This window comes from Clytia hemisphaerica, unplaced genomic scaffold, assembly GCF_902728285.1.
Source record: "Clytia hemisphaerica strain Z4C2 unplaced genomic scaffold, Clytia hemisphaerica genome assembly, whole genome shotgun sequence".
Lineage (NCBI taxonomy): Eukaryota > Metazoa > Cnidaria > Hydrozoa > Leptothecata > Clytiidae > Clytia > Clytia hemisphaerica.
In genome coordinates, this window is record NW_027104252.1 from 18,138 (window position 1) to 86,349 (window position 68,212).

Below are 68,212 nucleotides of genomic sequence, written 5' to 3' on the forward strand. Positions count from 1 at the left end.
AAGATATTAGTGAGTGGAACAATTTGAAATAAAAAAATCTTTAAAAAAATTCTAAAAATGAAGATGAAAAAGAAGAAGAAAAAAATGAAGATCTTGTAGAAAAGTGCTATAACTTTCATTTTTACTAGAGAGATTCTTTGATCTTAGGAGATCATCACTGTGAAGAAATTTCATTAAAATGTTTATTCGATATAAAGTTATGGATAAAGTTAATAAGTGGTTGACCCCCAAAAACAGCAAAAAACTGCAGAAAACAGCGTTTTTAGACGTCAATCAGCTTATAACTTTGTTTGATATCTTTTGACTGAATAAATATTTTTGAGAATTTTTTTCACAGTGATGACGTTCGATGATTAAAGATTCACTTCAGTGAAAATGATAGTTACAGCACTTTTCTACAAGATCTTCATTTTTTTCTTCTTCATTTTCATCTTCATTTTTATAATCTTCTTAAAGTTTTTTTTATTTCAAATTGTTCCACTCACTAATATCTTTCCAATGATACCAAATTTATAAAGATTGAAGAATTTCTTCAAAAGTTATAGGTAAATGAAAAAAGAGTGCACACTTATTGTGAATAGACTTTAGTTTAGATTTTCTTCTATGAGTGTGGTCGCTAGTCTTGTTATAGACAAATAAATAAACACTACTACTACTTGTCACGAGTAAACAACCTAACCTAGTTTCATTCCTGATCACTAGGCTCTTAAAGAAAGCAGAGACTCTCAGCTATCCAACGAGCTATAAAAAAAACTCTAAATCTTTCTGGTTCAGGAGGTATTGGCATTTATACTTATACTTGGTGGAAATACAGTACATAGTGTGATTTGCGTTGTTACTAAAAGAGGTAACGAGTGGTAACGATGTGGTAACGAGTGGTAACGAGGTGGTAACGAGGTAACCAGTTAAAAGCGGTGGCCCTAAGGGCTCTAATTTTGAATAACTCGATTCTGGTGAATGTAGAGCAGGACTTAATGTTTCTAGTGAATGTGATAGTGGAGTCGATGGTCCTGTTGAATGTGCAGCAGGGGTTGGTGATTCTGGTGAATGTGCAGCTGAATATGGTGGTTTTGATGATTGTGCAGCAGGAGTTGGTGGCTCTGGTGAACGTGATAGTTGAGTTGATGGTTCTGGTGAATGTGATAGTGGAGTTGGTGGTCCTTGTGATTCTGCAGCAGGACATGATTGTTCTGTTGATTCTGCGACATGAACTGGTGACTTTGCAACAGAACTTTGTTGTTCTGGTGATTCTGCAACAAAACGTAAAGGATCTGGTTATTCTGAAGCAGCAACTTGTGATTATGGTGATTATGCAGCAGGAACTGGTTGTTCTGGTGTTTATGCAACAGATCCTTGTGGTTATAAAGGTTCTACAGAAATACATGTTGGTTCTGATGCTTCTTAGCACAAAACTGTTAGTTTTGGTAGATCTACATCAGGACTTGGGATGGATGGATTATCATGATTTTCGAATATATTGTATTCAGGTGTTTGACAGTTTTCTATAGAGCTAGAATTGTGATAAATGCTATCTAAAGACATTAACAACTGTCAGTGTTTGACTTATTTTGCCAGATACCTTAGTAATAATGTGTTGGCTTATAGGTTTGGACTATAAGCTCCACCATTACATCCACAAGGAACTGAAACTTCTGCTACACAATCATATTCACCAGAACCACCAAATCCACCATCAAATTCATCAGTAACTCCAACTTCATCAGCAACTCAAACTCCAACGTTGCATTCAACAGAACCATCAACTCCACCATCACATTCACCAGTACCGCTATATTCACCAGAACCATCAACTCCTGCCTCCCATTCACCAGAAACACCAATCCCTGCTGCTGATTTAACAGAATCACCGACTCCTTATGTACATTCACCAGAACCACCAACTCCATGATCACATTCACCAGAACCACCAACTCCTGCTGCACAATCATCAAAACCACCAACTTCGGCTGCACATTCACCAGAACCACCAACCCCTGCTGCACATTCAACAGGAACACCAACTCCACTATCACATTCACTAGAAGCATTAAGTCCTGCTCTACATTCACCAGTATCGAGTTATTCAAAATTAGAGCCCTTAGGGCCACCGCTTTTAACTGGTTACCTCGTTACCACCTCGTTACCACCTGTTTAACAGTGGACTAGGTCAAATTGTTTAACAGTGGACCGGACATGTCTATAGGTTTGATTGTTAAACAGTGGACTAGGTAAGATTGTTAAACAGTGGACTAGGTTGGATTGTTAAACATTGGACTAGGTTGGATTGTTAAACAGTGGACTAGGTTGGATTGATAAAAAGTGGACTAGGTTGGATTGTTTAACAGTGAACCGGACATGGCTAGGTCAAATTTTTAAACAGTGGACTAGGTAGGATTGTTTAACAGTGGACTAGGTCAAATTGTTAAACAGTGGACTAGGTTGGATTGTTAAACAGTGGACTAGGTTGGATTGTTAAACAGTGGACTAGGTTTGATTGTTTAACAGTGGACTGGACATGACTATAGGTTGGATTGTTAAACAGTGGACTAGGTAGGATTGTTAAACAGTGGACTAGGTCAAATTGTTAAACAGTGGACTAGGTAGGATTGTTAAACAGTGGACTAGGTTGGATTGTTAAACAGTGGACTAGGTTGGATTGTTAAACAGTGGACTAGGACTAGGTTGGATTGTTAAACAGTGGACTAGGTTGGATTGTTAAACAGTCGACTAGGTTGGATTGTTTAACAGTGGACTAGGTTGAATTGTTAAACAGTGGACTAGGTTGGATTGTTTAACAGTGAACCGGACATGGCTAGGTTGGATTGTTAAACAGTGGACTAGGTTGGATTGTTAAACAGTGGACCAGGTTGGATTGTTAAACAGTGGACTAGGTTGGATTGTTAAACAGTGGACTAGGTTGGATTGTTAAACAGTGGACTGGTGGATTGTTAAACAGTGGACTAGGTTGGATTGGGACAGTTGGAACAGTGGACTAGGTCAGATTGTTTAACAGTGAACCGGACATGGCTAGGTTGAATTGTTTAACAGTGAAATACTTTCTGGTCTGTATTTTATAACATTATTAGGTTAAACGACATTAGGTTATATTCTTTAACAGTGCTCTCCACTACTAAAGAATCCAACCAGTGACCACGCTAACTGCACCTGATCCCTATCTTTTTTCGAATATAGGTTGCCTCGATTATTCAAATTTGTGTAATTTTCATTTTGAGGGGCGTGTAATGGGCGTTGGTTTCTGATGTTTCTTAGACAGAATAAAAAGATGAGTCTGGAAGCTCTGTAAAATGGTTTCTTTTATGACATCCCATATAGTCCCAAGCTAGAGCAGTTGACAGTAGCATTAGCCCCCCCCCGCTTGCTTGCCTTGGAAATTACACTTGGTGTAGCTAAAATCTCATCGCTGTCTGAGGGCTGAATACTTCCTGTTCAACTAACTACTCCATTTAAAGCAGCTTTCAGGCATTTACACCATAATCAATAGAAGAAAAAAAGGACATGACCACATAACATTGAGATCAACAGTTAGTCACACTAGCTTCCCGCCAAAATGCATATCAAAGATTAATGCTGCGAAAGCGCTATATCGTTTACTTGACTCTCAAGCAAAAAAATGCGCCGCAAAACTTCTAAAGGGATTCATGAAAAAATAACCCGGCGCTTTTTAATGAAAATAACATTTTCAAAAACTTTGAGAAATTGCCTAAAATTTAAGCCATAGATGAAAAAATTTAAGCCAAGCCAACCTTGAAAACTAATTTGAAGAGCAACTTCCCAAGAAAAAGATCTACGGGGGAGGCGGAACCCACCTAGATCCGCGCACCGCCGGATAGGCTTTTTCCCGGAAATTTTGCCGGAACTCAAACAATGACCCATTTACATGTGCGGAATTATTTTTACTTTAGTGTATAAACAAGGCCTTAAAAATCGAAGCGCTGTCTCGGGAATTGAATGACAAAATTTGGTTGGTTGATATTTGGCTGCTGCACGTTCGCAATCGGTAATTTTGTCACATTTTAAGTTTGCAAGTTTTAATTGATTGTCTTGGGATCTTGAACTTGATTCAGGTAACTCTCATCCTTGTTGTTGAAATACATCCTGTAGATGACTGATGTTGTTTTTTCTGAAAGCTTAATTTCCTAGTGTGACTAACTGATCAAAACCAAAACAGTGGTGTTTTCACCACATTTTGGACTTTCTGCTCCGCCATTTCCATATAAAGCATGTTGTTCTTTCCATCCAGCAAGCATGGTCCCGCCGTCCCACCATGCGCGGGTCATGCATGCAAACTTTAAAATGAGCGAGGCAAGACGTGCTAACCTCGTTTCCAGACTGTTTTCGAAAAGATAGTATGTTTTAAAAAAGATAGTATCGTTTTAAAATAGATAGTATTGTTTAAAAAAAGATAGTATCATTACAAAAGATAGTATGTTTTTAAACGAAGATAGTATGTTTTAAACGAGAATAGTATTTTTTCAAACGGAAATAGTATTTTTTCAACGAAAATAGTATTTTTTGAACGAAAATAGTATGTTTTAATCGAAAATAGTATTTTTTTAAAAAGATACCGTAGGATCGTCTAATCTCGACATACGTCTTGCAATCTCGACATAGCTGTAGGCTGGTCTTTGAAATAAAAAATCAAACATAAACAAATACATACCAAAGTTATCAATCAATCACTAAAATGTACTCTCCCTCTATCACGTCACAGATTGTTAATATAATATGAGAAATGTTATTACTTACTTTACTTATATTTGAAAAGAAAACTTTAACGATGTAGTAATCGCTAAAAACTAATTAGCATGCTTTCAACGAAGATGTCCAAATCACAACAACACAACATTTTGCACGCGAGGAATATTTTAGTAGACATTTTTACCGTGAACCGAAAATAATAAAAAGAACCCGGTTTCCTTTTGAATTTAATGTGACCGCCATACTGGCCATCACGGCGTGCGGCCTGTTAGCGCCTAGAGCGTGTGTTTTTATATATAAGGAAGGGGAAACCAGGCTAAGCGCGCGAATTGTTTTTATCACGTGACTTGAAGCGTAATAAAGTTGTAAAATTTTAATGATGGACACGAGAAAGTTACGAGGAAGTTTGCAGTTGCACGCGTTTCGTGTGTTGTGTAAAACTGCTTATAATTTGGCTGTTTTTTTAATTGAAAGGATTGCAATGTTTACTGAACTTCTAGTTTGATGGATGAACTTCTTCGATAAGAATGATACCAAGAATTTCATTTAAGGTTTGTTTTGATTATTTTACAGATCCGGTGTCGAGATTGCGAGACGTATGTCGAGATTAGACGATCCTACGGTAGTATGTTTTAAACGAAGATAGTATTGTTTTAAAGAGATAGTATTTATTTCCGCTTTGGCGCGCCATAAGTCAGTTCAAGGTGCTGACTGGGTGCTAATAGACCTTTTTTCAAAGAGGCCACCCTGTTGAATAATTATGTAGTCCAGCAGAAAAACAATGATAAAACCATGCATAATTATTACAATATGCATGATACAGTAATTATGTATGGCTATATCATTGTTTTTATGGCTGGACTACATAATTATTCAACAGGACGTCCTCTTTGAAAAAAGGTCTATTGAAAGCGTCTATAGTTGCGAAAATGGGCCTCAAAGCCTCCTGCGACTCAACCAAATAGAAATAGAAATAGTTGTTAAAAGGTTGTAGAAGAATTTGGTGCTAGGGATGGGGATCCTTTTTTCTAATAACAAAAGTCCAACCCTTACAAGTCTGGTTGTGAAGAGATTCCATTATGCCCATATGTCAAGCATGTCGTGTCATATGTGTATGAACAGTATAAGAATGGTTTCACATTTCCTTTTACTTATTTTAGAAAAAAAACAATTGACAGAATGAATGAATTTAGCAGAATTAGCAAGCATGGTAGTGAGAAAACAAGCTGTTATCTATTTGGCCTTGTTGATGGTTGATGTTATCTGGTTTGTAGTAACAAAAGAGGAAGTGCTTTTAATGGCAGACAAATTACTCTCAAAGGAAATTTGAATATTGGATGTATACTATTCTTTTGATAGAATTATGCTACTAGTGACAACACAGACAAATTTTGTAGGACACATTTTTGTTGGAATACTCCTGATTTTGAACCTGTTCGTCAAAGATCAACCCGATATGATACGATGCTGTTATACATATACAATGCTTGGACAATTTTTGAATATAAACTAAATCTTAGACTGTGTTGTGTATAATCATCAAGATTTTGTGAATGGGCTATCCGTTGAAAAAAACATATTTTATAGACAGTCAACGGTGTAAGATTATGGATTATGTACGGATGAATTTGCTCTCACCACAGCTGCTTAAAGACTTTATAAAAGTTAAAACAAATGATCGTGTTTTTTTTCTTACAAAAATTTACTTCTGAATATACTCAAACTTATTCTTCCTTTTAGTTGAATTTCAAATATATCATCAAATTACTACTACAGCCATTGTTCTCCTAATTAATAGATCTTATTTTTTATATCTTTTTATTGAGCTAATGGCAGTACAATTTCATGTTGAATATATAAAATATTCTGTCCATCTAACAAAACAATAACAAACTGGTGTAATTAGCAAAAATGTGTTCCATTATTTATCATTGCTTTGATGCATGGGAATTTCCAATGGCAATGGAAAATACCTAGATAAAAAAGAATCAGAACAATTCTTTAGGAGACTCCTTTTGTTTGATTCCTGTTTTCTTTGATATGATTATATAGAAAGACCCCAGTCACAGCATTGTTTTTAGATGTGAACAATGGGCTCTTCCAGAAAAAATCCGTTCATGGGGGGTGGAGGATATATTATTTTTTTCATGACATTTTGATTTTTAACCCCATGGACACGGGTTATACCCCTGGACAAACATCAAATCAGCCCCGTGGACACAAAAAATTACCCCTGGACATTGGAATTTACCCCCTGGATATTGCAATTTTTTGGTATTTTTTCAATACCCCTGGACAATTCATCCTCCACCCCCATGAACGGATTTTTTCTGGAAGAGCCCAATAGCATACCGCAGTGAATCTAAAAATAGACATTGATTTTTCTGTTTGACCGAAATTCAATCCCATCACCCTTCGCGTTAACTACGCCTGCATGCAAATTACACTCAACTACAAAGAAAAAGTAATGACTTTCACGACTTTTTAATTAAGACGAAAAGGGTTGTGGGATTGATTTTCGGTCAAGTGTTAAAAGTAATAATTATGACGTTTGCATAACGGTGTGCTATTAGTAGGGGCCACTATGTCTTCCCGTGTGCAGGAGCTTGTGCAAAGGGATTTTATGATTGATTATTGTTCCTCACATGAAGAAGATCAAAATTTGAGAGGTGGGGCTTTGGGCGACCCCCCGTTGCCATGGAAACCGAGGTCATTGGTTACCATGGCAACCAAAAAAAAAAGTCGTCAAATTTGAAAAATTTCTGTACCATTCGAAAGAGCATGAAAAACTGATTAAAAAAAAGGTCACAACTATGTCTTAAAAATTTTTCAGTCAAAAGTTATGAGCATCTTTGTATTTTGTCCAAACCGGGGGCAAAAATCGTGAAAAAAAGGAAAAAATCTCATTTTTTCATCGTTTCTTGATACCAAATGAACTTTTACAAGGTCTATGATATGGAAACAATATTTCTAGTTCAAAAAAACTTTGAGATAATAAATTCTGATAACTTGAACAACAAAAAACAAGATAGTTAAGTTATTTCTAACCCCCGGATTTTTTTTTAAATGTTGGTTTTTCGTTGACTTAGGCCCATTTTCAATGGATTTCTTCAATTTTTTTTTCCAGATTCGATATAATTTGATTGTCAAATGTCTTTCCTTCCTTGTTTATCTAAATTTAGGGATTTATTTGCTTTTAAAATGCTCAAAAATTAACTCCTAAAGGGGGAGGGGTGTTAAAAATACTAAAAATCTTATCAAATAGCTAAAGATTGACCAAAGAAATATACTATTCATCATCACTGTCCTCGTCATCGTTGGTGCCGTCATTTTTACAATTAGTACACCGACACATATCTGTGCAAATCAGGTTATTTTTTAGACATTTGCAACGTTTAGATTGACAGCCTGTTTTACACTTGCACATGCTGAGTTCAATCAATGCAATGGGTGCAGGTAAATTATCTGTCATAATAGAATCAATTGATGTCCCGTTGAGTTCCCAGCCATAGCCCAGTGGATCTGGAAGTTGTTGGAAGGGATGATGCGAACGTTTGAGAACCATGCATACAAAGTGCGCCCGAAAGATTTTGTATTTTAGTGCACTCATCGTTGGTGGCAATGAAGAAGCATCATATTGGCATTTCGAAAATTGGAACCATCGGAGTTGTGGCAAAGTGTACACGTTGTTGCTACTACCACCATAAATATTTACAACAAACCGTTCGATTTGATCTAGCGTATTCAGGTCAGGAAGATCTTCTCCAATACCCAAATTTGCAAGAGCTGACAAAATTGAACTGTCTGAGTTAAAGAATTCGTTCCAACACGTGGTTTTTGATTTTCCGGAAAATCTGCCTATCTGATCACAGCCTATAATGAAGGGGATTTCAGAAAAAATATGATTTTCGTAAGAGAGACATCTAGAAAAACATGTCATTACTTTACGCTCTTGTTCACTAATCAAATTGATATTTACCTGTTAATACGTGAAATCCAAGAATAGCTTGAGCTCTCAAAGGGCCGATTTCATTGTAGCATTTCATAATTGGGATGTCACGTTCTTTGTCACCAGTACCAATGCGAAATACAGTAGACATGGGAAGTCGCTCGTAATAATGTATAAGGAGTAAGAATACGTCTGTGTCAGAAGCAACAACGACGCAATCAGAAAATGGATCATTCTTCGCCACGTTCAAAGCATGTAAAACGATCAAGGTGTCAGCTTCTTCGTGGTCGTGACGCATTAGATCGTCAGATAGTTGTATGTTTGAGATGGTTTGTTGCGAGTAAGTGATCGCGATTTGTACCGTATCCATCATTGCCTTCATTGTGAACTCCGCAAGGTATTCGGTCAATGCCTGTTTTGTTTCGATGTGCGCAAGAAGTTGCTTGAGTGGCTTCTTGCTGATATCTGAATCACTTGTCACAATGTACCTCACCTCGTTTCCAGATGTTCGTTTCTTACGCGTTCTTGATTTCAGTGATTGACTGATGTATCTGAGGAAGAATATGAACTAAACAATAAGAAATGAATTGCCTAAACTTATTCAATTTTATGCTTTTGAAGTCCTAAAAACTTTTATTGATTAGTTAACTGGTATGGTCAATTATATATCTCTTTATGTTGTCTATTATGCTCCTTCTATCTCATAGCTAAATATTCTGTCTCCAAATTGACAGTGACTGCTATCAAACAATAACCATCAAAAACGAGTTTGATACTGGTACCTGTCAAATACTAGTCTTATTTCGTCGCAACCCTTTGATACGTTCTTAACTTTCTCTACAAAGGCTTCTGCAAAGTGCTATAAAATAAAAAGAGAAAAACGATAAAACATTTTACATTTAGAACAGAGCTAGTAGTTGGTTCATAATTTAGGACCTTTTTTGTTCATGTAAAACTACACGGTGAAATGGTTATTATTAACTCGACAATAGTATAGTGGGGTCTCCATAACTCGAACCTCCATGTAATTGAAATTTTCATTTACTCGAACAAGTTTTCTCGCACTTAAAGTAAACAAAATGCTAACCAGTTTTCAATAACTCAAAAGATTTGTATTCCATGAGCGTGTTTGAGTTATGGAGCTCCCAATATTAAAAGTTTTTCCTTACTTTCCAAGTTTTGATGTTGTCACTCTTGTCGATTCGATTAACAAGTGCCATGCCGTCAATGATCACGACACGTGGAGGCAATGAAGAATATAGGAGTCTTGGTAAGCTAAAGAAGAGAAATATTTAGGTTTTGTGTAGTAACATCCGTGATAGATTTAGTTCTAAGTGGAAAATTATATCTTGACTGTTTGAGGATGAGTTTTAATCGAATTTTTAAAGGTTTGTTTACTTTTTGTGTAGACAAGACGAGGGAGTGCCGGAGGAATCACCCCAAGGGGCTTGTTTTGCTTTGTCTCAGTCGGGTACAACTCGATAATAGTCCGAGATCGTAGCTTACGGCTTTCCGAAATGATTCTCTAGTTGAGGCCGACTGCACCCCCGCCATTAGATTTGCTCCGCTTATAAAATGGCGTCGTGATCGTGAACTCCGAAATGGCGTATATTTTCACGATTTTGTGGCTTTTAGGGGGGGGGGGCGTACGGGTTTGAGGGTGTGACGGTATTAACCCTTTTTTCTGTCGGTGTTTCGGTGTTTGACGAAAAATGTGACGGTATTTCGGTGTCAAACATGCCATGCAGCATGTTCATGCATGCAGTGACAAAAAAAAATAAGGATTTTACCAAAGTTTGCTGTCGGTGTTGACGGTAATCCAAGAAAAATATGCGTCAGTATTTCGGTGTCTGTTACTGTCAAATCATGCATGTTCGTTGGTTATGTTGAAATACACATTACACGTTTTATTTTTTATTAGAACCCAGTTTATAAGAACATTGAGGCTGAAATTCTTCGAAAAATTAAGAACATCGTAAGAACATGCCCAGCCTCAGTTTGGAAAAAAATGACAAGAAACTATAATTTTTCCTCTTTTGAAGCAGTTTTAACCGAACTTGAGGATATGGATTTTCTAAAATCGAGAGTCAAATATTGTCCAAATTTTACCAATTTTAAGTGCTCTTTATTTTGCATGATATTGCCGATTTAGAGTATAGTCTGAAAAGTTAAGAACGCATTTAAGAACATTTTAAGCTGAAAACTGCCAAAAATATAAGCACATCCAGGCTCAGTCAAATTTTAGGTGTTCTAATAAAAAAAAACGTGTATTAGCCGTTCTTTGATGCAAGTAGACTAGTAAACTAGTCGTTGAAAACAGATCCATATACAAAAAATTCAAGCTCCAAATAAAAATAATAAGAATCGAAGAAGTGAGGTTGCGTGTCTTTTCTGAATTTCAATAGCCTCGACCCAACGGATTAGAATAGGTGGATTAAGAACTCATAGAAAACACTCCTCGTTAGGTTATCAAACTTTTTTACGAGTTTGCTAGCAATTAAAACTTGATAAGTTGTAAAAAAGTTGTAAAAAATCATTACTTTCAACATTTTCATTGATCATTACGTATCACGTGGTACATTTTAAATAAGAAAATGCACTTTTTTAGCCCTTTCTATCCAATGCAGAAATTAGCCAAATAATTTGAAATTTATTTATCTAATTCTAAATACAGTCTTCTTTCACCAGTATGCAACCCATTCGTGACCCATCGATAGTTTCTTAGTTATAGACCATACGTTAATTTTCACTTATCTGAAGATTGCCATTGACAAAAGATTAAAAATTTACATTAAAACTGGTCTAGCGTTTGTTGATGCTAAAACTTAAGTGCAGGATTTAAAATATTTGCAAAATCATCAAAATTGATCAAATCATAGGACAAATTCGTTTTCGAAACTGTATAAATTGGAAAATTGTTCTTATAAAAACAATGAAAAAACTAAACGAGGAGTGCGCAGAGTCATTTACAGATTTTTCTTGTAACAATGAGAAGACAATGGATCTCTCTTGGGAGCAACGAGAGAAGTTAATCCACCTATTCTAATCCGTTGCTCGACCCCTTCCCGACCTACAGGACCTAAAGCTTTAGCGTATCGGCTGATAAAATTTCTGCATCTTGGTGCCAAATAAAGGCGCACATCCATATTACGTACAGCACAGGCGTACATTTCTTCAGTTGAGTCAAATGAAAGGATAAAACAGGTGAATTCTCAGGCAAGTTACGGCCTGTGCAAAAAATTCGATAAATCGTGACGGCCAGTTGTTCCATCCACCCCCTTTTCGGGGAAAATTTTTGGTTTTTCTCACATATTAATACCTTTCCAAAAAGTCCTGGGCCAAAAATTCTGTTTCAGCCATTTTGGGAAATTTAAAGCATAACACTTTTTGCTGACGTCAGCAAAAGCTTAAACTGCTAATAACTCCTGGAATATTTATCCAAAGGAGCTCAAATTTTGTACGAAGGTAGGGTTTATTAATATCTCTCGTTTCCAAAAAAAAAAATTCAAAACGAATTGCTGACGTCAGCAATGATTAGCAATTTTCTTTTTTCCTCAAAAAATGCTGACGTCATCAATTTTTAGGGAAATTTTTTTTTTGAAAATGAAAGATATTCATGAACCCTACCTGTACAAAATTTGAGTTCATTTCCATAAAAATTTCAGGAATTATTGACATTTTAAGTCACGCATTATTTGATACGTTAATTTTTTGCACAAGCCTTAACTTGCCCGAGTTTTTCGCTTACGTCTCCTTCTAAAACCCCTCTCCATCGGAAAATGTTTCCGAGAAGACACCCCCCTCCCCTATCCCGCCCCCATTCTAAGTGCGTCATTTTGTTTCAATCACAGATTTAATCCATCGTCCACAATTCGGCGAAAATTTTAATGACTTTACACTTGGTCTTATTGCTTTGGAAAGGTTGAAGAATCCCAATTTTCGGCATTTAAACTCGTATATATGACATACATATTATTTGAATACCCCAATCGGAGAAACTGGGAGAAATTGGGAGAACGTTAATTTAGCTCTTACTTAATTTAGATTTATCTTACAACTGAATTCAAAATCATTTTAGAAAAATATTATAAACATTATAAAAAATTCTACGAAATACAAGTATGGTTACGCTCTTCAGAGCATGTTCTAAACTTTTCTTCTGGGAAAAGACACACGAAGTCCAGTTGTCATGGGTGAGGTACCATTTTGAAGGTTTCTAAGAAATTTTTCTGGAAGGTGTCTGCAGCCGAGTGCTGTTGTTTTAAGCATGCAATCTGCTTCTAAAATGACGTTATGTTTTTCAAAAGAGCACTCCTACGCAACCGTTTTCGATGATTTGTGCAAAAAAGTTTGTCTAGTACAGACACAAAATTTCTAACGAAAATTGATTCACGGCAAGATCTTTAAAAAAGAAACGAAAAATCACCCGTGGTCGCCCGCGGCGGCGGTACAGTTTTAGAATTTACAAAAATTCGGAAACAGTAACATCCCTCAGTCCTTTTCGGAAAAAGCCAGAATCAAGCGGCTTCTTTTTAGTTCCTCTTAAAAGCTATGATATAGATACAAAAGATACTCTCAAAGCACACAATGGAGTGAAGATAAAAAATCCCATACATTTGGAAAATAAAAACTAGAAAGTCAAATTATTAGGTATCATAATAATCAAGGCATTGAAAACGCACCAGTTAAAAAACTTATCTATTATGTAAAGGAGGAGGTGCCAGTTTCAACGAAAACTTATCATCTCTCAAGTCCCCTCGACTTCCCGTCGAAGAAGTTCGTTTATCAAAAATATTTCCACTTCGTTGACGATGGCTTGAAGAGGAGCCGTTGACTAGTTCTTTAAACAATGCATTTTTAGCAGCTTTATTGGTATCGTTCCATAAATTACACAAACCTTTTTCTTGTTCGGTGCTCAAATTCACAAAGAAATCAGCTTTCTTGCCAGGTTTCTTATTTTTCCCAGATTTCAGATCCTTGCTATTACTGTTTCCACGACTGTTTGTTCGGCGGTAGGTAACGGTCCGCATGACATTTGACTTGTTGCATAGAACGCATACCGGTTCCTCTTCAAACCCGATCGATCCTTCCAGACAGGATTTATGAAAAATATGTCCGCACCGGAAAAAAATGATTTCACTACGATTGTTGGATGCGGATAAGGATGTAAGGTTTTCCGTTGTATTGGTAGACCGGAAACATAATTCACATTTGGAAGTGGCCGGTTGAAATCCACGTGATAAAAACTGTTTCTGTCGTTTATACTGACCATGTAAATCACGTCCAAGAATCTTTTTAGTTGTTTCTAGCAATGTTAATTCATAATTATACGTTTCCAACATACCCAAAATAAGTTCTTTAATTTCACCGAATTTCCCCGATTTGTAAGTTGGATCTTGCATAATTTTCTCCAATACAGCAGGCATTGAGATGAATGACATCATGTTGTTGAGGACTTCTTTGGTGAATTCTTTGAAAACCAAGAAATGTGAAGACGACGTGTTCTAGAAATGAGGAAGGAAAGGAACTTGAATAGGAAGAAAGAGTGACGCCCTCCCCTACCTTCGGGTGGATAGGTATCGAAAGAGGAGCCTTGAGGTCACCTCCGACTGCGGTCGCAGACTTACTTTACTTACTTACTATCAAAAATTTCTATAATGGTTCAATGGTGTAAATAACTGTCTTACCAACAGCATAATTGAAAAGAGTGTGTGAGGACAAAAATCATAATCTATCTTCAAACTAAAGCTTTTTCGTAAACATCAAAGATCCACACGCGCATGTACGTCGCAAATCTGAATAAATTGACGTCACAGGAAAATTGACGTCAAATAAAGTTTTGATTCTATCAATACGCGTCAATTTAAAAAAAAAAAACTCAATCAAGATTCAGAATTTTGGAATTTGGTTTGAGACGCACGCGTCTTGTATTTTGTTGGAAAACTTGCAAATATGTTGTTAAATTCGAAAATTATCGCTAAAATGGATATCTCCAGCATGCAGACATGCGAGCTCTGCCCTGAGCAGATATTTTTATCACAAATGGAGTTGGATCACCATAAAAGTTCGCATCAAGCAGAAAATGAATCAGTTCGGAATATTACTTCAACCAAACTGGCACAGCTCAAGAAAACCAAAAAAATCCTTTCAGCTAAGTTCAAAGCAATCAAGAATGAAGTCAGCTTAATGTGTAAGTGGAATGCTCACGATGAAAAGGCTGTTGGGCTTCTTGAGAAAGAACTGGTTTCTCTTAAACAACAAATCGATGAGAAAGATACCGTAATAAAACTTTTCAGTGACAACCAGGTGAAGTCGGCTACCAATGACCTCGTTTATGGTAAGAATGTTTTCGATCTCACTTATTTCAGAATTAAATCTATAGCAATTTTGATATAGTGCTCTTATAAAAATTATAATTATACAACTCAATCAAGACAACATATCATACAGTTACCTAAAAAAACTTTCGACAATTTACCCTGTCAGCCCGAAACTCACTCAGAGCAAAACTATTACTACATTTAGCTTATAAACATAAGTGCCTCAACTATACCAGGACTTTCAATTCCGAATTGAAGATTTTTTCTCCATTCAGAGAGGATCCTATAAAATAACTTGTATTTTTGATTCTTTATAGAGTTCAAAAAACGATTAGATGCTGAGTATGGAGAACTAATGCGTCGGACCATAAAGCGTGACCAACCTCAAACATCTTCATCAAACTTATCTATATCTGCTGGACCTTCAAAGGAACATTCATCTTCAAACTGCACATGTGCTACAGCTGAAACCAATCTTGAAAAGTTTTCTGAGGAGGTTTCAGAACTAAAAGAAAAACTCTCCGAATCCACTGCCCTGGTTCAAGACATGACTCTGAAAAATCAAGAGGTTGAAGGTGATCTTGCACAGGCCGTGGAAGCTCTCGAATCATCAAATATAACTATCCGACACATGATGCAGGATAAGGAAAAGATCGAAGCCAGACTCCACGCGAACGAAGAAAAGATCAAAAAACAATACGAGCTTATTCAGGATCACGAGAAACGATCTCCCTCGGTCGAGATTCAAGAAAAAATCGCTTTGCTTCATGAGCAATTGACGGCAACAGATGCAGAGTTGGTTCATCTGATGGAGTGTGTCGATGAAAAAGAAAGTGATCTAGCGCATGCGCATGGTGAACAAAAAATGATGGAAAATGAAAACGTTATCCTCACACAACTCATTGACGAGCTTAGGGAAGAACAAAAAGAAATGTGCTTACAATGGGAAGATGAAATGAAAGAACTCTTATCTAAGCAGCGATCACTGGAACAAGAGAATCAATCCTTACTTTGCAAGCTGGCCGATTATGAGGTTGCAAGTAGAGACCAGACAGTTAAGATCGATCAGTTGACTTTGTATGTTGAGGAGCTAGAATGCCACAAGGCTCAAGACAAGGAACAAATTGCACTTCTGACTGCTGAGCGAGATGAGTTAAAGCAAAACTTAATTTCCCTTCAACAAACACATGAAAAATGTATCGCAGAGAAACAAAAATTGATGGCTTCAAGTGAAAAATCTGTAGAGGATATGCGTCTCAAGATGCAAAAATATTTAGATGATGAAAAAGAAACATCACAAGAGCTTCAAGCAAACCTTGAAGAACAACTCAAGGAATTACGGCGTAAACATAGGACTGAAATCTCAAAGTACGATGGCGAGATGTTAAATCTTCAAAACACCATTGAAGATCTTGAGAAAGAGATTAACATCGCAAAGGCTCTACCAAAAGTTGATACTGGAAAAGTCAAAAGCTTGAAAAAAGACTTGTCGGACGCAAACTTTCAACTATCGAAAAAAGCAGAGCTTGAGAATACAGTAGAGGAACTGAGGCAGGATCTAAACTCCACTCAAAGGTCATTAGATGTCGCCAACAGTCGGAAAGATTCTTTTCGAAAGGAAATTAGTGAACTAAAAGAGTCGCTGGACACAGAAATAGGAAAGACGAGTGACTTCAGGCGTCAAAGAGACCTTGCCGAGAAAAAGTTTAACAATCGTCAACAGCAACTCGCCAGAGCTGAAGAAGATGTTGCCACTATTAAAACTCAATTTGTAAGTTTAAAGAAACAGCTGGCCTTAAAAGACACTGAACATCAAATAGAGATAGAACGATTGATGGTTCAGATTAACGATCTGCAAATAGAGAAGGATCATGCTCAAAAAAGTGTCTGTGAAAATCAGAAGTTACAGTCAGATATTGCAAAGATTACCTCGGAGAATGAAACGCTCTCTATTGAAGTTTCAAACAAGAACAAGTCCGAAAAGAATCTTACTGATGAAATCAAATGTTTAACTAAAAAAGTCCAACGGTTAGATGTTGTCTCAGCGGGCAACGAGAAGCTTACATCACAAAACGAAGCGTTATGCGCAGAAATCTCAAATATGAAAGAACTAGAGAAGAGCCACGTGGAGGAAATCCAATCCCTCACAATTAAAATCAATGATTTGGAAAAACTTCAGCAATCTGCACCTTCGAAAGACAAGCTTCTCCACTTAGAGGAAGAGCTCGCTAGTGCCAAGGAACAACAAGAAGAGATTATCTTCACAAATGATAAGATCAAAAAGCAATACAACGCTGCTAAAAATAAATTAGCCACAAGTCTTGACGAAACCGAACATCTCAAGGAAAAATCACTGCAGGCAGAAAAGCTAACAAAAGACACAGAGCTGTTACTTGAGAAAAAACACAAAGAACTGGAAGCGAAAACTACAAAACTACAGAAACAAGACCGAGAAATTTCACAATTTCTCGATCAACGCTCTGACTTGAAAAGCAAGATTACAAAAGTGGTAAAAAACAGTGAAAAGCTCAAAATGGCGAAAGAGTTGGCGGAGCAGAAATTAAAGGAGGAGAAGATAAGAACAACAGAATTGGGAGAAATAGTAAATGAGCTTCGAGACAAAGACCATAAAGCTACCGAAGTTCTACTTTTCGAAGAGCAACGAAAGAGGTCAGACCTCGAAGGGATCATCGATCAAATGAAACTAAGAGATCATCAAACTCATAAAGAACTTACGAGTGAAAAACAAAAGACATCCAAACTTGAGCAAATGGTTATTCAAATGAAAGCTGAAATGGAAGCTATCAAGATGGCAAACCAGTCGTCAAAAGCTGACGAATTTTCCCAGAGAACGGAAGAAACAGTTGAACAACCAATACCACTTTTTCCAGCTAAAGGTGAAACATCTGGTAAACAACAAACTCGTATTGTCAATGATGATTTTTTGGACGGAGTTTCTGCATGTTCGTCTGAAGAAGAAGAAGAAATCACACCAACCGCTTCACAAATCTCTTTAAGTGGTGAAATACCGGAACAAGCTGATCGTGATGAAAGGTAAGGTTTCCTAAACACCATCCTGCTCAATTTACTTTGTGTTCAGCCTTTTATAGATTTTTGGAGAAACCTACCAAAAGAAAGTGATAGACCTTCACGCTTTTTTTCTAGTCACGGAAACTGTATATCCCAGTGTGAGCTCGAAAGTGTACTAATTAAAGTATGAATTTAATTTTTTTTTATCTTCAGCATCATCGATGATGATGAGCAACGCCAACCTCAACAAGTATCTGAAAACGTAGATTTCTATTCGTCAGATGACGATCTCAATACAGCTCTCCTCAGGTAGGTCATTTTTATAGTTTTCTTAACAATATTTCTTTCAAAATAATTGTCTTCGAAGAATTTGTAAAAAGAAATTCCTTGTGCGACCTCTTTACGGTTAATATCGTGCTTTAAAAAAAATCCTTATCGTACAATGAGTAAAGCAAGCAATTTCCTTTGTTTTCTTTTTCAGAAAAGAGACGGTTGTATTCCGCACATCGCCATCGATGTCATCCAACGACGATGAACATGATATTGAAATCCCTAAACGCCAATTGAGCGAAAAAATCATCAATGGATTTGAAAAGTTCCATAACGAGGATTTCGGTGACTTATCTGGAAAATATGTGAAAGTCATTTCTGAGAAGCCATCACTAGATGCTTCAGTTACTCACAACCATGCATCCTTGCCTGACTTAGTCTTAAATAACTCCGTTAACTCCAGTGATTCCGATGTTTCACTGAAGGCTGATTCTTCATCATCGGAAAGCCTCCTATCAAGTGGATCAAGCTCTTCAGAATCCATCAACAAACCATCCAACGCCTCCAAAAGAAACAAGAAGAAAAACAAGAAGGGTAAAAAAATCACCAACAAACACATGCCCATCTACTTCTCAAACAAACTGTCATCAGGAGCATCACAAAAAGGCGAAGCATATTCCAACTATAAAATGCTCGATGATAAATCGAATGGTAACCGAAAATTAAAATCTTCCAACACTGGAGCCAAAACTCAACCAATAGCCAACAAAGGAGCCAATATCAGGAGATTATCAGCTGTTTTCTCCAAAGAAACCATCCCACCATTTGTAACGAATAAGTGCCTTCCAGAGCCATCCAAAATCTCAAGCATCAAAGAAAAATTTGAGAACCTTGGCTGCCGTGATTAATCCAAACAAATTATTTTTTTCATAATTAAATTTTTTACCAAAGTTTTTTTTTCGCAGATTTTTTCCCATAAATTATTTTTCTCTCATACTGATATTTGTAATTTTAAGTTTTCATAAATATATTTTAGCCCGTAAAGAAACTCGAACACTTAATTTCATTGTTTCTTCTCCCTCGAAGGTGAGAATTTTAAATCGTAGGTCCAAAAGTGTCCTTTAGTTTTGCAGGACAAGTTTTGATTTGTCCAGACAGTTTTTAAATTGAAGTGAGTAATAGGAGAAAAAAATTCTGCAATCTTCCAGTAGAGAGTAAGCAATAAAGAAGAAATGTTATAAAAGTATTTATCACATATACTGCCCTTCTACGATGGGCAAAGAAGAAGAAGCATTTCGAAGAGCGGAAAAATAGCCATTTAGGGACCAATATCTCAAATGTAAGAAATTTTAGATCACGCGGCATCTAATCGATGACGTCATCAGATGGCAATTGCATCAACATTGATGTAGAGGACTTGTCAGCTGGTATAGAACAATATCTATACTATAACATATTCAAACTCACAGGGGTGGTTAACCCTTTAACTGCGTGGCATTTTTTACACCCTCGACCTATTTGCCAATGCCGGCATATGCCGACATGAGAAAAAAGTAGCGATTTTCACTTCATTTTCTGAATCATATATGAAGTATTAGCCAAGGACTATAATTTTGAGTTGAACATTGTAGAATAGTTTTTTTCAACTGGCACAGCTGAAGAAAACCAAGAAAATCCTTTCAGCTAAGTTCAAAGCAATCAAGAACGAAGTAAGCTTAATGTGTAAGTGGAATGTTCACGATGAAAACGTTGTTGAACTTCTTGAAAAAGAAATGCTTTCTCTCAAGCAACAAATCGATGAGAAAGATACCGTTATAAAACTTTTCAGTGAAAACAGGGAGAAGTCAGCTATCAATGACCTCGTTGATGGTAAGAATGTTTTCTATCTCGCTTGTTCCAGAGTTAAATCTATGGCAATTTAGATTAAGTCATTGTATAAAAATTCTATGTATACAACTCAACCAAGGCAACATAATATACGATTACCTAAAAAATCTTTCGACGATTTACCCTGTCATACCAGAACTCACTGAAAGCAAAACTACCACTACATTTAGTGTATAAATCATAAGAGCCTCAACTACACGTCTTCATTGACAAAAGAACTTCAAATTTCGAATTAGTCGTCGGGACTCCTTTAGACTAAAGTCTACTTCTGGCTGAACTTTGCTTTCTAATAATTTTCTAATAAGTCCAGTGAATCGCGCCATCCAGTCTATAAAAAAGCTTTAAGTGAACCTACTAGAAGATACTTTTTAAAGTTCAGTACCGCAAGATTTTTTCTCCCCCAGAGAAGATCCTTGTATTTTTGATTTTTTATAGAGTTCAAAAAGCGATTAGATGCTGAGTATGAAGAACTGATGCGACGAGCCATAAAGCGTGACAAACCTCATACATCTTCATCAAACTTATCTATAACTGCTGGACCTTCAAAGGAACATTCATCTTCAAACTGCACATGTGCTACAGCTGAAACCAATCTTGAAAAGTTTTCTGAGGAGGTTTCAGAACTAAAAGAAAAACTCTCCGAATCCACTGCCATGGTTCAAGACATGACTCTGAAAAATCATGAGGCTGAAGGTGATCTTCAACAGGCCGTGGAAGCTCTCGAATCATCAAATATAACTATCCGACATATGATGCAGGATAAGGAAAAGATCGAAGCCAGACTCCGCGCAAACGAAGAAAGGATCAAAGAACAATACAAGCTTATTCAGGATCACGAGAAACGATCTCCCTCGGTCGAGATTCAAGAAAAAATCGCTTTGCTTCATGAGCAATTGACGGCAACAGATGAAGAGTTAGTTCATCTGATGGATTGTGTCGATGAAAAAGAATGCGATCTAGCGCATGCGCATAGTGAACAAAAAATGATGGAAAATGAAAACGTTATCCTCACACAACTCTTTGACGAGCTTAGAGAAGAACAAAAAGAAATGTGTGAAGATGAAATGAAAGAACTCTTATCTAAGCAGCGATCACTGGAACAAGAGAATCAATCCTTTCTTTGTAAGCTGGCCGATTATGAGGTTGCAAGTAAAGACCAGACAGTTAAGATCGATCAATTGACGTTGTATGTTGAGGAGCTAGAATGCCACAAGGCTCAAGACAAGGAACAAATTGTACTTCTGACTGCTGAACGAGATGAGTTCAAGCTAAACTTAATTTCCCTTCAACAAACACATGGAAAATGTATCACAGAAAAACAAGAATTGATAGCTTCAAATGAAAAATCTGTAGAGGATATGCGTCTCAAGATGCAAAAATATTTAGATGATGAAAAAGAAACATCACAAGAGCTTCAAGCAAACCTTGAAGAACAACTCAAGGAAATACGGCGTAAACATAGGACTGAAATCTCAAAGTACGATGGCGAGAGGTTAAATCTTCAAAACACCATTCAAGATCTTGAGAAAGAGATTAACATCGCAAAGGCTCTACCAAAAGTTGATACTGGAAAAGTCAAAAGCTTGGAAAAAGACTTGTCGGACGCAAACTTTCAACTATCGAAAAAAGCAGAGCTTGAGAATACAGTAGAGGAACTCAGGCAAGATCTAAGCTCTACTCAAAGGTCATTAGATGTTGCCAACAGTCGGAAAGATTCTCTCCGAAATGAAGTTAGTGAACTAAGAGAGTCACTGGATACAGAAATAGGGAAGACGAGTGACTTCAGGCGTCAAAGAGACATTGCCGAGAAAAAGTTTAACAATCGTACAGCAACTCGCCAGAGCTGAAGAAGATGTTGCCAGTATTAAAACTCAACTTGAAGGTTTAAAGAAACAGCTAGCCTTAAAAGACACTGAACATCAAAGAGAGATAGAACGATTGATGGTTCAGATTAACGATTTGCAAATAGAGAAGGATCATGCTCAAAAAAGTGTCTGTGAAAATCAGAAGTTACAGTCAGATATTGCAAAGATTACCTCGGAGAATGAAACGCTCTCTATTAAAGTTTCAAACAAGAACAAGTCCGAAAAGAATTTCATTGATGAAATCAAATGTTTAACTAAAAAAGTCCAACGGTTAGATGTTGTCTCAGCCGGCAACGAGAAGCTTATATCACAAAACGAAGCGTTATGCACAGAAATCTCAAATATGAAAGAACTAGAGAAGAGCCACGTGGAGGAAATCCAATCCCTCACAATTAAACTCAATGATTTTGAAAAACTTCACCAATCTGCACCTTCTAATGAGAAGCTTTTCCACTTAGAGGAAGAACTTGCTAGTACCCGGAAACAACAAAAAGAGATTGTCTTCATAAATGATCAGATCCAAAAGCAATACAACGCTGCTAAAAATAAATTAGCCACAAGTCTTGACGAAACCGAACATCTCAAGGAAAAATCACTGCAGGCAGAAAAGCTAACAAAAGACACTGAGCTGTTACTTGAGAAAAATCACAAAGAACTGGAAGCGAAAACTACAAAACTACAGAAACAAGACCGAGAAATTTCACAATTACTCGATCAACGCTCTGACTTGAAAAGCAAGATTACAAAAGTGGTAAAAAATAGTGAAAAGCTCAAAATGGCAAAAGAGTTGGCGGAGCAGAAATTAAAGGTGGAGAAGATAAGAACAACAGAATTGGGAGAAATAGTAAATGAGCTTCGAGACAAAGACCATAAAGCTACCGAAGCTCTACTTTTCGAAGAGCAACGAAAGAGGTCAGACCTCGAAGAGGTTATTGATCAAATGAAACTAAGAGATGATCAAACTCATAAAGAACTTACGAGTGAAAAACAAAAGACATCCAAACTTGAGCAAATGGTTATTCAAATGAAAGCTGAAATGGAAGCTATCAAGATGGCAAACCAGTCGTCAAAAGCTGACGAATTTTCCCAGAGAACGGAAGAAACAGTTGAACAACCAATACCACTTTTTCCAGCTAAAAGTGAAACATCTGGTAAACAACAAACTCGTATTGTCAATGATGATTTTTCCGACGGAGTTTCTGCATGTTCGTCTGAAGAAGAAGAAATCACACCAACCGCTTCACAAATCTCTTTAAGTGGTGAAATACCGGAACAAGCTGATCGTGATGAAAGGTAAGGTTTCCTAAACACCATCCTGCTCAATTTACTTTGTGCTCAGCCTTTTATAGATTTTTGGAGAAACCTACCAAAAGAAAGTGATAGACCTTCACGATTTTTTTCTAGTCACGGAAACTGTATATCCCAGTGTGAGCTCAATATTGGAAAGTGTACTAATTAAAGTATGAATTTAGTTTTTTTTTATCTTCAGCATCATCGATGATGATGAACAACGCCAACCTCAACAAGTATCTGAAAACGTAGATTTCTATTCGTCAGATGACGATCTCAATACAGCTCTCCTCAGGTAGGTCATTTTTATAGCTTTTTAACGATATTTCTTTCAAAATAATTGTCTTCGAAGAATTTGTAAAAAGAAATTCCTTGTGCGACCTCTTTACGGTTAATATCGTGCTTTAAAAAAAATCCTTATCGTACAATGAGTAAAGCAAGCAATTTCCTTTGTTTTCTTTTTCAGAAAAGAGACGGTTGTATTCCGCACATCGCCATCGATGTCATCCAACGACGATGAACATGATATTGAAATCCCTAAACGCCAATTGAGCGAAAAAATAATCAATGGATTTGAAAAGTTCCATAACGAGGATTTCGGTGACTTATCTGGAAAATATGTGAAAGTCATTTCTGAGAAGCCATCACTAGATGCTTCAGTTACTCACAACCATGCATCCTTGCCTGACTTAGTCTTAAATAACTCGGTTAACTCCAGTGATTCCGATGTTTCACTGAAGGCTGATTCTTCATCATCGGAAAGCCTCCTATCAAGTGGATCAAGCTCTTCAGAATCCATCAACAAACCATCCAACGCCTCCAAAAGAAACAAGAAGAAAAACAAGAAGGGTAAAAAAATCACCAACAAACACATGCCCATCTACTTCTCAAACAAAACTGTCATCAGGAGCATCACAAAAAGGCGAAGCATATTCCAACTATAAAATGCTCGATGATAAATCGAATGGTAACCGAAAATTAAAATCTTCCAACACTGGAGCCAAAACTCAACCAATAGCCAACAAAGGAGCCAATATCAGGAGATTATCAGCTGTTTTCTCCAAAGAAACCATCCCACCATTTGTAACGAATAAGTGCCTTCCAGAGCCATCCAAAATCTCAAGCATCAAAAAAAAATTTGAGAACCTTGGCTGCCGTGATTAATCCAAACAAATTATTTTTTTCATAATTAAATTTTTTACCAAAGTTTTTTTTTCGCAGATTTTTTCCCATAAATTATTTTTCTCTCATACTGATATTTGTAATTTTAATTTTTCATAAATATATTTTAGCCCGTAAAGAAACTCGAACACTTAATTTCATTGTTTCTTCTCCCTCGAAGGTGAGAATTTTAAATCGTAGGTCCAAAAGTGTCCTTTAGTTTTGCAGGACAAGTTTTGATTTGTCCAGACAATTTTTAATTGAAGTGAGTAATGGGAGAAAAAAATTCTGCAATCTTCCAGTAGAGAGTAAGCAATAAAGAAGAAATGTTATAAAAGTATTTATCACATATACTGCCCTTCTACGATGGGCAAAGAAGAAGAAGCATTTCGAAGAGCGGAAAAATAGCCATTTAGGTACCAATATCTCAAATGTAAGAAATTTTAGATCACGCGGCATCTAATCGATGACGTCATCAGATGGCAATTGCATCAACATTGACGTAGAGGACTTGTCAGCTGGTATAGAACAATATCTATACTATAACATATTCAAACTCACAGGGGGGTTAACCCTTTAACTGCGTGGCATTTTTTACACCCTCGACCTATTTGCCAATGCCGGCATATGCCGACATGAGAAAAAAGTAGCGATTTTCACTTCATTTTCTAAATCATATATGAAGTATTAGCCAAGGACTATAATTTTGAGTTGAACGTTGTAGAATAGTTTTTTTCAACAGTTTTTAACTATTCATTTTTTTCAATTCAAACCATCAAATGGAAAAATCTTGTAAAAAATGATAAATTTTCGGCAAATAGGTCGAAATTTCGCATGTCGGCAAATCCCGACAATGGCAAGGAAATCAAGCACGGGAAGGGTTAAATAGATTTTCTGAAAAAACTCTCTCCAATTCGAGTGAGTGAATGGAAAATTGAAAAAAATTTCGTGAAACTTTGATGACATAAATTTGCGCCACCAGAAGGTTTAGCGAGTCTATCATTCATTCGCCAAATTTCTCAGGTTTGGCTGGAATTTAATTTCGCAAATAATTACTTATACAATAGAAATCTTTCCTGGTTTTCTTATATAGTGAAGAGTGAAAGTATTTTGTTTTTTGCTTGTTTTACTTTTTCAAAAGAATATTGACACATGTTCTATGAATACAAATAATCTTACAATTAAAAAAAAATCGCGAATTTTGTGATCTCAGCGTTTTTTCATATCGAAATAAAAAAAATAATTTAGCTTTTCATCGATTTTACTGAGTCTCATAGTTCGCGCATGATTTTTTCACCGTCTTTTTTCATTGCTTGTATGACCCACTAGGTTGCGCGCTATTTCGACAGGATTGCGCTTCAGTTTTCTTTCACTTTATTTATTTGTGTCGTGATTCTTAAGTTTTTCAATTTTGACTTCTATTTCCTATCTCTGAATATTTTAAGAACTTTAAGTAACGTGACGTAATAATTTAATATTCAAATACTGCATTTTTTTAAATACATAGCTTTTCAAAAAAAAACTACTTGCCAAATTTAAAAATTGACGTAACAATAAAAAAACTGACGTCAAATAAAAAATCTTCCTTTCAAAAAGAAAGCTTTCCAAAAATAAAATTCAAAAGTTTTGAAAATTAGTATTAGACGCACGCGTCTTGTATTTTGTTGTAGAGAAACTTGCAAATATGTTATTAAATTCAAAAAATATTGCTCAAATGGATATCTCCAGCATGCAGACATGCGAGGTCTGCCCTAAGAAGATATTTTTATCACAAATGGAGTTGGATCACCATAAAAGTTCGCATCAAGCAGAAGATGAATCAGTTCGGAACATTACTTCAACCAAACTGGCACAGCTGAAGAAAATCAAGAAAATCCTTTCAGCTAAGTTCAAATCAATCAAGAACGAAGTTAGCTTAATGTGTAAATGGAATGTTCACGATGAAAACGTTGTTGAACTTCTTGAAAAAGAAATGCTTTCTCTCAAGCAACAAATTGATGAGAAAGATGCCGTTATAAAACTTTTCAGTGAAAACCAGGACAAGTCGGCTACCAATGACCTCGTTTATGGTAAGAATGTTTTCTCTCTCGCTCATTCCAGAATTTTGATATGGTCCTCTTATAAAATTATAATAATACATTTCAACCAAGGCAACATAAGTTACCTAAAAGTTCTTTCGACGAACTACCCTGTTTTCCCGAAACTCAACCAAAGCAAAACTACTACTACATTTGTCGTAATATCTTCGATATTTGGGGTTAGGATACATTTTCTTAGGCCCTTTCCTTATAGACTTTCTTGCCTTACTTTATTATTTTAACAACTAAACATGGTTATGATGTATTTCATGTTGTGCTATTTTAATTTCTAACTTCCATAAATCCAAGTCACCGGTCAGAGAAGATCCTAATTTTTGATTTTTGATTTTTTATAGAGTTCAAAAAGCTTATAGATGCTGAGTACGAGGAACTGATTCACCAGGCCTTAAAGCGTGATCAACCTCAAGTAACTTCATCAAACTTATCTATAACTGCTGGACCTTCAAAGGAACATTCATCTTCAAACTGCACATGTGCTACGGCTGAAACCAATCTTGAAAAGTTTTCTGAGGAGGTTTCAGAACTAAAAGAAAAACTCTCCGAATCCACTGCCATGGTTCAAGACATGACTCTGAAAAATCATGAGGCTGAAGGTGATCTTCAACAGGCCGTGGAAGCTCTCGAATCATCAAATATAACTATCCGACATATGATGCAGGATAAGGAAAAGATCGAAGCCAGACTCCGCGCAAACGAAAAAAAGATCAAAAAACAATACGAGCTTATTCAGGATCACGAGAAACGATCTCCCTCGGTCGAGATTCAAGAAAAAATCGCTTTGCTTCATGAGCAATTGACGGGAACAGATGAAGAGTTAGTTCATCTGATGGATTGTGTCGATGAAAAAGAATGCGATCTAGCGCATGCGCATAGTGAACAAAAATTGATGGAAAATGAAAACGTTATCCTCACACAACTCATTGACGAGCTTAGAGAAGAACAAAAAGAAATGTGCTCACAATGGGAAGATGAAATGAAAGAACTCTTATCTAAGCAGCGATCACTGGAACAAGAGAATCAATCCTTTCTTTGTAAGCTGGCCGATTATGAGGTTGCAAGTAAAGACCAGACAGTTAAGATCGATCAATTGACGTTGTATGTTGAGGAGCTAGAATGCCATAAGGCTCAAGACAAGGAACAAATTGTACTTCTGACTGCTGAACGAGATGAATTCAAGCTAAACTTAATTTCCCTTCAACAAACACATGGAAAATGTATCACAGAAAAACAAGAATTGATAGCTTCAAATAAAAAATCTGTAGAGGATATGCGTCTCAAGATGCAAAAATATTTAGATGATGAAAAAGAAACATCACAAGAGCTTCAAGCAAACCTTGAAGAACAGCTCAAGGAGTTACGGCGTAAACATAGGACTGAAATCTCAAAGTACGATGGCGAGAGGTTAAATCTTCAAAACACCATTGAAGATCTTGAGAAAGAGATTAACATCGCAAAGGCTCTACCAAAAGTTGATACTGGAAAAGTCAAAAGCTTGGAAAAAGACTTGTCGGACGCAAACTTTCAACTATCGAAAAAAGCAGAGCTTGAGAATACAGTAGAGGAACTCAAAAAGGATCTAAACTCCACTCAAAGGTCATTAGATGTTGCCAACAGTCGGAAAGATTCTCTCCGAAATGAAGTTAGTGAACTAAGAGAGTCACTGGATACAGAAATAGGGAAGACGAGTGACTTTAGGCGTCAAAGAGACATTGCCGAGAAAAAGTTTAACAATCGTCAACAGCAACTCGCCAGAGCTGAAGAAGATGTTGCCACTATTAAAACTCAACTTGTAGGTTTAAAGAAACAGCTAGCATTAAAAGACACTGAACATCAAAGAGAGAGAGAACGATTGATGGTTCAGATTAACGATTTGCAAATAGAGAAGGATCATGCTCAAAAAAGTGTCTGTGAAAATCAGAAGTTACAGTCAGATATTGCAAAGATTACCTCGGAGAATGAAACGCTCTCTATTAAAGTTTCAAACAAGAACAAGTCCGAAAAGAATTTCATTGATGAAATCAAATGTTTAACGAAAAAAGTCCAACGGTTAGATGTTGTCTCAGCCGGCAACGAGAAGCTTATATCACAAAACGAAGCGTTATGCACAGAAATCTCAAATATGAAAGAACTAGAGAAGAGCCACGTGGAGGAAATCCAATCCCTCACAATTAAACTCAATGATTTGGAAAAACTTCACCAATCTGCACCTTCTAATGAGAAGCTTTTCCACTTAGAGGAAGAACTTGCTAGTACCCGGAAACAACAAAAAGAGATTGTCTTCATAAATGATCAGATCCAAAAGCAATACAACGCTGCTAAAAATAAATTAGCCACAAGTCTTGACGAAACCGAACATCTCAAGGAAAAATTCCTGCAGGCAGAAAAGCTAACAAAAGACACTGAGCTGTTACTTGAGAAAAATCACAAAGAACTGGAAGCGAAAACTACAAAACTACAGAAACAAGACCGAGAAATTTCACAATTTCTCGATCAACGCTCTGACTTGAAAAGCAAGATTACAAAAGTGGTAAAAAATAGTGAAAAGCTCAAAATGGCGAAAGAGTTGGCGGAGCAGAAATTAAAGGAGGAGAAGATAAGAACAACAGAATTGGGAGAAATAGTAAATGAGCTTCGAGACAAAGACCATAAAGCTACCGAAGCTCTACTTTTCGAAGAGCAACGAAAGAGGTCAGACCTCGAAGAGGTTATTGATCGAATGAAACTAAGAGATGATCAAACTCATAAAGAACTTACGAGTGAAAAACAAAAGACATCCAAACTTGAGCAAATGGTTATTCAAATGAAAGCTGAAATGGAAGCTATCAAGATGGCAAACCAGTCGTCAAAAGCTGACAAATTTTCCCAGAGAACGGAAGAAACAGTTGAACAACCAATACCACTTTTTCCAGCTAAAAGTGAAACATCTGGTAAACAACAAACTCGTATTGTCAATGATGATTTTTCCGACGGAGTTTCTGCATGTTCGTCTGAAGAAGAAGAAATCACACCAACCGCTTCACAAATCTCTTTAAGTGGTGAAATACCGGAACAAGCTGATCGTGATGAAAGGTAAGGTTTCCTAAACACCATCCTGCTCAATTTACTTTGTGCTCTGCCTTTTATAGATTTTTGGAGAAACCTACCAGAAGAAGTATGATTTTAATTTTTTTTGATCTTCAGCATCATCGATGATGATGAACAACGCCAACCTCAACAAGTATCGGAAAACGTAGATTTCTATTCGTCAGATGATGATCTCAATACAGCTCTCGTCAGGTAGGTCATTTTTATAGTTTTTTAACAATATTTCTCTCAAAATAATTGTCTTCGAAGAATTTGTAAAAAGAAATTCCTTGTGCGACCTCTTTACGGTTAATATCGTGCTTTAAAAAAATCCTTATCGTACAATGAGTAAAGCAAGCAATTTCCTTTGGTTTTCTCTTTTAGAAAAGAGACGGTTGTATACCGTACATCGCCATTGGTTCCATCCAACGACGATGAACATGATATTGAAATCCCTAAACGCCAATTGAGCGAAAAAATAATCAATGGATTTGAAAAGTCCCATAACGAGGATTTCGGTGACTTGTCTGGCAAATATGTAAAAGTCATTTCTGAGAAGCCATCACTAGATGCTTCAGTCACTCACAACCATGCATCCTTGCCTGACTTAGTCTTAAATAACTCAGTTAACTCCAGTGATTCCGATGTTTCACTGAAGGCTGATTCTTCATCATCGGAAAGCCTCCCATCAAGTGGATCAAGCTCTTCAGAATCCATCAACAAATCATCCAACGCCTCCAAAAGAAACAAGAAGGAAAATAAGAAGAGTAAAAAAATTACCAACAAACACATGCCCATCCACTTCTCAAATAATACGTCACCGGGAGAATCACAAAAAGGCGAAGAACATTCCAATCATAAAATGCTCGATGATAAATCTAACAACAAACGAACACCTAAAGCGGATGGTAACCGAAAATTAAAATCTTCTGGCGCCAAAACACAACCAATAGTCAGCCAAGGAGCGAATATTAGGAGATTATCAGCTGTTTTCTCCAAAGAAACCATCACACCAGTTGTAACCCATAAGTGCTTTCCACAGCCATCCAAAATCTCAAGTATCAAAGAAAAATTTGAGAACCTTGGCTGCCGTGATTAATTCAAACAAATTATTTTTTTCATAATTATAATTATTACCAAAGTTTTTTTTTGCAGATTTTTTCCCACGAAATATTTTTCTCTCAAGCTTGTATTTTTTAAATTTCTTTTATAAATATATTTTAGTCCTAATACAAAAACAAATCACCTTTGTGCTTCATCAATTTTGTCTCAATTTTGGCGACTCCCATCAGATATTCCAGGAAAAATGTTATCCCTTTAAAGTGAATTTCTCCTCAGTGAAATCAATTCTCGCTAATAGCACACCGCTATGCAAACGTCATAATTATTACTTTTAACTTTTGACCGAAATCCAATCCCACAATCCTTTTCATCTTGATTCGTAATGCAAGAGACTTTTGTATTGTCAATAAGTGTATAACTGACTTGGAAAACCAATATATGCAAAGGATGATGGGATTAAAACTCCAACAAACAGTAATCTTGATGTATATTTTTAGAATCACTTTGGTATGATATTGCTATTGGAACTTCTATTAATTATCATTCAAATCTTTCTAGAATTCGAATCCCCAGCTCCCGCCAAGAAGAAACCTTTCGTAAAACATTCTCTATAATTCGTATGTCTCTGTTATTCCAATAAATCAGACTTTCCGTCCGAGTTCGAATTAGGGAGATTTAACAAAAAATAAGGTCTCTTACTTTGATGGTTCGTTGAGGTGCCATGACAGTCTCCAATAAAGGGAACCAAAGTGCTTCTCGATCCTCACTTTCCAACCGTTGGGAATTTCTCAAACACAATCGAAGAACCTGAAACAAAAGAGCAACAATTGATTCTAATGATTCTGGTTCGGTTTGAGTTGTCCAGTTAGCCATAGAAAACGTTGTCCTATCATTAATAAATGTTTTATTTTGAGTTTTAACATGTGTGCTTTCCTACAGAAAATTAATCGCCGAAATAAAAGTCTCGAGCCCTCAAATTAGCCAAATTTTTCCACTATCTTGTATAGTAAAAGCTTTTTGGATTTAGATCTTTTTGACCCAATAAATGTATGGTATAATATCAGGGGTGGTCAAAGCATTTTTTTAATGAGCTAGAATCGTAAGCAACCCCAGGGCTGACCCAAAAACTGGAGCGGTTAATAAAAAAAGTGTACGTCATATAACTGAAGTCGGTAATATGTACCGAGGCTGGATAATGGTTTTAACAAAGGTTGCTGACAAGAGATTTGTTTCTGTTTACAGGCATAAATTCTACAATGTTTAAAAAGTTTCAAGAATTCGTCTTGCTAAAAAATACTTATAATTTGGGTCTTACCTCTTGCATAGCTTTACGTGTTTGTGAGAGGATTGTCTCTAACTCGTCCGAAACTTCATTCTCATCAGGCAATTCTTTGAAACATCGAGATAACTTGTCCACATTCTCTTGTAGATCATCATGTAACAATTTGAACGCGCTTTCAACATCACCCATACGCTCAAGCAAATAAGCAGCCGCGTGCACGATCTTGTTCGCTTGTACAATGGCTAGAGCCTGCTCCAGGCGGTAGGTGTCGGAATTTTGCAGGTATCTTAAAACACGTTCTGGTTCATAGAAACACATGAGCTCGATGAATCTTTCATGAACGTCATGGTCGATTTTCGCTCTCTTTGCAACCTTCTTAGCATCATCTTTACTGTAGCCACTCTTAGCTTCGAAAACACCTTTCAAGAATGTGTATTGAATTTCTGGCTGGTCTTTCAAACCGTGGACAACTTTGTTCGTCATTTCTGTGAAATGTTTCATGATAAGGCGAGCGAATTTCAAGCTGTTGATCAGTACAAGATCGTTAGTGACCTCCAGTACGGCAGCCGAAAATTCCTCCCGCTCTAAATCGGTAAATGAGTCATCAACCAGTGTTTGGTCGATGTATTCGAAGATTTGAAGTCGGCGAGCAGGGTCACGTGAGTAGCAAGATAGAACTTTACCATGCTGTCGTTTCTTCTTATAAATGATTTCACAGACGCGATAAAACTTGGCTGATTCAGATAAAGCTAAGACTTGTTCATCAGGGAATTGTTTCAAACCACCAGCAGCTAAAAGCTCCAGTAAGGCTTGCTCTCGTTCTTCGTGTCGCTTCTCTTCGTCTGGATTAGTCAGATATTCTAAGACTTGCTCGAATAGAAGTTTGTTGACGTGGATACTTCCTATAAAGTAGATTTGTAAAAAAGAAAAAATGTTCAGTATGGTTGTAGAAGCAAGAATAATTCACGAATATCACGTATAAATTAATATCGATCAATACGGAAACAAACAGAAAGATCTTTGAAATTTTTAAATTTTGGTTTAAAATATGAAGTTGTATTGAAAAATGGATTTGCTGGAAAACGATTTCAATACTGATTTGCTTAAACGGTTCTCACAAGTAAAAATTCCCAAGGTTATGATTTTCCTGTCTCTTTATTTTCTCCCTCCCAAAATTGTTATCTCCCCCGGCTCCCCCCCCCCCCCCCCCCCCCACAAAAAGACCAAAATTATGAGTCCCTTTTTATATAAAAGAGAAGGAAACAATGAGAAAAGCTGGAGTATTGGTATCAAGCAGGCTTAAAACCTAAAGCATTTTCTAGACAGTTAATAAAACTTGCAAAAGAAAGTTGGCGAGGCAGTTGTTAATTTTTTTATCCTACCTTCGTGTTTGGCCATTTGTCGAGCAATGAAGGTGAACAATGCACCGACCAAAGAAGGTGAGAAAGCTGGGTTGTTCACCATCACTTGTAATAAAACATCCACAATCTTCTGGCGTTTAGAAAGGGCACCTACCGCCACGGCTTCACTTTCCGGTTCAAATTCTTTCTCTTCAAACGCTATGGAAAGGACGTTGAGAAATTCACGTGTGTCGAACAAAAGGAGCGTTCGTACGTGCGGGTACGTCTCATGGAAATCTGCGTGCTCGCTACGTTTGATGATTATGGACGTGAAAATGTCACTTTTAACTTCTTGGACCAGATTCGCATCAATTTGACCGATCGGGTATTGATTACCAGCTAAACAACAGCTTAGGTAAACGAGAATAGTGCATCCAAGTTGGTTATCAACAAAGCTCAAAGGACCATCAGTATTCTGCAAAGCATCATGTAAAATCTTGATCAGTTTCTCAAGAGGGGTCAAATAGTCACGTAGTCCTTTATTGAAAACGTAGATAACCAAATCATACAATTTGTGAGCCCAACAAAGTCGAACAAGGTTATCAATATCAACTGTTGATAAATCCAAGTGTACAAAGCATGCTTGGATCTTATCGACTTGGTCTGTACTCTCATAATGTTCAATGAGGTCTTGCATGACCACAGGTGTCAGGAATTTGATCTTTGAATCAAGAATATACATCTCCAACCCTTCCAAAAATCCTCGTTTAGCAACGGCATCATCGGAGAACCTTTCGTAAACAGCGGTGAAAAGCAAATCTAAATCATTGATCAACAGACAGTAATTGATACTAGGTGCAACTAATGCCCTAAAATAAGGAGCCAAGATTCCATCGTCATGAGTTTTGGGACAGTTGACAGTCATTGCAATGTCAATATAAGATAGCAAAATATTAACAATCTCCTCAGCGACGACGCTCCTGCGCTGTTCCTTGTTATTGGTCAAGCCAACAACTGCTTTCCCTTTGTCAGTGTAAAACAATTCTGCAAGTTTCAAAGCTTCAAGGAATTCGTTTCTCTTGACGAAAAATTCAAGACGGTCTTGCCAGTGACGTAATGTTAAACAATGCACAGATTTAGTGCCAAGAATCAATAATTGTCCACTGAAACATTGGACTGATTGATAGCAAACTTGAACACTAGCCCGTTTCAAAGCTTCACTGACATTTCCCCCTGTTGATAAGGATTTGAAGTAACTACTTCCGTATACAAGTTGAACAGAGGCTAAATCAAGACATTCAAGCTCCTCTTGGGTTTTGATGTCAATGGTGTGGATTCGCTCTAGAGCATCAATGGTGATAATCGTTTGTGAGTTCAACCAATGCATTGAGATTAGAGTGTAATCAAGCATCATTTTCAATGTCGGAGTAAATACAAAGGATTCTTCCACTTTGACAACTTTGAAAAACTGAATGGTTTGGTGTCGTGCTAACGCTAAGACGGGAACAACTTGTTTTCCGTTAGGTTCCACTTCGGCAAGCATGAAATGCCAGCTCAAGTGAGGTAAGGTATTCTCAGGACCGCTCAATTTTTGCGTGAACACTGGGACTGGTTTTGGCTTCATGTTGACCACAATAACTTTGGTAAGTGACGCCATTGCAAGAAGTGATGAACCATACAAAGGTGAATCCTTTAAGTTTGGACTGATATGTAAAGGTACCATGGTGCACACTTCACCTTTACTTCCTGAAAAAAAGCAGCTGGATTCACATGTTCTTGTCAACGCACGTTTGAAACTCAAAGTGTAAACAGAACCACTGCTGTCATTCAACATAGCCATAGTGCGGTCATCTGTAAATTGAATGTGAAGTACTGCGTGACCTAATGGATGAGCATCGGTGATGACACGTAAGCATTGTCCCTTGCTCAAATCCCACATGGTGACTTGTCCACGAGCATAACCACATAATAATCGATCACAATCTACGTTTATGCCTAAGGAACGAGGAGAATAAATTTCTTAAAGGGATAATCAGATGGTTTGTAATATTTGGCATGTGGGATCATTCTATTGTCCTGAGCAAAATCTCAAAAATTTCAAATTTTGATATCTCAATTTTGGAAAATTGTATAACACAAAAATATTTTGAGGTTTTACTAAGAACCACAGAAGGTTTCTGTAATCTAAATATCCCTAACCATTTGATTATTCCTTTAAACTTTTCCAGATAAAAATGCAAAGCAATCGTTTTCATGACCTGGAAGAGTAATTATTGTTACGTCTATCTGCGTCTATAACATTCAAAGTGATCTGATCTGCAATGTGTTTGGAATAGTTCAACAAAGAAACATTTACAATTTTGTTGTATAGAAAACATTGTATTTTAATGACCTGAGTGTTATAAAAAATTCAAAGTTGGCTTAAAGGGTTTCTTACTAAGTGCTGTGACAGCTCCATATTTTTCACCATCCTTGCTTGATCCCAACAACAATTTCAAAACTTGATGTTTTGGTTCAAACACCAATGTCAACCCATGAGAAGTTCCAATAGCTACCAAAGTTGAAACTGCCATTGAAGTTGGTAACCCTGCATCTCTTCTATTACATGCATCCAACATTTGTGACGATAGTCGTTTCAGAATAACATGACGTAATATGGATCCATGAATAGTCGGGCGTTTAGTTTTCAGTAAGTCACTAAGATTGGCTTTTGCATTGGGCAGGGCAACACTTGCCAAACTGATATTGCCATCACTGTCATCGAGTCTTGATTCAAGACCTTGTGAGGGTGCATCAATCTCTTCAAACTGGTAAACACTTGAATCATCTTCAGTCAGAATACTCTCCAAGGATGGCAAATCTCCCTCCCCGATGTCAGGAAAATTAAATTCTTCAACACTTTCAGCCATTTTTAATTCATCTAAAATCAGTAAGTGCTTTCCAGTTATTTGAGAAAAAAAATTTAAGTGCCTATAAAGTTATCTTTGTTTTTAGCCCTTTTACTTGTTTGCATCTTCCTCAATAGAAAAAGAAAATTTTTAAGGCTTGAAATTAAAGTAAGTGATATGAGCTATACAAAAGTTTCCTGTAGATCTAACAAAAATTACTGATGATAGATTTTTCCTAATCGACGGGTACAAAATGCATAAAACATAATGCATATTGAATAATGCATAATAGTATTGTGTAATTTACAGAACGGTTTTATATTTTCTAAAACTTTCCTTTGCAGAGGCTGAAACCGTGAAAACCTCTTTAGAAGCAGAGTTTCTTGTAAACATTCCAATCAGAGGGATTTCCCCAGACATAATATTTACTTTTCGAATCCAAACGAAATAGAAAATATTTGAATCGTAACAACAAAGGGTTTTCCGTCAGCATAAATAATAAGCATGCAACAGATCATAAAGGTTTCCCTCTTCTTCTTCCTCAAAAAAACATAAACATTCGAATGTAAAAAGATTCGAAGTCTATTTTCTTTGATTTAGATTCCGGATGAAGCTCTTTAATTTATATTGGCTAGATATTGGCTCATCTAACAAAAAGCATTCACATGGTTAATGCTTTTTGTAAGAGGGTAAAAACCCGTTGAAATTTATTAGCAATTAGCAATTGTTCGAAAAAATCTCTGAGAAAACCCAGAAAGGTCTTGAATTTAAAAATTTACGTTTTCGAGTTAGAAAAGTAATATACGGAGGAGATATTTTCGTGTTTTTTCTACATAATACTACGTTCTGTATAATACAACTATGAAAATCAAAATGGCGACAAGCATTTTCAGTGGATCATGGATTTTCTTCATCATCCAAAATTCAAATTTACAGCTTTCTACCCTTTATTTTCTGGTAGAAAATGGTATATTTGTTTTGTTGAAAGTATTATCTTTAAAATTCTCCTTATTATAGCCTCTAAAATTGACATTTTTCAAATATTATGCATTATGCATTATGCAATATGCATTAAAACACAAAAAACACAAGTATCAAAAGAATGATAAGAAAATATTATGTTATTTTTTTAATGCTGGAGCTTTTAAAAGAATTATTCAACATAACTTCATGATTAGGAAAAGGTCTATGGCTTATGGTCTAAGGGAATGAAATCGAAAACATCGAACAGTTATCGAGTACAATCAAACTTTACCGAGATTTCTCGGTTCAATAACTATTCGATGGGGTTCGGTAATCGAACAGCTATCGTTCGATTATTTCGATGAAATTAGACTAGTTCGATTGTTTGACGGTTCGACTGACATCGTCTGGTAATATAAATAGGACTAGCCGGTACCTGTAGCTGAACGCACTAAAAGTCCTTTGGATGTTGAAGCTGGCTTAAAAACGATCAAAATGAAAAAAAAAATTCTTCAAAGTTTAACTCTAGCCTTCCCCAGGAGATCTTTCCTTCACCTCCCTCCCATTAATTACGCCGCCCTGTTCTCAATAATTTGAAAAAATTGTATGTCATGGTAAAGAGGAGTGAAATATAGAAATGACAATTCCTCAGGAAAAAGCGAATACCCAAATTAGAGGATTCTTTTTAAGGAGATTTTTAGTCTCCTACTTAAGAGAACCATACCTGAACTAGGAGAATTTGGCTGATTTCCTCTAAGGTTAATTGTGCAATATAAAAATATGACGACATGAAAGATCATGTTTCATTGATTCCAATGACAAGACCATATTTTAGAAAGGCAGGGCAGCATCAGTTGGTGGCCAAAAAGGGCATTTTGGCCTGTGTTTTTTCGCTAAAAAGGCTGTTTACCAAAATTGTAGTGATTTCAGGAGGAGCAGCTTCCCATGAGCGGACACTAAAAAGGCGTTAATAAAAATAGTCTGATGACCCAAAAACAAACAAAAAACACCTTTTTATTCGTTTTTTGTCAAAAAACGACAAAATTTACCATAATATTGCTGATGAAACCAAATCAAAATGAAAGATAGTGACCTCCACAACACCTTTTTCTATAAAAAACATAAGCAGAATTTAACCAAATTTTGTCAGAAGGAAGAAAATTACATACTGAGATGATCTATAAAACATGCGCAAGATGATTGGAATGTCACATCAAAGAATGCACCCCCCTGAGCTTAGGGGGAGAGCTAAACCATTTTTGCTTGATTGGGGGCTGTATTTTTCAAAAAATACTTGGGGCTAGCTTGCTAGGGGGGACTGAGTGTTGTGTAATAGAACTGGGAGCAGAGCTGATAGGTTGAAGATATTTTGAATTATGTTACACCTTTATTCCAATTTATTCCAAAATCTTTTTCAGTCAAAGTGGAAGACAAGTTACATGATTTCATTTTGGTAAAATTGCGATCTTAAAATCTTTTTTTGATCCAGAGTTATAACCATTTAAATTTCAAAACAAAGTTTGTCTTGTGATGGATTTTTTACTCAAATAATTGTCTCTTTCGGAAACAACAAAGACAAAAGAGAGAATTCAGCTGATGTTTATTCTCACCTCTATTGAATGGTAATATTTTTGACACATTTCACTGATTACTCAAATAAACAGCAATCATCTCGTTAAAAATTTCAAATTGATGTAGAAAAAAACGAAATTTTACCACACCATACTACTTTTAACGAAGTTAAAGTCACCCATAGCATTTAGATATCGACTTCATTCTTTTTTTATGAGATTCCCAAAAGATCAAACTTAAAAAGAGTTGTTTTTCCTCAATTTACAGATAACTGAAAAAATTACATTTAAATTTATTTTTATATCGATATTTTTACAGAATTTAGGATTTAAAGAGTTAGAGTCAATCCCAAAAAAAATCCTGAGAGACTTTTTTAGTTCAATCTATTGAGAACATAGTATCGAAATTATTTTTTCAAAATTCAAAAGCTATGGGTGACTTTAACTTCTTTGAAGTAGGTAAGGTTAAAATTCTTAAGATTTTAATTATATCCTGCCCAGTTTTTTAAATTCAGCTGAAACTTTTACCATTAGAAAGAGAATATTATTGGCTTTCAGAAAATATATACTTTTGATATATAAAAATTTGTTGTTCTAAAGATATGATCAATTAAAGAGAATGTGTCAAGAAAGGTGAACACATACCTTAAAAATCTTGAAAATTTTTTTTCCATGTAGCAAAATAAATTTATCGAGAATTTGCAAGCAAAATTTCTTTGTAATATTATTGCTTTGTGAAGGTGGGGCTATGCTTCTAGAATTTTGACGGGGGCTATTTACCTTAGTCTCCCCTGAAAAATGCTGGGGGCTGGACCCCTCTGCCAGGCTAGCTCTAAAGCTCTAAAACAGCATCTAATAACATGAAAACCAGAATATGATTCTTCACTGGAATCAAAACTATAAAGTGCACTTACAAACATCAATATGTCAGATCTAACAAAATTAATAACTGTCATCATCGACAATAAAATAAAGGATTTTCTGTTAAGAGCCTTGTAAACAATCCAACAACTTCCATCGAAATTATCTTTCACAGCTTAGTCTACCATTTTTAGCGTGGACTGAGGATTGAGCCGAGAATGCTTGCAGAATGCCCGCGAGCTACCGCGTGGATGAAAAACTTTAATCTGTCAATCTTTTTTCAATCGAAGACACGCAAAGCGATTCTAGCTTTACGATACTGTCTGCGGATCATCAGTGGAGAGTATTCAATTATCATTATCCCTTTATTTCCATTGCAAAAAAAAGGAAAAATAGAATAGTTATACTTTTACTGCTCTATTCATATACTTAATTTGAAAGATCTTCTATGTGGCGTTTTTTTGCAAACTTTAAAAAACTGATTTTTGTCCTGCTTTTGCGGGACTTTAGCTTCAGTGCTTGCGTGCAGCATAGGGTACAAAGTCCAAATATGCGTTTCCAGTAATTTTTGTATGAAGAGTTAGGTCTATTGTCTGCACACTATCAATGTTGAATGTTTAAGATAAAAATGGCAATTATTGCTCTTTTCAGCAATTATTATTGCCAAAAACGACAATTATTTCAATGATGAAATGCTGAATTAACAGAAAAATAAACAAGCAACATGCTGAATGGACCTACCTGTTGATCAAAATCAGATAAAAGTAGGCATTCTACATTTTACTATTGGTAGTGAGCAAACACAATAAGTCTTAGAACAATGCAAAAACGTCTGATTTATTTTCTTTTATCATTGTGTAACTTGGTCGTCTTTTTTGAAAATTTTATGAAGAAAAAAAATTTTCCGAGAAAAATTACTTCAGCCACATTTTAAGGTACCTTGCACTCTATCTTTCTGACAAAAATCAGGAAAAACTAACGAAGCAATTTTGCACCAAGTCCAAAAAACCTTATTTTTAGGTAGTTTTTGGCCCAAATTTACCCAAAATTTTTTTTTCAAAATCGGGCTCTGTCACTTTTTAGGCATTACTATTTTGTATCATTGTGCAAAAATGAAAAAAAATTAATAAGCCGATCCCGAGAAAAGCTGCTAACAGGAAAATGGTAAAACAGAATTTCCCCCAAAAAAAGAAAATTCGTATTTTTAAAAAAAGACGAAAAAAAAATTTCCGAGAAAAATTACTTCAGCCACATTTTAGGGTGCCTTGCATTGCACTCCATCTTTCTGCCAAAAATCAGGAAAAACTAATGAAGCAATTTTGCACCAAGTCCAAAAAACCTTATTTTTAGGTAGTTTTTGGCCCAAATTTGCCCCCAAATTTTTTTTTCAAAAATTGGGCTCCGTCACTTTTTAGGCATTGCTATTTTGTATCATTGTGCAAAAAATTAAAAAAAACTAATGAGCCAATCCCGAGAAAAGCTGCTAACAGGAAAATGGTAAAAGGGAATTTCCCCAAAAAAACGAAAATCCGTATTTTACGACGAAAAAAAAAATTTCCGAGAAAAATTACTTCAGCCACATTTTAGAGTACCTTGCACTCTATCTTTCTGCCAAAAATCAGGAAAAACTAATGAAGCAATTCTGCACCAAGTCCAAAAAACCTTGTTTTTTATAGGTAGTTTTTGGCCCAAATTTGCGAAAATCCGTATTTGACGACGAAAAAAAATTTTCCGAGAAAAATTACTTCAGCCACATTTTAGGGTACCTTGCACTCTATCTTTCTGCCAAAAATCAGGAAAAACTAATGAAGCAATTTTGCACAAAGTCCAAAAAACCCTTTTTTTTTAGGTAGTTTTTTGGCCCAAATTTGCCCCCCAAATTTTTTTTTCAAAAATCGGGCTCCGTCACTTTTTAGGCATTGCTATTTTGTATCATTGTGCAAAAAATTAAAAAAAACTAATGAGCCAATCCCGAGAAAAGCTGCTAACAGGAAAATGGTAAAAGGGAATTTCCCCAAAAAAATGAAAATCCGTATTTTACGACGAAAAAAAATTTTCCGAGAAAAATTACTTCAGCCACATTTTAGGGTACTTTGCACTCTATCTTTCTGCCAAAAATCAGGAAAAACTAATGAAGCAATTTTGCACCAAGTCCAAAAAACCTTGTTTTTAGGTAGTTTTTTGGCCCAAATTTGCGAAAATCCGTATTTTGACGACGAAAAAAAAATTTTCCGAGAAAAATTACTTCAGCCACATTTTAGGGTACACCTTGCACTCTATCTTTCTGCTTCTGCCAAAAATCAGGAAAAATTAATGAAGCAATTTTGCACAAAGTCCAAAAAACCTTTTTTTTAGGTAGTTTTTGGCCCAAATTTGCCCCCCAAAATTTTTTTTCAAAAATCGGGCTCCGTCACTTTTTAGGCATTGCTATTTTGTATTATTGTGCAAAAAATTAAAAAAAACTAATGAGCCAATCCCGAGAAAAGCTGCTAACAGGAAAATGGTAAAAGGGAATTTCCCCCAAAAAACGAAAATAAAATCCGTATTTTACGACGAAAAAAAATTTTCCGAGAAAAATTACTTCAGCCACATTTTAGGGTACCTTACACTCTATCTTTCTGCCAAAAATCAGGAAAAACTAATGAAGCAATTTTGCACCAAGTCCAAAAAACCTTATTTTTAGGTAGTTTTTGGCCCAAATTTGCGAAAATCCGTATTTGACGACGAAAAAAAATTTTCCGAGAAAAATTACTTCAGCCACATTTTAGGGTACCTTGCACTCTATCTTTCTGCCAAAAATCAGGAAAAACTAATGAAGCAATTTTGCACAAAGTCCAAAAAACCTAATTTTTAGGTAGTTTTTGGCCCAAATTTGCCCCCCAAAAATTTTTTTCAAAAATCGGGCTCCGTCACTTTTCAGGCATTGCCATTTTGTATCATTGTGCAAAAAATTAAAAAAAACTAATGTGCCAATCCTGAGAAAAGCTTGTAACAGACGAACGGACAACGGTCAAATTAAAGGACCTCCCGGTAGGTCCAAAAAGTAAATAAATGAAAATTGCCGTTTTTGGCAATTATTGCTGTTTTTGGAAAGAAAAATTGATTTTATTATTGAACATGTGGTATTTGACACCCTTGCAATAAGTAGGCCCACTGTGCCTCATTTAGTTTTGTTTTCAACTGTTTTTTGTTGGAAATGCAGACAGCAAAATGAGTCATGTGTAAACAAACTTACAATGGGGGTTTTGTTATCTCTTTCTGGCTGTGTTCCGGCATCGATGTAGGATCTTTTTGCATATTATTTTAGAACAAATTTTCATGTTATTGAGCAATGAAACATTGAAAAAATCACTTTAAAAAATCTGAAAAACCTTTTTCTCAAAGCAATTTCACAATTTTCAAACACCTCTGACATCTTTGCCCTTAAAAGAGGACCCCCCCAGCAAACCCAAATTTTTTTTTCGATTTCACGCCATCACGCCTGAAAAATTAAATTTTCACGATCATGCCAATTTCACGTCATTACAAGCCTAGAAAATTTAGTTCTCTGGATAAATTCAATTTTTAGACCACGTTTAGACCTATTGGTATGGATAAAAAGCCGTTATATATGCCGACAAATAGGTGTGTCTTTAGTCGTCAAAATATATCATTTCAAGTCATTTTTCCTATCGGAAACACCCAAAAGGTCTGGAAAGGTGGAAGGAATTCAACCTTTGATTTTCTATTTTTCGTAATACACAGGGGTCAAATTTCAGTTTTTTTGGGTGTTTCCGATAGGAAAAATGACGTAATCTTGACTTATGCATATCAAAAATAGTATGACAACTGGTGGGTCACATCAAAGGGCCTTGGTTTGAGGGTTGAGATATATTTGAGTAAATTGACAAAGCCTACCATGGTTGGGCAACGGAGGAAATTTTTGAATTTTGAAGGGTTCAAAGTGCTATTTAGGACCCATTTCAATTCAATTAGAAAATAATTCATGTAAAAATAATGGAAATCTTTTAAAAGTACAAGCAGCTTTTTTTTGGTAAAAACATGAGGGTCATGCCCCCCCCCGGCCCCCCTGTTGACGGGACCTGTGAATTAGTGTGAATAGTTTTCAAAAGGGGTTTGAGTCAACGGGAGAAATTTTCAATTTAGAATGGCTAAAATCGTCCTCAATTACTCCCTTTTTTTCAAAATATGGTTTAAACATCACAGGATTCCTTTAACGTAGTCGTCGACTACGTTCTTTGATCAATACCAATCTGTTCAAAATTACACCTCATGATAAACCTGTTGCTTCTTTCTGTTTAAGGCTCTGCTATAAATATGCATTTTCCTGAAATAAAGGACCTGGTGTCTTTGATGCATCTACTGTAAGAACTGGTAAGAAAGAGCAAACTCACAACAACCTTTCTTGTTGTCAAACTTTATCGAACTTGAATTTGTCGAACATTTCCCGTTGTCGAATTTTGTCGAACGTAATATGTTTGGCCCCCAAAACGGAGGTCGTCATTTTGACTTGTAGATTTATCAGAATTAAACGATTTTTGTTTATTTTGAAAGAATGATGATTATACTTAAAAATGAGCATGTTTTTGATGGTTTGAGACAGATTCAAAATAATATACTTGCGTCTGAAGGAAATATTTTAACACCAAAATGAGATAAAAATTGCATAAAACTTACTCTAGCTCCTTGGATATTGAAAATAAATTATGAAAATGGGGTATAGGAAACTTTCTAAACCTAATGTCCTTCAGAAAATGTAGATACATCTGTGACTTTAGATGATGGATAAAAGATATAGTATCTTAAAGGTCAACCAGTATTTTGGGGCACTAGAATCAGCATTGATAAAAACGAAAATTCTAAACATGAGAAACAGCAAAAAATCTTGGAATTCAATTCTTACCAGCTTGAGTTAATAGTTTATAACAAAAAATTAACATTATATATAAAATTTCTCACTGAATCAGCAAAAATGGCAAATTCTGTCATTTTTTAACAAAATGTAGGAGAAAAATACCTTTAAAGCTTAATATTTTCAGTTTCAGTTAAGCTGTTTTTCTAAAATTTTCACAGCATATTCCATACATGAATGGAACTATTTTCAAAAGAGATTGGTTTTCAGAAACTTGATTAAGACGTTGTAAATCAAAATTGTCATTTTGAAAATTTCTAAATTTTCAGTTTAGACTTTGCATCATTGAAAATCTTGAAATATTTTATAAAAATCATAAATTTTACATCCATCGGGTCGTAAATCCCAAACCTCCGTTTTGACAACCAGGGATATACTGTAATAATTTTATCAAACAAATTTATGCACAAAACCCTCTAAATCACATTTTAAAAGTATGGTCAAAATTTTGTATTCATATCTTAAAGATATCTCGAGAAATTGCTAAAATTGCAAACCTCCATTATGGGGTCATTAGAAAAAAGCTACCTATCTTTAAGCAATTGAAAAATATTGTTGAAATTGAAAATTTTGAAAAAGAACTTCCAGGAAATAAAGTACCGTCAACTGCTCCAACTTGGGACGAGTGTACGCAACATGGGACTTGTTGATATCTGGCCTGTATTTTCACTTACTGTTAAATCTCTTTGACAACAAATTTGTTTTGATAACTCCACCAAGTTACTTCCTGTCATAACATGTCACGATAACTTTCACTGATAGTGCGCCCTTTTTAACTTTTATTTTCATTCAAACAGTGTAGACCTAAAGCTCTAAACCAGCATCTAATAACATGAAAACCAGAATATGATTCTTCAATGGGAATCAAAACTATAAAGTGCACTTACAAACATCAATTTGTCAGATCTAACAAAATTAATAACCGCACTGTCATCGAATGGAGAATTAGAGAATGCCTGCCGCCTAACCGCCTACCGCCCAATGGGATTAACTAATAGTGAGTGTGTAACTTGCCGTGCCAGTGACGTAAAACGCTCCATCGTTTTGCTACTAATTTGGTCCTTTTCGTTCCAGACACTACCTTAAGTGGATAAATGTTGGTGGGGATTATTCGCCAAATTAAATCCTTGCCAAAATTTCCAAATTCGGCAATTCGCAAATTAAATCCTCGCCAAATTTAACAAAAAGGGAATATGTTAAAAATCACAACTTTTAGTATATTTTTGAGTAATTTTCACCCATTTCAATGTGACAAAATTTCCAAAATTGATCTGTCGGCAAATTAAATCCCCGCCAAAAATCGTATTTAGGCCAATCGTCAAATTAAATCCACGCCAAAATTTATCCACTTAGGTAGCGCGTGTTCCACTACGGATTTTTCATATTTCGATTTTGGTGCGAAAGAGAAATCGTGTATTTTTTAATACACGGTTCTTTAAACTCAAATCAAATGTCTTTGGAGGTTCGGTGAAATGGTGGTGGAATGGCCGTCCCATGTTGCGTAAGATAGTCCCAAGTTGGAGCAGTTGACGGTAGAGATGTTAAAGCTTTTAATGCAGTAAAAAAAATTTTAAAACCTCTTTTCCTCTAGATTTGAGAGAAATTTCAAATTTGATTGATGTTTTGGGGACCACATACTGTAAGTGGTTATCAAAGCAATCCAATTGGTTATCGAAGTTGTCAAAGTTATTGAAAGTAGTCAATACACCTTTCCCGAGTTTATCGATTTTTTTCGACCTCTCCAGTTTGAAACGAGAACTTGATACTTGAAGCTTTTGGTGACACAAAGTCATTCTGAAAATTTGAGATCAAAAGCTTTTTCTGTTCCTTTTTTATGGCTGTTTTAATTCCTTTGTTTTTACAGTCAAAGCTCTCTTAAAAGATATTTTATCCTACCGGGCCTCGCTTCTATGCCGTTTCCATTGGATACTTTTGTTCTTTTGTTTAAGAAAAAACATTAAAATTGAAATTATCTCAAAAACCGGAAGAGCTTTTAACATAATTCTTTTTTTGTTGATTTTGTATTTCGTAGTAGAATCTTTCTAAATTAAATGCAAGTAGAGCAGGGTTTTGGAATAGTGCTTTTCAAAAAGTCGAAATAAACTCGGGAAAGGTGTACAGTATAACAATCAAAGTACTCAAACGGTAATTGATTCGTAGAAGGGTTGCTATTAAGAAAGTGATCGAAGACTCACAATTTTTTTGGTACTCAAATTCGATTGTTAATCGATAAATGGTCGTTCGATTACTTCGATCATTATCGATTACTTTGATAATCAAATTTATTGATTAGTACCGTCTGGAATAGAGTACCGTGAGATCGGGTACCGTGAGTTAGTACCGTCTGGAATAGAGTACCGTGAGATTGGGTACCGTGAGTGGTCCTAAATCCGACAGCCCTGCCTAATTCGGACCCCCCAAATAAAGGTTATGAAAAAAAATCCTATGTTTACAAACACTCCTTCTCCAAATTGAACGATAAACTATTGCAAGAATTCTCAAAACAAATTCAAAACATCTAACAAGATGGCTATAATGTCAAAATGTCAATAATGTAATTAAAAAGTGTGAGTGAGACTTTTATTGTCATTTATGATGTTTGACATATTGCAAAAAAAAAAAATGTTTCGTATAAGAAGCAATTATTGTTAATTATTTGGTTCAACTGGTTTACTGTATCAAATTTCCCAGTTTAGTTGACACTTTGGTATTTTCGTTGCGTCACAGCAAAAGGTTTTTTTTATTTTAGTTTGTTTATCTTTGAAAGACCACGTCGGATTTACAGTGTAGACCTAAAGCTCCAAAACAGCATCTAATAACATGAAAACCAGAATATGATTCTTCAATGGGAATCAAAACTATAAAGTGCACTTACAAACATCAATTTGTCAGATCTAACAAAATTAATAACCGCACTGTCTGACTGTCATCATTGACAATAAAATAAACGATTTTCTGTCAAGAGCCTTGTAAACATTCCAACAACTTCCATCGAAATGATCTATCACAGCTCAGTCTACCATTTTTAGCGCGGTCCGAGGATTGAGCCGAGAACGCTCCGCGAACTCCTGCGCGGGTGAAAAAATTCAATCTGTCAATCATTTTCTCAAGCGAAGAGTACGCGAAGCGATTCTAGCTTTACGATGGTGCCGCGGGTCATCAATGGATAGTATTCAATTATCATTATCCCTTTATTTTCATTCCTAGAACTTTTGCAAAAAAAAGGAAAAATAGAAAAGTTGTATTTTTTACTGCTCTATTCACATACTGAATTTGAAAGATCTTCTATGTGGCGTTTTTTTGCAAACTTCAAAAAACTGATTTTTGTCCTGCCTTTGCGGGACTTTGGCTTAAGTGCTTGAGTGCAGCATAGGGTACAAAGTCCAAACATGCGTTTCCCGTAATTTTTGTGTGAAAAGTTAGGTTTATACTGATTTAGGCAGGGCTGTCGGATTTAGGACCACTCATGGTAACTTGCATCCGTGGAAGCTAGGCAAACATGCATAGCCCTCAAATGAATGACCTGTCTTGTTATTAAAATACAAATACGAAGCTCCGCTCGTAGCTCTACTCTATCTATTTTTATTTAACTTTTTATTTCAATGACCCAGACGTCCGCGCTCAATAGGATCGATCATCGGAGCGGCTCGATGACGGATCGATATGTGATCGATGGATTACTTAACGATCCGGATGGGAGATCGATGGAAGATTCAGCCATTAAAAAGTCTTGTCAGTTACATCAAAATGCCTCGAAAATGTTGATATGAAAATTGCGTAATCAGAGAACGTATGTCTCGCTCATTATAAAAAGGCCGAGACAAACTTTCAATAATTGGATTGTAACATCGAGTTAAGTCTCTTTTGTTAAGTCACCAGGGGGTAAATAAAACAGACCTTGATACATTTATCGTTCGTTTCAACTTGACCATTCGTTTAAAACTCAGCGTCCCAAATATTTGGGGTAGGTAAAATATGTACAAAGAAATTCATACTTTTCCAACTTGGCAAATCTTTAAAAAAGAAGCGAACAATAAAATATAATTACCCTTTCCAAATAAACCTCTTCGGTGGCGAGCGTAGTCTACTCTGACGTAATTGTAAAATTTATGTGATGGGAGTTTGACATAGTAATGTAATGTTGTTTGGGGAATTATGAAGTTCTCTGGAATTTCGATTGCATTTATTCAGGTTGATTTTTTATGACTTCTAATGGTACTTTTTCTAACGAGTTTGATTACTCTGTTCTCACACTTATGTCTTTTTTTTTCGCGTCCTTTTCCGTGATTACTTTTATTTATATTTTTAAAGACAGGTAAGAAGGCATATTGATGTAACTGCTTGTGTATCGATCCTTCGTTGATCCATTATCGAGCTAGTATTTCAATCGAGTATACCGATTCGTCATCGATTGTTAATTGATTCGTCATCGATCATTAATCGATTCGTCATCGATCGTTAATCGATTTGTTATCGAGTCATTCATTTGAGGGCTTTACCTGATCTCTAGTCCAGGAGCTAGAGCTCAACTACTTTTTGCCTTTACCCAGACGTCCGCGCTCGATAAGATCGATCATTGGGACGGCTCGATGACGGATCGATATGTGATCGATGGATTACTTAACGATCCGGCAGTTAGTCACACTAGGAAATATAGCTTTCAGAAAAAACAACATCAGTCATCTACAGGATACATTTCAACAACAAGGATGAGAGTTACCTGAATCAAGTTCGCAAGACAATATTAATTAAAACTTGAAAGTTGGAAACAAAATAAAACGTGCAGCAGCCAAAATCAACCAACCAAAATTTGTCATTCAATTCCCGAGACAGCGCTTCGATTTTTAAGGCCTTGTTTATACGCTAAAGTAAAAACAATTACGCACATGTAAATGGGTCATTGTTTGAGGTCCGGCAAAATTTCCGGGAGATAGCCTATCCGACAGTGCGCGGATCTAGGTGGGTTCCGCCTCCCCCGTAGATCTTTTTCTTGGTAAGTAGATCTTCAAATTAGTTTTCAAGGTTGGCTTGGCTCAAATTTTTTCATCTATGGCTCAAATTTTAGGCAATTTCTCAAAGTTTTTGAAAATGTTAATTTCATTAAAAAGCGCCGGGTTATTTTTTCATGAATCCCTTTAGAAGTTTTGCGGTGCATTTTTTTGCTTGAGAGTCAAGTAAACGATATAGCGCTTTCGCAGCATTAATCTTTGATACACATTTTGGCGGGACGCTAGTGTGGCTAACTGTCCGGATAGGAGATCGATGGAAGATTAAAGCCGTTAAAAAGTCTTGAGTATCGATCCTTTGTTGGTCTATTATATCGAGCTAGTATTTCAATCTAGTATACCGATTCGTCATCGATCGTTAAGCGATTCGTCATCGATCGTTAATCGATTTGTTATCGATCATATATCGAGTTGAGTCGATAGGGTCGATAAGGTTGATAAAAGGTCGATGATAGATCGATAAATAATCGATAACTAATCATAAGCTTAAAAAAATCTTGAGTATCGATCCTCTATCGATCTCCTATCCGGATCGTTAAGTACAATCCATCAATCACATATCGATCCGTCATCGAGCCGTTCCGATGATCGATCCTATCGAGCGCGGACGTCTGGCTTTACTAATTCTGATGGGGGAAAAAGTAGCAGCGCAGCGCCATCATTCAAATACGGCAGATTTTCTGTACGTACGCCGTCACAACACAGTACATCTCTTATAACTTAACTAACTAGTAGAGTATAATCCCTGGCTGACCCATACCCTGAAGTTTTTTGAAAGAAGAATAGAAGGTTTTTCAAATAAAAATATCTTAAATCATTATATACCTTTAAATGGTCAGTCAGTCAGTAGAAAAATATGTGGATTATTATTTTTAACCGAAAAGCCTTGTATACAGTCGGATTTAACATGAACATATTGTGGTAACCAATCGGAATATTCCTTTTTGATCGAGCTTCGATATTATGGTTTATATAAAGGTTAAGCCCGACTAAAATTCTATTAGTCTCTCGCAATTATATCTACCATTTTAGATTGAGAACTATATTAATGACGTCATTCATTCCCCGATTAAAGGAAATCGGGTTCAATTAAAAATGGCGACTGAATTTAGCACCAAAAACCAAAGCCAGCAAAAAACGTTTGTTTATCCATCTTTACTAACCATCTTGAAGCCCCTCTCGAAGCCAATTTCAATAGAAAGAATAAAGGAGGATCAACACACAGCAATCAAGTTGACAAAGAGAAGCCTTTGAAAGGTATCTTTTTTATTCATTGTTTTAAAATTTGTGTTTGGATTCCCTAGCCTACCCCTAAGGCGATGGGAATTTTATGTTCTGTTTAGAGGGGGGTACCCAGTGCACGAACGGCAAACTTATTTTTCACTTTTTTCGCTTACTTTTAGTTTTTACATAAATCCTTTTGGACCATCTTGTAGACAAGGTTGAAGTCCTTCTTTCAATTTGTTATCACTTTGTTTGAAAGCGTCTTCTTGGAATAATAAGCCGTAGAAGCGAGCGCTATTCGGACCCAGTCCGCGAACGAGGAACCAGTGCGCGAACGATCTTTTGAAAGAAAAAAATAGAGCTCTGCTCGCAGGTAATACTTTAACTCTCTTCCGAGATGATACAGGGGTATTTGAACTTTTCAAAACCATGTGCTTTTTCACCAAAAAAGCGTCTTTTTTATAAGAACTTTAGCGTCTTACTAACCTGTTTATTTTTGTAAATTTTTTTTGTCGTCCATTTTTTTTGTTTTTCTTTTTCAAGTTTTGCTCATCGAAAAGCGCGGCAATGTAGTGTCTTCTTTTTTAATCGAGATCGCCAGCGCTTTCGAATGTTTTGACGTTGCAATGTCTTCATTTTGAATATGGTGTTCGGATCGTTCGCAGACTGGAACCTTTTTTATATCAACTACTGGTGATATGTTTCTATTGATTTTGAATTAATGAGCTAACATGTTTCAATGAAATTTTGTGTGATGGAAGATAACAGGTTTTTAAAAGAGGAAAGTCATTTTCAGAACTCTTCTTGCGCAAATTTTCTTATAAAAAACATTTTCTCTCGCGATCAGCCATGTTTACAAAAATCCCGATTTTCGTGATTTTTTTACTTGGCCTCGTTCAAAATCGGTTTGGTGTTGTTCTAGTGCTCCGTTTATTTTCATTTTTGGAGAGATTGCAAGGAATAGTTTGAGGATTCTGCTGCACAAAGGAAGTTCTATAGAAGTTTGTTTTTGGTTGATTTTTTCAAGTTCAAAGCCGCTCGTTCGTGCACTGGGGCCGTTCGTGCACTGGTGATATGACTCTACCGTCACGCTGCAACAAATATTTGATGCGGCAAAATTTCATTATTCATTATTCATTATTTTTTGATACATGATAAAAAAAGACACCAACCCCCAGATTCAATATATACCGTAGAGTCGTCTAATCTCGACATACGTCTTGCAATCTCGACACCGGATCTGTAAAATAATCAAAACAAACCTTGAATGAAATTCTTGGTATCATTCTTATCGAACAAGTTCATCCATCAAACTAGAAGTTCAGTAAACATTGCAATCCTTTCAATTAAAAAAACAGCCAAATTATAACCAGTTTTACACAACACACGAAACGCATGCAAACTTCCTCGTAACTTTCTCGTGTCCATCATTAAAATTTTACAACTTTATTACGCTTCAAGTCACGTAATAAAAATAATTCGCGCGCTTAGCCTGGTTTCCCCTTCCTTATATATAAAAACACACGCTCTAGGCGCTAACAGGCCGCACGCCGTGATTGCCAGTATGGCGGTCACATTAAATTCAAAAGGAAACCGGGTTCTTTTTATTATTTTCGGTTCACGGTAAAAATGTCTACTAAAAGATTCCTCGCGTGCAAAATTTTGTTTTGTTGTGATTTGGACATCTTCGTTGAAAGTATGCTAATTAGTTTTTAGCGATTACTACATCGTTAAAGTTTTCTTTTCAAATATAAGTAATAACACTTCACATTTCTCGTATTATATTAACAATCTGTGACGTGATAGAGAGAGAGTACATTATAGTGATTGATTGATAACTTTGGTATGTATTTGTTTATGTTTGATTTTTTATTTCGAAGACCAGCCTACAGCTATGTCGAGATTGCAAGACGTATGTCGAGATTAGACGACTCTACGGTACTTTCGTAGCAGAGGTTCGTAAATAACGCCATAAACATCGTGTGTGCAGATCTTACATGTGATTCTTGATACGTAGGTATGGTATGCGTAATATAAGACTAGTATTTTTTTCATTTGTAACAACACGGAAACGTGCAAGGGCGACTTCCGTTGTTTTTTTCCGAAAAAAGACCCGGGATTTCACTGCCTCCCTACCCGGAAACGTGTGTGGAAATTCAAATACGCAATTATTCTTTATGCCTTTTAGAAATAACGTTTCTTCTGTTTCCTTAATAGATACAAATCCAAAGTTGAAGTAAAGAAAAAAAAACACATAATAGTAAAAATAGTAAAATCAATGATGCTTCATCGCTTTTTGATGGGCTCTTCTGTACAGTCAACGCACTGCGGATACGCTACGTCATCTTCGTCCGCATCTCGAAGGTACCATCCACATTGGATACAAATAGGTTCGTATCCACACGAATAATATAAGCGTTCGATCGGATCTGCACAATCATGATCCTTGACGAAAACAGTGATACCGTTTGGAAGATTGACGTCATCTGAAGAAGGAATGGAAATTTTGTTCTCAATACAATATACACAAAAAGAGAGATGAATTTTCATTACGAGTAGTAAACAGCTTGCAAAACTATAGGTTTTCAGGGTTTTGCTATGTCAAAAGACTTACCAAACATAAATCCACATGTGTAGGCGATATTAGCAAGAATTTCGTTGAGCGAATCTTTGTGTTTCTTGGTGAGTTTCTTTTTGGAGAAAATTAGCCGCCACTTGTTACACTCATCACATTGCATCATCATGTCCGTATTTTTCGCGTGTTGCTGAGATGGTGAAAACCCGATCTTCTTTCTTTTGTTTGGTGGTCTGGCTTTCAACGAAGGACGGTTCTGTATATTTAATGAGAATACGAGAATGAGAATATGATCGTAATGATGAACAAAAGCTAGATATATGAAGCTCCGACGATTAGTCCCCAAATATTTCATCAAAATAAAACCTCTTTTTAAGAAGTTATTATACTGTATATAAAACATTTCTATGTTCATAAGTACAACTTACATCGGTGGTGACCTTTCCATACATCTCACTTAATGGCTTGTAGTGCTCTTCACCAGGCTTCAGCTCAGGGTCAGGTAGAAAGGGTAGACCGATGCATTTCTGATCTCTGTACGGTCTGAAAAATGAAAGTGATAGACTCACAACTGGAAACATTCAATAATTTGGAAACATTTGGAAACATTCGATATTTGTCTACTGGCTGTGCGCTTGGTCAGAATTATTTTTTTGAATTTTATTGAGGTTTATTCTTTAAAAACTAAACCTACTTGCAGATTCCACAATCACCATCTTGGCACTTCTTTATTTGGAAAGCATAGTGGGTTGCCTTGCAATGTTTCTTGATGAATTGATGGTACGCGGCATTTTCTTTCATACCCTTTTTCGTAGTATCATCCCTCTATTGAAAAATTTATATAATTACATATATTAGCACATCAAAATATACTCAATAGTGCTTCAAAGTTTGACTGGCGATTCAAAAATATTGCGTTTTAAAGGCCTTCTTAAATAAGACATTGTTTAAGAGTTTGGCGATTAAAAAAGATCCTGTTTTAGAAAGGCACAACAGGTTTAAAAGAAATAAGATAAGTTTTTTCAGAAGAAAAAAGATTTATGATACGTTTATTCCGTCATCAACTTGTAAACAATTCGCCCATAGCTTGTCGATCTCATCGCTTGCTGCTGGTGAAAAGGTTTTGAATGCGTTAGTTTTCAAATTTAACCGTTTCATCTGGTTTTGTAACAAAACCATTGGATCTTGTAAAGTTCTCGTCAATTCATCATTGAAGTTCCCTGCTGCTACTACTTCTCTGATTTCTTTCAAAGTTTTCGCTTTGCCTAAACAATAAAAGTCAGGATTTTAGTAGCAAAAACGGTTTACACTGTAACCGAAACCGACTTCAAACAACTTATGAATTTGTGTTATTTAACAGAAATTTAAAAAAATCATCACTCGCAAAATAAGTTCCCGCCAAAATAAGTTCCCTTAAGATAAGTTGCTGATAAAACGAGGTATCAATCTTTGGAAATCTTTTGACAGAGGTAATAACAATATTTTTACCGACTGCTTTTTCAAACTCATCCCCAACTTTAGTCCGCATGACTCCAATTCCTTGTAGGCCGATGTTGATGATTGACATAATACGTTCCACGGGATTCGCCCAAGAATTACTGGGGGCAGTTCGGAGGGCAATCAGTAGGTCAAGATCGAGTTCAATGAATAAAGAAATTAGAGCAAGCTTGACGGAGTTATACGTTAAACGATGATCCGGACCACCATCGCTATACATTAGCAGAACCGGTTTGTCAGCTAAAAGAGAATAGAAAATTATTTTTTATTTTGGGTGTTCAATTTTCCAAGCCTCGTTACTTTTTTCAATACGCTTATTTAAGATGTTAACCAGTTCCTTATCCTAGAAAATTTCAATAAAACTTTTTTTGTATATTAAATTGAATAGCTTAATTTGAAATTACGATGATTTGCAGCAAGAACGTTTTTCAATTCTGCGCTATGACGCAGCGCAGACGATGCCTGTAAGACAGAGTCTTTAAAACCGATATGAACTTGGCCACGATAAAAGCTACCATCGATATCATCTGGGATGTCAATCTAAGATCGAAAAATATTGAATATTTATTTCAAATATTGAAAGTAGATATCGATTTTTATGATTAAGCTTAAATGCAATATTGCTTTTAAAAGGAGCTCTTATGACAGAGACTTTTCTTGACAAAATTTGTAGTTTTGCGAGCAAGGCAAAGAATATTTTGAGTTTTCATAATAGTTATAATATCTAACATTACCACTAACGACACCGACGGTATGATACCAAATTTTGTAAAGTCATGGTCGCCGACTGGCATGACCTGTTCTTCTCCGACTATCACTTTCTTGCCACGCTCTACAGCAGCAACAGGGTAAGAAGGCTCGCCACATTTGATTTTATGTTTGTCGTCTAAGCTGACGAGATGGACAATGTCGCGATGCTTGATCGCATATTCACGCATGTAACGCCACGATGCGGCACAGTAATGTGCATCGACATGATGAACCCTTACCTAAAAATTGTTGGTATTTTACTAAAGATTTGCAAAAGTGCGCTTCTTTCAGATTTAATTTCACAGTGGGAATAGTAATATTTCATTTTTTCCAACGAAGAAGAAATTTGAGGGGGTTTGCTCCACCGGGGACGAATTCTTGTTTTTTTTCCAGTGGGTGGGGTCTCATAGGGTCTGTGAGACAGGGGTGTATTCATAGTCATACAGTAGTACAACGATGGAAAAAAAAAATAACCTGTCTTTTTTGGACCATCATTTTGATTTTCAATCTCCCCTTGTAATACTTGGCAGTGTTAGTAGTTGGGTTGATTGGTTGAAACTGATAGCGCAACCATTTTACAGAGGGAATGGGAGTGTTCGCGGGAACTCGTTCTTTGACTCGGTCACGCAAATCTCTAAAACTGACTGCTTTCGCCACGTAAAGTTGTTGTGTATGCCTCCTTTCATGAACAGTGACACCTACTTCCTCTTTAAGGTATTTTTCAGTCTCTTTGAAGAAAGTCTCAAATCTCTTATCCTTAGGCCCAGAGTTTTGTTCTCGTAAATCTACGAGAATTCCTTCATCACCAGCCATTAGTGAAAAGTCAAGCCTCCGGTCGATTTCGGTTTCATTCATGTTGTTGGATAGTGATTGATCATTCTTCAAGTTCTTGAAAATTGACCTTAAGACATGGGATGGTGCGGCAAAGCCAAAAGAATTCTTAAATTCTCTTTTGGTTATACGTCTCTCGTAAATTGGAATATTTTTACGGATGTCCGTTATGACTTCTAAGTTTTTCTTAAGAAGTTCCGTGTCCGAAAACTTGTTTGGAATCTTCCATAAAAAATGTAAAGCCGGTTTTGGACCGCCAAGATTATGAGCATAATGGACAGCTTTCGAAGTTAGGCCTTTTTGTAAAAGCTGACCATCCAAAATATAAAAAAACCGCTTTCTACTCATGCCTGCCTGCAAATTTTCTCTTAATGTGATTGGCTCATAAACATCTACTTTCTCGAGTTCAATGTCTGCTTTGACTAATTTGTAGTAAAGATTTTCTTTTCTACAAATAGGCAGCACGGTCACATTTGATTGCTTTTCAACCTCTGATCTTGGTGTCAGGTGAATACGTTTTACTGCTACATTTTTGGTGTCGAGGTAGGATGCATAACTTTGTAAAGTTTCAGCGAGAATCAAAATATCTAGTTTCGCAGCTGACCAATCCCTTGAATCATCGATGAACTTCATACAATGCATGGCATCTTTCAGGGAATGAGAAAGTTGCAAGAGCCTCTTAGAGGAAAGATTGTCAATAGTTCGTTTTCGATGTTTGGAAAGCTCAGGCTTATTATAGCCTTCAAATGTTTTGAAAAATTCCGGAATTTTTCTAATCGATTCTCTTTCAATGGTTGCTTTATGACCATCGATGTACCATAAGGCATCAGTTAGCTTATTTAAGAAGCTTTTCAAAACATCAAAATGTTTATTGGGGAACCTGCAAGAGCGCTCTTTAAGCATTTTCAATACCTCGTTAAAAAGCTTTTCTTTCTTGGTACCAGGATTCTCTATCTCCAAAGTAAGTGAATTTGAAGCAGCTCTAGCAGTATTCATCAAAAAACTAAAAACTGTTGGTTTCTCCGGGGGTTTTAAGGGGGTTTCCAAAATAAGGCAATCTTCACAGCCCTCCACATGTTGACAGCAAACGGTGAAATAAATCATTGAAAACCGGTTTTCAATCTGAATTATGTCCGTGTCAGCTCTTCCTCTGATCTTTTCAAACTCTTTCGAGCTTGAAGATGCAAGACCGTAAAGAGTTTTAAGAATTTTGCAAGAAAATACTGAATCTTTTACTACACACTGAGGAAATTGCTCACTTGTGATTTTAGAGATCAAGTCCTCGTAAGTTAAACTAAAAAATTCAAGGCTGATGAAAGTCCAGTCCATAGCAACCTTGTTATCAGAGTTGATAATTCTTACAGCTACCGAAGCCATTTCGCCAAAACCAATCAGGAACCACAATAAAAAACAACGAAGGAAAAACGATATAAAACCAATCGAACCAACATGAAATAAAACTTAAATGCAATAAATCTGAAGAAACCAGCTGATCTGTCCAACTGCGAACTTTGTTTTGAAAATGTCACAAACACACGAGGCAAAATTCGATCGAATAAATTGGCACTACAATGGCTTCAATCAAAATCAAAGAAAATTAAAAAGAAAACACTAGAATGTCTTCACATATGGCGAAGAGAAGTGTAACAAAGTACACAAAAGGCTCCTATTTATTAAACCAGAATAGTACGCTATAGCTTTAGAATTTGTTTTGGACGGTTTCAGATTCAAATAAAAAGCCCGTATAAAAAGCCCACAAAAAGATAAATTCATTCAATCATCTTGTTTGGGACAAGGGTGTTGTTTAAAAAAATTATTTTTGAATTGAAAAAATGTTATATTTAGTAATGAATTAAAAAGGGCACGCGATCCAACAAACACGGCCATGGTTCCCATGGTTTCGATCTACAGTCGACGATCCTATTATTAATCTGTTTATTTATGTTTGTTTCTTCTTTTTTTGACGTTTACATAAAGGAGGAAAAATATACAAGAAGTAAAGTGAAAGAATCAACAGATGTTATAAGTTATATTTCTGATGTTAAACGTTTGAAAAATATCTCTTTTTAAAGAAGCTTTGGACGGCCGCCAATACGCCATTGGAATATCAGACAAACGCCCATAATTGAACTGCGTAAGGGGGCGTATGATCACTTGACGCCGGTTCTTTGAGGTTTGGGGCGTAGTTCCGGCTGGGCGGATTGGTTCAACTGAAATCCCACACGATCGCAAATTGACTTGGATTGGATTGGAGACGGTTGTTTTGACGTCTTGAAGAAGGCCGGCTTTGGTAATGAAGAATTTTCTGAAAAATGAGGCAAATAATGAAATTTTTCAAAATAATGAAATTTTTGGAGCGGCAGCTCAAGAGCATGCGGGCGGTCAACGGTAAACAGAACATCAAATTCCCATCGCCTAAAGATAGCCATTCCGGGTTTGCTTGTTTTTTATTTGACGCTCATGAAAATCTTCAATTTTAGGTCCAACTTTGACAAGCAATTGCTCTTTGTGTAGTTGAGCTATAAAAGTAATTATTTTTGAGTAATTTAGAGCTTTCTTTAAGCTTTCCAACCATATACCGTGAGTGGTCCTAAATCTGACAGCCCTGCCTAAATCCGATGGGGTCTTTCAATCAAAGATACAAACTAAAATAAAAACAAATCTTTCGCTGTGATGCAATGAAGATACCAAAGTGTCAACTAAACTGAAAGATTTGATACACTGAACCGATTGAACCAAATAACAATAATTGCTTCTTATACAAAACATAATTTTTTATTACAAAATTGTTAACTTTGGGCCATTCCAGAATTTGTCTGTAACAGGGGGGCGGACGACACAGGATTTCCGAGGGCAAAGGGTTTTCACCAAAATTCCAAATTTCCAATGCGATAGAAGAAAATGTATGAATTTCCAAGGCAATTGAATTAATAAAAGTAAAAAAGAGTGGAATTTCTGATGCATTTTGCAAAAGTACATGGATTTTTATCGGAATTTCCGACCATAACTGGAAAAGAAAAATTATTTCTGAGGCTAGGAAAAATTTAAAAATGCACGTCGTCCGACGGGGGATAACAAAAATTTTCTGGAATGGCCCTTTTAAACACGAGCGACAGATTCAGAATAATAGAGGTAATTATTTTTACAACTCACACTTTTTTTATCACATTAATTGACATCTTGACATTATAGTCATCTTGTTAAATGTTCTGTTTGGAGATTTCTTGCAATAGTTTATTTTTCAACTTGGAGCAGCTTGGAGAGGGAATGTTTGTAATGTTTTTTTTTTAATACCAGGCGTCCGCGCTCGATAGGATCGATCATCGGAACTGCTCGATGACGGATCGATATGTGATCGATGGATTACTTATCGATCCGGATAGGAGATCGATGGAAGATTCGGCCATTAAAAAGTCTTGAGTATCGATCCTTCGTTGATCCATTATCGAGCTAGTATTTCAATCGAGTATATCGATTCGTCATCGATCGTTAATCGATTCGTCATCGATAGTTAATCGAGTATGCATCGATTATAAATCGATTATGCATCGATTATAAATCGATTATGCATCGATTATAAATCGATTATGCATCGATTATGCATCAATTATAAATCGATTATGCATCGATTATGCATCGATTATAAATCGATTATGCATCTATCATGTATCGATCATGTATCGATCATACATCAAGCCCGTAAATCCTCGAATAAGCTTATTTAATTTTTCAGGCTCTAAGGGGGGGCGCTTATTCCCTTGAAAAGGCATGGGAAAATGACAGGCAGGAAAATTGGAGATTACCTCTAAAATCCAGCCTACAACAGCATGATTTTTCTTGTTTTAGCTAACCAAACTATTACTTAAGCTAATTAATCCATCTTTTTATACACAAAAAATGGAATTTTTTCTGAGTCCAGGTAAGACACTGAGGTAAGCTGAAAATCGTCATTTCCGACCCCTCTCTGGATTTTCACTCATAACTTTTAGTGTAAAGTGAATCAGACCATGAAATTTCTCACATATATGTAAGTAGGTATTCTTAAGGTGGGAGTCACATGAAGTTTTGAGATTTGGTGAAAAAATTATCGATTTCGGGATTTTGCGCGTTTTATGACCCTATACCCTTTCTGAACACACTCTGAAAATTTTAAGACCGTAGCATTTATATTTCCGGAGATAAAATGTTTTTTCTAGACCCTGGTCTAAAGTATTTTCCTTAGCAATGAAAAATCATACCCGTTGCTAGGGCCCGATTACTTTATGGCTGATCTAAACATATGATCATGACATACCAAACGAAAGATCTTTTTACGCCCTTTTCGGGCGTCTAAATCAATACCGCCTTTTTTTCGCGGGATTTCTTAATATGACGTAATCAAAGATGGTAACCAAAGAAATGATATTTTTAAAAGCATACAAATTTTGGAGGCTGTCAGTAGTGATTTTGACCATGAAAACTGCTTTAATTTGGAAATGTTGGATTGGCTGATGATATTTTTAGCTCTTTAATGTCATTCTTTTCATCTAAGAAAGCTTGAGCTAGGTGAAACCAAAGACTTGATTCTCAAACTCAACGTTTTCGATATGAACTTAGTTTGACGACACCGGTGACTGGGTGAAAAAACTTATTGAAGGACGAAGACCAAAGGCATATTCAATGATGTATATATTTAAAGATCCAAGTGTTAAAGGAATTGAAGGCCTGGAGGCTGGTTTAACAATTGTGTGTGATGAATTATTGAAGGTCTCCGCCCTCTGGCTGGATTATTTACATTCACGAAGTCGAAGAAATCGTGGTGCACGGCTAGATGTCCCCGTAGATTCTTGTATCACAACAGATCAACTTTAGATTAACCTTTAACTGGCAGAATCAGTGAGGAAAATATACTAGGATGATCTATTACATTGAAAATATGGTTTTTGTTGTGAAAACACATTTAAATTGACTTAAATCAATGTTGACGTGGAGTTTGGCGCAAAATTTTAAGGATTGGCGCACATCACGTGAAAGTGATAATTTGGAATTTCTGGACTATTTTGATATTTCAAAGCCTTTTTTAAAGTATATAAAGTAGAACTATAGTCCATTTTAGTCAAACAGCGAAAGAATTTTGTAAAACGGTTGATTTATTACAGAGAAATAGAGATATATATCTATTTCTGACTTTACGGACCGTTTTCTCAAAATAGGGTTCAGGGGGTTTTCGCACACCTTGGCAACGTTTTCTCAGGATTGACAAGTGCTATGAACTTGAAATTTTCAGGATAAATTCAATTTATGGTCTAGAGTGTTATGAATGGATTACATTTTTGAAAAAATACTTTTTTGATTTCTAAATTCAAAAAATGCATTTTTTAGTTTCCAGACCCCCTGGAATGAAAGTTCAAAAAAAAAATCCATTCATAACACTCCTTATCCAAATATTAACAAGCTGCAAAAAAAAATTTTGTGATAGGTTTTGTAGATTTTTCTAAAACGTTGACACAATATTTTCACAGTACATTACCCCCTAGCTGATTTTACCCCCGTCTTGGCTATTTTTAGACTTTTTTTTACATTTTTGAAATCATCTATTGTTAAGTTACCTCTGTAGAAAATTTCATTTAAAAATCTCTTCAAGTTCAAAAGTTATACAGGAAAATGTAAAAAATCAACTTTCTCAATTTTTCATGTGACTCCCACCTTAATGGGATTATGCAAAAAAAATGGTAGTTTTTGGTCAACTAGATGGAAAATAAAGCACTTTTTATCAGTATCTTGGTTCTTCTAAAATTTCAAGATGGCGGAAAAAGCACTTTCGTTTTCACAAAATTTCAAATAATTTCTCACACATGCGCAAACTCATAGGTCGCTATTCTTGCTTGCGTAAAAGGCCGTGTCGAGCGGGGCGCTTATTTTTTTATTTCAAAAATTCGTATATCAACAAATTCGGAATCTGCTTAATTAAACTTAACTGTTTCAAAGGGTTGATTTTTCAAAAAAGGATGAATAAAAGAAAAATTGGAAAAATCCAATTGACAATGTCTATCATTTTATTCTTAGTCGCTTTCTTTCTTTTTAAGACACAAGTATCTACTCAATATCTTAATCAATCAATAACAATATTCGAATAGGCGCCCCTTCCTGGAGGGGGCGCTTATTCGAGCGAGGCGCTTATAAAATTATTTTAACAAAAAGGGGGGTGCTTATTTGAGCGGGGCACCTATTCGAGGATTTACGGTAATGATTTTGCTACACGTTTTATTTTTTATTAGAATCCAGTTTATAAGAACATTTAGGTTGAAATTTTGCAAAAAAATTAAGAGCATCGTAAGAACGACGCTAGCATTTTTTTATAAGCAACCGAGTAGACCCCAAATTTGCCCAAAAAGCAACTTACTTAGCAACCCTGAGGCCTCAAATACAACTCATTTTTTAACAATCTTTTTCTCCTCAGAAATAAAAAATAACTTTGACACAATTTTAGAAGAAAGCCTTGCAAATCTTCGAAAAATCTTTAGCAACTTCAGAGCTGATACTCGAAAAATTAGAGTTTAAAAAATGTGTATTGCATTACTACATAAATACTGAAAAAAGTCCAAGTATCATTATCACAACGCAATTTTTTTTCAAGAATTCCTCCAATTTTGCAATTAAATCAGCTTTTCTGTCTTTTGATCACTTGATCACTTGATCATTGTTTATACTTGCATTGAATCATTCATTAACCAGAGATGTTCCATTAACGCAACCATAGTCTTTTTCATTTTCACACACTTCTACAAATTCACTGAAATGTGATCAGGACGCAAATATTGGAATGAAAATAGGATTTTGATCGACGCTTCTTTCCCGCTTTGTATGAAAATCTAAACGAAAGAAGTTTTAGATTAATTCCCATTCAAATATAATTATTAATTCCAAAAAGCGGAGGGGGTGGAAAAATTAATTAGCGGGTTTGGGGACGCTTATTATATTAGGTACCCGAGAGTACCATATCGGCCATTTTTAAGCCGGCCCCCCTCCGCTTTTTTAAGTTTGGAGCTAGGGCTCAGGCGAAATTCCGTAATCTAAACCTTCCAGCAGATGTTGAAAGTTTCCCTGACCTTTTCCCAGAGCTTTCTTAGCGTGTCGAAAGAAAATTTCTACATCGGGTGCCAGATCGATAAGTACCGATAAGTAAATCCGGTTTGACGCCATTAGATCGATATGGATCGATTAATCAATATAAAAAAACGGTCGATATTTTGATTGGATCGATAGAGGTGTCGATAGGTAATCGATAGGTGTCGATAGGTGGCGATAGGTAATCGATAGGCGTCGATAGGTAATCGATAGCGAGAAAGATCGATTAATATTAGAGCTCGATTTTTAGAAAGAGTCAATAGGGTCGATAAGATCGATAAAAGATCGATGATAGATCGATGATAGATCGATGATAGATCGATAACTAATCATAAGCTTAAAAAAATCTTGAGTATCGATCCTCTATCGATCTCCTATCCGGATCGATAAGTAATCTATCGATCACATATCGATCCGTCATCGAGCCGTTAATATGCAGGTGTAATATATTCTACACTTTTGTCTAAAATTTTGTTCCAACTAAGGCCATTTTTAGAAAAATTAGATCTGCGGACACAAAAAATTTCACAAATCATCTTTGATTTCAAAGCACTGCGGAGGAAAAAATGTTCAGACAGTGAGACTTTCCATATTTATCAGAAAATACCTGAGAAATCCAATGTGCTACAATGTGCTGAAATAATTATTCTTTCATTAAAGTTATCATTTTTTACTTTTCATACTTTGGCAAGCATTTTCAGCCTGAAAATGAGGACTAGAATTATAGAGAGTGGTCCCATTGAAAAATTTGACCCTTTTTAGCCTAAAACAGTTATTTATATGCCATGGGGAATTTTTCCTCCGTAGCGCTTTGATTAAAAGGATAGGTAGGTTCAGCAATTTTAACTTCCGCTTTATAACGTTTTTATTGTTTTTTGCAATGCAATGTCTTCTTTTTCAAAAAAATGTCTTTTCATTTCTTCCTTTGAAGTGTTAGCAAGCCATTACAAAAAGAATTTGATAAAAGTCTGCAGTCAAAATGAAGATATCTGGAATATCTTGACTCAATACAAACCAAAAGCTTGAATTTTCAATTTTTGCAGCATATTTCGGTGCCATTTTATATGCCATTTCTGGGCTAAATTGTCAACCTCAAATGTCTAAAAAGGTGCTATTTTCCAGACGTCCGCGCTCGATAGGATCGATCATCGAAACGGATCGATGGATTACTTAACGATCCGGATAGGAGATCGATGGAAGATTCAGCCATTAAAAAGTCTTGATAACTAATCATAAGCTTAAAAAATCTTGAGTATCGATCCTCTATCGATCTCCTATCTGGGATCGTTAAGTAATCCATCGATCACATATTGATCCGTCATCGAGCCTTTCCGATGATCCATCCTATCAAGCGTGGACGTCTGGTATTTTAGCGGAGCCAAAATCTCAATATCTCTGGAACCGCTTATCATTAGGAGGTGTATGACCCCTCATGTTTTTTTCTTTTTTGTAGCTTTACAAGATGAACTAGGTTTGATTGCCACCAGAATAGTTTCAATTTGACCCTAGAATGGCTACCTAAGATTCTCTACTCTCCTTGTGGCTTGCTCTCCCACCAGCACCAGCAGTCTAAACTTAAACTCCTATTTCAGGATTAGAAACTAGGCTAGTCTTACCTCTTTTATCTTTTCCTTTAGGCGGCAATCACATATCTTCCTTTCGCGTCGCCCGACCGACTCTCAAAAATTGAGTGGAAGCAAGTCGGTAAGTCGGTAAATTTGTCGGACTTTTTCTGTTGATGACGTTTCCTTCGTTCAAAAATTTTATTATTGACGATTTTTTGTGAGCGATTTCTAGCACATTCACGACATTTTGACTTTGTTTATCATTACATGCGCCATTTTGGGTCGGAGGCCACAGTGTTCAAAGGTCATAATTTGAAACCACCCATAACACGAGCAGTTGTTTTGGCTGCTGGCTTGCTGGCAGTTACTTTCAAGAATACACTCAAAAAATGGATGGAAAAATGGAAACCCGAAAATTTTTACGACCGACCAACCGACCGACCGACCGACCAACCGACCGACCGAGTCACTTTTCAGACCCAACGACCAGACGATCTCAATCGAACGGAATCGGCGATCGAACCAGTCGAACCAAATTGAACGCAATCGAATCTCAATCGAATGTCAAAATTCTGGGTAATATTCGATTGGTTTGATTGTTGTTCGACTCGTTCGATTGTTCGATTCCGTTTGATTGAGATCGTCTGGCTTTATTCTTGCAGCTTTCCAACATCCAAGCTCTCAAACATCACAAGCCAAATGAAATTACTTTCGATTTCCCATAGAAATTATGCAATGAACAATCCGGGGGTCAATGAATCGACGATCGAATGTAATCGAACATCAATCGAACGCAATCGATTATCAATCAAATCTTAAAATTGAGGTAATATTCCATTGAGATTCAATTGCGTTCGACAATCGAATTTCAATCGGTCAATTGCGTTCGATTTGGTTCGACTGGTTCGATCGTCGATTCCGTTCGATCGTCGATTCGGTTCGATTGAGATCGTCTGGCAACGAGGACACAAAATGAAGATATTTGTGATTGCCGCCTTACAACAATACAATGCTGACAAGTTGACACAACACCATGTGTACACGCCAATACGCCGAAAATAATTACTGCCTCACGCCAAATATATTGGTTTTTATGCTAGAGTACATAATTATTCAACATGGCTGCGTCTTTAAAAAAAGGTCTATAATCTTGGTTTCGCTTTCGATTTCAAGCAAAGGTCTTAGCAACAGGGCGTGCGGACATAGCAACAGGGCTGGGTAGAAAAATCTAAACATAGAATTCAAAAAAAATACCAATCATTGTATAGAGCACTAAAAAATACCCCCTTTCTATGTTTAGTTTGTTCTACCTTGGATTATAACTGAAAATATCTTCAAAAAAACCTTCGTCCGCTATCAGCCCACGCGGTAATCTTTGCCCGCTTCAATTCTTAGATAATGAATAAGAGAGGTGCGCTTAGCTAAGCCGTGCTCGCGGGTGATAAATTTATGTTTACTTATCTTGTATATTTTAGTGGTATTTATCCAATAAAAAGGATGTTGACAAATATGCACGGCGCTGACAAAATATGCACGGCATTGATTTTGACATCATTAAATATGTCAATGTCGGTTCAACGCCTGTTAAAGAAAATAATTCGTAGATAGTTCTTTTTATCCTGAAATTTAGAAATACGAACAAAAAAATAATCAAATTTGATATTTGTTTCCTATCTAGATATATTAGTGTTAGAGAATACGGTAAATTTTCATGAAAATATTTTGCATTGGCGGTTCGCCCAATCGCGTCCATGGGAACTGGTTCACCACGTGGATAAAAAACGTACGGAATGAAACCTGACAGAAGGTTTTCAACCAGATTTATTCAGATAAAGCTGTAAGAGGTTCATTACTTGTGGATTTTAAAACCTACATAAGCAAAAACGTAGACGCAAAACAGAAGGTTTGGTTTGTGTTGATCAGGTATGTTTTTATGCTATCCATTTCTATCCGAACTAATGTTAAAAAAGACCAAAGAGGTCCTGATTGGACCTGACAGAGAAGTTTATATTGTAATCTGCAACAAAAAAGAAAGTGGTCTCTTCTACTGATTGCTTCCCAGCGCTCCTTTGCAGCTGTTTATCAAATTTAAACCAATGAGGTTGCCGCATTTCAAAAGGCCCTTCTTTTTGGCACCCGTGGCCTCTCTGTGCCTTCCTTTCTGCTTGCACGACGGGCGGCTGTAAAATCCCACCCTTCATATATTTGTTTCAATGATCTGTGGCTTAGGTTTTTTTTCTCATCTTCAATTTACTGAAGAAAGCGGGAATTCAATGTGTTTTCACAACTACTTTCCCAGAGCCGTAAAATGAGCTTTTGAATGCGTTTACTTATGCTTCAAATATCTCTGGAATCACTAAACATAAGCCTCACAAGTTTTCACCCTTTTTCACTTATAGTGTGAGGATCCTTTTGATAGAAAGAAATTTTCAAAATGAAGTCATCAGTGTGTCACGTGACCAGAGAAAGGCAAAAAAAAATTTGAAAACAGCAATTTTTTGCCATTCAATGATAATTTTTTATGAAAAAATTTGTTTTAACCCATTCATTCTTCTATTAAATGTTTAGCACAACAGTATCTACTAACTGAAAAAAAGAATTGTTTGATTAGCCCTCATAGAAAAATCATAATGATTGATTGAAGTTGTAAAAGATCCCATTTTCAGCCTTACAGATTTTGCCTCCAAAAATTTTTGTAAATACTTTTGTAAACAAAACTTTTTACTCAATCAAGCTTTTTGTGTGCGGTCTTTTGCACACTTTTGCTATCATATCTTCTTTGAAAGCTACTTAAAGACTTCTCTTTATTTCCCACCAAAACATCCAATTTGAAAAAGAAGTCCACGGACAGCAGTGCGATCCCCTGAGACTGAAAGGGTGAAAATACAGGCCAGATATCAACAGTCCCATATGTTTTGACTAATCAGTAATGTTCATCGCAACTCAAAAATACAGTCTGACGGGTCTCCTGTCTAATCTGCATATGCCTCAATTAATTGACTTGTCTGCTCATGGTTTTCTTACTTTGTATATGACTACTCATAGCTTTCACTAAATGCCTCCACAGAAAGATCATGTCATGCACTTATAAAGCTTTTAATTCTTTAAAGATTAAAGCATTAAAA

At 36.1% G+C, this 68,212-nt stretch overlaps 4 protein-coding genes across 4 annotated transcripts; 1 reads left to right on the plus strand and 3 right to left on the minus strand.

Moving 5' to 3' along the window:
* Nucleotides 1–7,931: 7,931 nt before the first annotated feature.
* On the minus strand, nt 7,932–9,910 carry LOC136816556 (uncharacterized). The gene is made up of 4 exons (XM_067072898.1): nt 9,838–9,910; nt 9,451–9,527; nt 8,699–9,219; nt 7,932–8,592 (listed from the first exon to the last, which is right to left on the minus strand). Exons 1-4 carry the CDS (start codon nt 9,886–9,888, stop codon nt 8,009–8,011), a joined length of 1,233 nt encoding a protein of 410 aa, XP_066928999.1. The 5' UTR covers nt 9,889–9,910; the 3' UTR covers nt 7,932–8,008.
* A 2,781-nt stretch (nt 9,911–12,691) lies between these two features.
* LOC136816553 (vacuolar protein sorting-associated protein 8 homolog) lies at nt 12,692–50,435 on the minus strand. The gene is made up of 6 exons (XM_067072894.1): nt 50,364–50,435; nt 35,775–36,257; nt 33,380–35,332; nt 32,031–32,899; nt 31,415–31,522; nt 12,692–14,172 (listed from the first exon to the last, which is right to left on the minus strand). Exons 2-6 carry the CDS (start codon nt 36,244–36,246, stop codon nt 13,363–13,365), a joined length of 4,212 nt encoding a protein of 1,403 aa, XP_066928995.1. The 5' UTR covers nt 36,247–36,257; nt 50,364–50,435; the 3' UTR covers nt 12,692–13,362.
* Nucleotides 14,567–30,974, plus strand: LOC136816555 (golgin subfamily B member 1-like). Its single transcript, XM_067072896.1, has 14 exons — nt 14,567–15,005; nt 15,306–18,042; nt 18,232–18,327; nt 18,500–19,188; nt 19,325–19,374; nt 19,944–20,157; nt 20,611–21,951; nt 22,058–23,333; nt 23,530–23,625; nt 23,797–24,257; nt 26,162–26,560; nt 26,926–29,659; nt 29,771–29,866; nt 30,038–30,974. Exons 1-14 carry the CDS (start codon nt 14,621–14,623, stop codon nt 30,750–30,752), a joined length of 11,289 nt encoding a protein of 3,762 aa, XP_066928997.1. The 5' UTR covers nt 14,567–14,620; the 3' UTR covers nt 30,753–30,974.
* Nucleotides 50,436–52,947: 2,512 nt separating the features above from the next.
* On the minus strand, nt 52,948–57,898 carry LOC136816554 (uncharacterized). The gene is made up of 9 exons (XM_067072895.1): nt 56,059–57,898; nt 55,569–55,823; nt 55,239–55,374; nt 54,826–55,074; nt 54,385–54,602; nt 54,032–54,162; nt 53,766–53,880; nt 53,377–53,593; nt 52,948–53,248 (listed from the first exon to the last, which is right to left on the minus strand). Exons 1-9 carry the CDS (start codon nt 57,790–57,792, stop codon nt 53,049–53,051), a joined length of 3,255 nt encoding a protein of 1,084 aa, XP_066928996.1. The 5' UTR covers nt 57,793–57,898; the 3' UTR covers nt 52,948–53,048.
* Nucleotides 57,899–68,212: the final 10,314 nt, after the last annotated feature.

What these genes read in the sequence shown, in the direction of transcription:
- LOC136816556 (XM_067072898.1), bottom strand. Translation starts at nt 9,888, where the DNA reads ATGGCACTTGTTAATCGAATCGACAAGAGTGACAACATCAAAACTTGG. An exon ending in ACAACATCAAAACTTGGAAA is followed by an intron (nt 9,528 to 9,837) that starts GTAAGGAAAAAC and finishes TTTATTTTATAG; the next exon opens with CACTTTGCAGAAGCCTTTGT. An exon ending in TGGATTTCACGTATTAACAG is followed by an intron (nt 8,593 to 8,698) that starts GTAAATATCAAT and finishes CCTTCATTATAG; the next exon opens with GCTGTGATCAGATAGGCAGA.
- LOC136816555 (XM_067072896.1), top strand. Translation starts at nt 14,621, where the DNA reads ATGTTGTTAAATTCGAAAATTATCGCTAAAATGGATATCTCCAGCATG. An exon ending in TTGTTTCTTCTCCCTCGAAG is followed by an intron (nt 19,375 to 19,943) that starts GTGAGAATTTTA and finishes CAACTGGCACAG; the next exon opens with CTGAAGAAAACCAAGAAAAT. An exon ending in CAAGCTGATCGTGATGAAAG is followed by an intron (nt 29,660 to 29,770) that starts GTAAGGTTTCCT and finishes TTTGATCTTCAG; the next exon opens with CATCATCGATGATGATGAAC.
- LOC136816553 (XM_067072894.1), bottom strand. Translation starts at nt 36,246, where the DNA reads ATGGCTGAAAGTGTTGAAGAATTTAATTTTCCTGACATCGGGGAGGGA. An exon ending in ACAAATGGCCAAACACGAAG is followed by an intron (nt 32,900 to 33,379) that starts GTAGGATAAAAA and finishes TCTACTTTATAG; the next exon opens with GAAGTATCCACGTCAACAAA. An exon ending in CACGTAAAGCTATGCAAGAG is followed by an intron (nt 31,523 to 32,030) that starts GTAAGACCCAAA and finishes CTTTTGTTTCAG; the next exon opens with GTTCTTCGATTGTGTTTGAG.
- LOC136816554 (XM_067072895.1), bottom strand. Translation starts at nt 57,792, where the DNA reads ATGGCTTCGGTAGCTGTAAGAATTATCAACTCTGATAACAAGGTTGCT. An exon ending in CGTTCTTGCTGCAAATCATC is followed by an intron (nt 55,075 to 55,238) that starts GTAATTTCAAAT and finishes ATTCTCTTTTAG; the next exon opens with CTGACAAACCGGTTCTGCTA. An exon ending in AAGTTGATGACGGAATAAAC is followed by an intron (nt 54,163 to 54,384) that starts GTATCATAAATC and finishes ATTTTTCAATAG; the next exon opens with AGGGATGATACTACGAAAAA.